Raw genomic sequence first — 72089 nt, 5'->3', positions numbered from 1 at the left:
TATATACAGAATATAATAAATATTTATATAACAGAATAAATAATAAACCAACAAAAATTCAAAATGATAAACTCAACTAAATAAAAGTCAAATAATTAGTTGATAATATAAAAAATTAACTGATAAAAATTAAAAAAAAAAAAATAGATAATGAAAATTAAATAATTTATGAAGAATAATATGTACAATAAATACAAATCAACAATATTATTTTGTATGCTCGCATAAATTACTTTATACATGCAAGTATATATGTATTTATATGTATATGTGTAGCTTCCTCAATGGCTGGCATGCTCGAGAGCATTAGTTCTCCTGGTCGCCTTTAGTTGCTTTTGTTGACTCATTATGCTCATTAAGAAATTCAATTAGCGCCTTAATTGCAGCAAGTGCTTAATGATGATAATGCGTTTACCTCGCCAGCCGCAAACTGAGTCCTAGCTCCAGTTCCCCCTTTCCTCAGCTGACCCAACCATTGCTGCAGCCTCCCGCCTCCCCGCCTCCCGCCTCCTGCTAAACGATGACTCTTAGCACTTTGTTGCCAGACATACTTACGCGTATATAGACTCGATTCAACATCATTAACATATTAACTAGATGGACTTAAAAGAAACTTGGCCCGCAGCTGATTGTGCGAAAAAAAGAACAACAGCATAAATAAGGAAAAACAGAAATAATAAAAAAGGTGCCTTGATATATTTAAGCACATATATAATGTAGGGCTTAGAGCTCTGGCCAGCGTCCATCGCTCAGTCTCTGCCTTTTATGCTGATTTATGCATTTCATATAACTTAGACGCTCGTTTTGGCTAACAAGCAAAAAGTTTTGCCTGGCCGCAACTTTTGCCGGCGCATCACAAGAAAAATGTGTTTAAAATGAAAACTGCTCGAGAGTTGTTTATGCAAATTGGATAAATGCCACTTGGCGCACATGTTACACGAGAAATTAGATCGGCAAACTCAATTTTTGGGCTAATTAATATTTTTGCCGTTTGCTGCACAATTTGCATATCAAAAGATTGCGCATACGCCCCATGTGCTGGCCGCCGAGGCGGCGAGGAGCTCGAATTAAATAGAATTAAATAGAAATTAACTTAAGTACAAAGTTAAATATTTAAATTGGAAATCTACACTATGCAGCAAGAGTCAGGGCATCCCATTTTTACAGCTTTGCTTTTGCTTTGCATCCATTTGGCGCCTCATTAAAACTGTTTACGATGCCAAGGACAGAGCTGGGGGACACAGCGGAGTGGGCCCGTCGCTATGATCCCACACGTACTCCAGCGTTTTATTATTGAAGGTATTGCGGGTGAAGTATGCCCCTTAATTGCCAATTTTGGCATTAGATTGTCTTCTTTATTGGTTTGACCCGCTAAATCATATTACACTCTTTGTTTTACAGTATAATAAAATGTTACACTTTTTATGATCAAAAGTCGAATAATGTTTATGTAGAATTCAGTGCTAACAAAAAAGTAATTGCAATGCGTTCGACTCTGCAAAAATAGCAAGAAGTTATAGCAGTTGGTCAAGAATCAGCGGAGTTTCTAGACTAAGATAGTTTTTTTGATTAATGGTTGGGTTGTTTTTTTCGGATAAAATAAATACTTATAAGCATAGGAATGGGTTACGACAAGTCTAAAATAGTTTCCTTTCATTTATGGTTTAGTTATTTTTTGTTTAAGATAAAATATATATATGAATGGGAACATAACAAAAAAGAGTTCCTAGCAAAATACAAAACATAAAATAAAACAAATATAAATAAAAAATAAATAAATAAATAAAGTAAAATGGAATAAAATAAAATAAATAAAAAAAATTGGTATTTCAAATTGTTCCTAGCCAAATTGACCTGCACTGTAACAAGAGAGATAGAGAACAGGGAGTACAAATAAAAAGCAGTCTTAGTTCTAGCCCGAACTGTATCAAAAGGAATAATATATTAATTTGGAGTAGCTACTAGCTGACTACGACTAAAAATGGCTAGACACTATTTACTAGGGGCCTCGGCTTGATCAAAAATGATTAATAATTCGAGGTTTGTATCAAAAATTTTTTAGTTGTAAGCAGCGCTTAAAAAACTAATAAGTCCAATTAAAAACTTTTATATCGTTTGACCTTAATGACTAACCAGAATAGTCTTAAGAGCTTCTGTATCAGTTAATGACAAATCGAACTCCCCATAAGCATTGCAACACCTTAAAATTCGCTCACCGAATTACTGCCTTTACGTTTTCTACCTTTCCTGCATATTCTAATCAGTCAAATTTTTAATTCTTATAAGAAGAAAAACAGCCATGGATCCAAAAAATAATTGAGTGAGTAGAGCTTCTTATATGTAGATTTAAATTAAATTCGGAAAGTTTGGCTACGCTCGAATCTGAATACAACATTTTTTAAATTTTGTTAACCGCCTTAAAAACGGATAATATTTTCTTATATTTTAACAAAATGCATATACATATATAAATAAACTATTTGAATCATTTGAAGTGGGAATTAAATATATTTTTAGCAAGAAAACAACCATTTACACTAATGTAGGAATGGTTTATGGTTTATGGTTTGTTTTTTTTTTTTTTTTTTTTTTTGTTTTTTTGTTTTTTTTATGGAGAATTATGATTTAGTTCAAGTTTTCCTGTGAATAGTTTATAATATTGTTGGAATGATGTATGGTTTATGGTTGTGGTTATGGAAACCAAGATAATTTTTAAACAGAATTGCGCCTCAGCTAAAAGTTTTGCTTTCAATAGTTTCCAAACCATCTGTCAAGCCAGCTCAACAGCTTGACATAAACAACCACAGCCACATGACTGTGGAGAGTATCTAAAAATAATACCTAAATAGGTTTTATTTGCCATGACAAATTCAGAGAACTCCAGCAATATGTTTGCCATAATATTTTGTTTTGCTGCGTATTATTTATTCATTAGATTATAATTGGAATTCAAAGAAATTGAGTATTTATATCCAAATGCTGATGCATCTGCCTATTTATGCTAACGTTAGCTGAACAAACATCCTCTCTAATTGCTCTCAGCAAGGAAGCCTAACTAGGCTGCTTTATGGCCAGAGCTGTAGCCAGGAACAATATAGATTCTTGTAATTAGGTTAAACACACACGTGGCACAAATTGCTATTCTTTTGAGGGTGTCTGTGTGAGTGTGGATGTGTGTGTGTGTGTGTGGCTGGACTTGAGATGAAACGCTGTGAAAATTAGGTGAGAAAAATGAAATAAAAGAAGCAGCGACTGGCGAATGAAATAAAAACGTCACGTAATTTGCACATTTAGCCGCATGACAGCGAAAAAATTACGCCGTATAACAGGACACGCAAAAAAAGTAAGCTACACACAATATGGGTGGTATGTTAGTGTGTGTGTGTGTGTGTACAGTGTCTAAATTGCAATTACATAGCCAGGCAGTAAGGCAGTGAGGCAGTCAGGCAGTCAGGCTGGCACTCGAGTGAGCAACTGTCAACGCTTGGCTGGCCGGACATCTGAGCATATGGCAAGGATAATTATCCTGTTGCTTTCTGGCAAAGTCTCATGCAGCTCGGTTTTCATTTGCTACGCTCAGCCCAGCTTGGTCGCCCCACTTCAGGCTGATGTTTATCGATGTACTTGCGCAGCTAGCTGCCATAAGCTGTTGACTTCTTCATTTCGCAGTTGCGTAAGTGCAAAGAGTTGATTAAATAATAAAAATGATGTGGCATAAATGTAAAGGGTGCTTGAGCAGGAGATGGAAATGATGATGTTAAATATTTATATTATGCAATCGGTTTATCATTACAGTTTGTCCACTTAATAAATGGTCTCCTCTGTTGCTTTAAATGTTATTTAATTACAATTACAATTTTTTGTTCATTTTGATTTGTGCAATTTGAATTAATACAAAGTACTCTTCGTTAATATGTTATATTTATTTTAAACAGGTTTTTCATCGAAATAATTAATTAAAACATGAAGTCTGTCAATTAATTTGCACATCATCGAAATATTGACGTCAAATATGCAGCTAAAAGGCCACAAATAAAATATTTGCTATGCAGGCTTAAATAAATATTTGTTGCAATATTAATTTCCACTTTATTAAAGAGTATTCAAGTGTGTGTGGGCTGGCATAGTGCAAACAGCAACATTAAATAAATATAAAAAATATGAAAAACTTGCGGCCTGGAACTTTTAATTAAGCAAGGAGTTTGTCCGGCCAACGAGCAGCGCCCCGAGTGTCCACACAAAATGAACAAATAAGCGTATAAATAATGGCGTAACGGCAGGCTCACAATACCATATTGAGGATGTAGCAGGAAGCGGGGCTGGCTGGGAGGGACCGGCCCACAGAGTGAGAAATATGAGCGGTAGCTGCGAGCTACTACATTGGCCACACTGGCGACTCAAAGTTGCACTCGGTGCTGGGAGCTGGCCAAAATGGCTAGCTTCAAGTTTCAGTGCCCTTAAAATGCCATGCAGGCCATTCTCTATGTGTGTGTGTGTGTGGATGTGTTAGTGTGTTTGTATGTGTGTGTGTGTGTGATTGTTTGTGTTTTTGGTCAAATATGACACTTGTTTAACCACACACACACACACTCAAGCAGAGCTCAACGGGCATCTTTGGCGCCATAGACCCACGCTGCGTATACGTAATATTGAAAGGACAGTAAGTAGTCCGCGGGGGTCATTAGCCCAGTTGTTGGCATAAATACCTGGGATATCACAGCTGCAATAGCGTCCTCAACATAAAATCATTTATGAGTTGAATGCTGCGGTCCATTGGCCGAGCGCGATAAGCAGTCGCTTTATTGTTTTCGCTGGCTAGCGCAACAAGACTCTGGAAATTTACGAGCCAGTGCCATAAATATGGGGAAGGACTTGACGCCTAAAAGTGGACGCAAAGTGCAAATGCTTTCTTTGTTGCATACGCACAAAGACGCACGAGGCAAGAGGCAAGTTGAAATATGAAAGAGGAAGAGGAAGAAATAATGAAAGAAAAGCTTTGGCTGTCTGCTAAACCATAAAAATGAGCGGAGCAAAAGTGCAAAAATGGCTCGCTAAGAGGCCAAAGGTTATTGTTGGCTCGGGCTTATAGCAAGCGGCACTTAGCTAACTGTAAGTCCTGCTCCCAAGGGCATGTTGGGCAAGAAACCGTCAGATTTCTTCGAGGAAATTATTTATGCTACAATCGGTCGCTTAAAATGATGATGCAACCTATTTCAAAAATGAATCTTTGTTGTTTGTTATAATTTGATTGCTTTATTTTTTATTTTAATGGTATTTTCATTTATTTTCTATTTATTTGTTGTTTTTTTATGGTTTTTTTTTCTTGCTTATGTATTTTTTCGTTGGATTATTTGCATATTAATTGAAGTTATTCATATTATAAACTGCACAGTGGTCATATATGATGCATTTGGTAAACAGAATTATAATACATTTATATTTATGTTGTTATATATTTTGTGCCTTCATTCCAGTAAACATTGGAGTGAACAAAATAAAAGCAAATAAGAATACAAATTATTGGCAACTAGAAAGAGCAAAACAATTGAAAATAATTTAAATTGTTTCAATTACCGATATCATTCGTAGATCATAAGATTCGTAAGAAAGGCAGCCATTATATATAGGAAACAAAATAATCATAACAAAGTGAATAATTCTGGTCTTGTCTAAAGCTTTGCTAGTTCAGTAGCCCCAGACTCTTCAGGGTGCACTGTTCGGTATCTCAGGACAATCACCTTACCATAAAGGTGATTCGCTACGAATCATTGTATTTCGATTTCTGAAGTTCAATTATATATGCCATAAGACAATTAAAATACACGAAAAACTTGTCGGGCAGAGTTTTTATTCGAATAAAACATGTCAATAATTTGCAAGCGTTGCTTTTGTTTAATTTTATCTATAATGAGCTGTCAAACCAAGCAAAAAAAAAAAAAAAAAAAAGCAACTGTCAGAAGTTGTCAATGTAAGTGAAATGCTTCGTTATTAGCTGAAAAACCTGTCGAATTGACCCACAGGCACGTGTTGCCATACAGTTCACAATATAATTCGCAGTCAATTTTCGCAATATTATTTGATTATACAGAATTACGTGAGCTGTTGTAATTTTTTTTACACTTAGCTCTTAAAATATGGGAGCTTAGAGCCCGGCGAGGCTACTTTAATATTATATTACATATAAAGCCATACAAAATCAAATTTCCCAATAAGAGCTGGGTAATTGTATTGACAAGGGTTTGGAGCAAATGTGAGCTGTGAATATTTGATACCCTTTTCTGAAGAGGCTGAAGAGTAAAGGAAAATGAATGGCACTAGAAACTATGTAATTATAAGGAAACCTGTACTCATATTCCATTCAGGCACTCAAAATCCATTTTAATTTCGTCTTCTTTCTCCTATAAATGTTTTGCCACAGGGTATAGGGTATAGAATGGCAATAACGCACGAGTACTCGTTCAATTGTTATAGTTGATACGCACAGAAGCTGTGAGAGAAGCCAATTTTGCGTTAATACAGCAGAGACTACCTGGCAGCGAGGACTACACGTGCCCGGCTTATTAGAGTGAACATATCGTAAGCGTGGACCATGCTTTGCATATAAATGACCCACATATGGTAAGTAGGATGTCTGTTGGTTGCCTTGGCCCACTTGTATATAGTATATATATATATATATATATATGCATGTATAATATGCAGAAAAATCACACACACTTACACACATTGACACTCACGCATGTTGTGGTTGTGTTTCAGTTCTTTTTTGCTACATTCACGAATTTCAATTGGGAAGTCCTTGGCCAGCACTTCGAGCACTTTAAGAGCCACTTCCCACAACTTCTGGGCTCATTGACTGCACGCAAGGCGCTCTCTTAAGATGTCGGCCCCAATCCATTTTACATATACGTTTGCCTCTGTTTTGGCACTGCTTTTCGCTCGTTATGCTCTGTCGGCAGCGACGCCTCCTGCCTGGTCCTGCCCTGGTCTGTCCCGGACACAGCTGCATTCTATCTCCATAAAAGTCGCATTGAGCACCAAAAAAAAAAAAGCAAATAATTTACATAAATTCGTTGGGATTGGGCCCAAGTAGCAATCAATGAGTGTCCATAAATTCAGACCTATCCGTTTTCCATTTGCTTTGCTCTGATATCCTTGCATATATATACAGATATATTCAATAAAGGATATGTTTACAAATTGTCACATTGCGAATTATCATTGGCGCATTTCTATTTTCAATTTTTTATATGTAGATGCTTTAAAGGGATATATGAGATAAGGCAGCTAAATAACTCTTGCATGATCCATATTTCTCATAAATTGGCTTCACGTAATATACAAGGTTATTGGTTATACTTCAATATATTATATCTGTAAATTTGTTAGGGCATCAACACTTCGACACTCATGCGATAGCTAATACTTGCAAGGATTTGTTATGCTGTATTCTTAAATGCATTTAACAAGGGGTATACTCATGTTGTGCATTGTTTGACGATTTTATATAAGTTTTCAATATAATATTATATTTGTTTTTTGATAAGTATCATAATTATTAATATTTTTTGACATAAATTCCTATTGTGAGATATGAAAATGTAAATATAAATATAAAATATATAACTAATTATACTAAAGGAAAAAAGTATTAAAGTCCAAATTTTATTCCTGCACAGGGTATTTCCTAGTGGAGCAACTCTGGCACAGCATTTCTGCTTCGCTTTGGGCAGCTGCAGAGGAAGTCGTCCATTGTGGGACCTGAAAATTATTTTGCCATCTTTCGACAACTTCTTATCGTTGGCTTAGGTGTCCTGTCTGTTTCCCGATGCGTTGTCTGGCATAATTTATTTGCCATAAAACATGAAATAAAACATTTTCGCTCGTAAATTATGAATGAAGTTGAACAACGAAGTATCGAAGTCGAAAAGTGAGACACGCATAACAAGAAATTCAATTCACAGATATGTCAATTGGGCATACATATAATAAATATTTCCTACGCTCCCTCAGCAGCTCAGGTAACATATTATAATTCCAATTAAGCAATATTTACATATGTGCGATACGGCAACAAGAGCAAAAATATTATGCAGCAAATTTTGTACCTGAGTGGCGAGAAATCAAAAGACCTGCAAGAGCTTATTTATTTGCGCATTGGAGAGACTTCCCAGTTCTCCGTCAACAAGCAGAGAAGAAGTGAAACATTTAAATGGCTTTTTCATATAAAATGCTAAAAATAAATCAAACGAAAATATTGTGTGTATACAATATTTATATTTATATATACTTATTCACAAGCAACATCAGCTGAACAATATGCGCCAAAGGTCAGTGACAAAAACAGAAAAAGCCAAAGAGAAATTGAGGCTGTTGGCATGCCGACGATTATATACCCTGTTTTAAGGTGGATCGATTATTTTTACAGCTATAGACTACAGAAAATATGTTCATATAATATATATGTAAATTAAAAAGTAAAGAAAGAAGAAGAAAATCGATGTTAAGATTTTTGAAATAATAAAAATTTAAATATAAGAAATATGAAACATTTAATAACTTTAAATTAAGTAATATGCTCTGATGTACTCTAATTTTTTGACAATAGCACTATATTTATTAAATATTTTGACACTATAATTCGATAATATTTACGAGCATATTTTTTTTCTAGCTCGAAATGGGCAGGCGGATATTTCACAAAACCAATATGCTCATTTTACTATCGTGAATGAGTATAATGATAAATCTTTGATATTTATTAATTTTAAACATATGTAAGATATCAAAAGGTAAATGAGCTAATGCAAGGTTACACGACAAGAACAAAAAACTGAATGAATAGCGTTCAGAGAGACAGCTAGACAGAGTCTGTGTCCATATTCTCAGCGAAGTTTTCATTCATGCGTAGCAAATGCCGTGACGAAATTCGAATACCTTCCATAGAGTATATAGCTTATTAAATGGGAAAAATGTGTGTAGCTTGTGCCGTAGAGCGCCGAGCGGATTTGGGATACTAAAATTAGTCGTCATTATTCTTAGATTTAGGCAAGAATTTGGCGTAAACAATTTGTAAATATTTTTATGAATAAAAAAAAAAAAAAAAAAAAAAAAAAAAAAAATATGTTGGCAGGTTGCTTGGCATTTAGACTACAATTATTTGTGAATTAATCAAAATTAAAAAGAAATATTTGCAATTATTATGCAAACAATGGAGAGAAGTAAATTTATTTAAATAATATTTATTTGCAGTGGGAAAACCACTTTGACGGCTGGCAAGAATGTGTAAAGAGTCGCAAATGAACAGCAACACATGTAAATTAGCCTTCAGATTTAGCGTGAGTTACAGAACCTTGAATGACTTTTGGCCAAGTTCGAAAGCAGCTGCCAGAGTGTCAGCCAGCTCACCAGCCTGCTGGGCATACGCGGCGTATGCGCAACGCGGATTTACTTTACAATGTCAACAGCGACAGGAGTTGTCTGCTTGGTTGCTCACATGTCGCACACACACACGCATATACACTCACACTCACACACGCAGAGTCAAGCTATGCCTAAAAGGTAAATAAAAAGTCACGGGAAGGCGAGTCGTTGCTTGAAAATTCCACAGAATTTCCTGGGCTCTTTAAGAACGAGTTTGCCACGAGTTGGTGAAATTGGTTAGCCGCCCAGGTAGCAAACGGCCTTTGTTTATGGTCACATGGTGTGCCTTCTGAAGGAGTGGCGGGAGCCACTATTCACATCACTTTGCCCGCGCATAAAATGTGTCATGTCATGTGCTTGAGAAGTATGAAGCATAATGCCACCGAAGTGAGGAAACGTGCGCGTTCACCAAAAGAACCCTCCCGCATCGAGCCTAAGAGAATTCGCACAGCAGTTGAAAACGAGCTCAAGTGGAGTTGGCTGCTGCGACAGAGTGAGAGAGAGCTACAGAGAGAGAGAGAGAGAGAGAGAGAGAGAGAGAGAGAGAGAAAGTAAGAGGAAGGGCACACAGCCAGTCGACAGGCCTTAATAAATAAATCGCAGCTGCATCACTTGACAACCATCATCGTAGCCGTGGGCCTCTTGACAATATAACATGTACACATACATATATATATATATGTATATATCCCCGATGTCTGGTGTTTTGCTGTGGAACGCGCTAAGAAGATAACAGAAATTAAGTAAGCAGCTCGCGGTAGGCAGCATGTGTTAAGCAGCAGATGAATAACTGAGCAGGCTAATAGCACAGATTGGATAAGGCAACACAGACACACACACACACATACACACATACGAATATATATATGACACAATCGTGTGCTAAATAAGATTAGCCAAAGCACTTGAGTTCGCATCGCTGAATGTTGTGCAAATAAATGCCAGAATGGCTTTTAAGTATTGTTAAGAAATTACAATGGCCAACAACTGTTTACTGTCCGCATTAAGCCTTGTTTGACATCAAGATTCTACTTAATAAGTGGAATTTTAATTGTTATTGATACAAACTGGATGGGCTCTTCAATGGAACTATCAAAGAAAAGGAATGCAACGTTTAAAAATAAATATATTTTGATGCTCTTGTAATTAATTAAGTTGAAGATCTGTAAAAGAAGAAAATAAATATGATAAATATAAGCAGCTCTGGCTGCTTGAGAGAAAGCTTAGCTGGAATTACCTATATCTGAGCTGATTGATTAGTTGGGACCTGAGCTGAGCTATTTATTGAGTTGAATGTAATGCGCTGAGAGTTGATTTTGATGTTCAAGTCAGGAGCTTGATTCGATTCGCCAATTGAAGAGTTCAATTATTTAAATTTCCCTGGCTTAGCTGCTTCTTAGAAACATGAATAACATGAACAACATCTTGTGTTTGTTGCGCTTAAGCGATTGTAACTGGAGATTAGGGAATAATATTGAGTGTATACAAAGTGAAATTTGAGCTTAAGCTGGTAAATTATTTATCTGCATTATTCCCATATTTACATCTTGGCTTTAAAATTACGCTTTGTTAACATAATAATTTATAAAATTATAATATTTCAATATTATTAACAATATTTTAAGCATTTATATACTATAATAAAATTAAATTTTAAAGATTTTTATATTTTAATTTATATATTTTATTTACATATATTTCCAGACAGCAAAACATATATTTTTACTTTACATCAATTTTAGTATAAATTTACTTCCAGCTAAAAACAATCACATTTACCAATTTCCTTTCTCCGAAAACAAATTTAAATGAAATCATAATTTTAGTATCAATACTCAATATATTCAATCATAATTATGAATCAAATTCTAAAGGTAGGCTGGTAATTTTTTTATTCCATTTAAATTCATTTTTTGTTGCTTTAAATCAAGCAAAACCTTCCTTGCTTCCCTTTTCTGTTTATCAAATTTACTGTGAATTTACCTCCAGTTAAAGAGAAATACGCCAAAAAACGACTAAATTCCATTTTTTTACAGTTCTCAGAAATGAAAACAGCATTGTATCAAATCACAGTTACATAATCATTGAACAAATTCGGTTCGTTATCTAAAAATGCAAAAATAACAAATTTTTTTAAGAGTTCCCCGTAGCAAGGTTTCAGGTACAGCAAGTAAATCAAAACTTCCATGAAATAATACAAAGCATTGCAGAATATTTTGTATATAGTGTGTTGATGCTTTCTCTCTTAATTTGTGTAATGAATATGATGTTTGCTGCCAATTCAAGCGTTTCACAAATTTTACCGTTTATGTAACTGCTTTTCAGCGCGTTGCAAAAAATTGGGTAACTTTTTTACCTCCTGCCCAAAAGCCTTCAATTTGTCACAATATTTACGTAGAAATATTTGCCAGCAATGCAGCAAAAAGAATCACAAGACTTCTAAGAGCTGAGCACTGCATGAAATGGAAAAAGAACTCACTCAATTCACTTAACTCACTCACACTCGCTCACTCAACTCGATTCTCACTCGGCGATGTTTTCGTTGCAGCGCGCAGAGCTCAGCTTCGGGTTGGAGGCAGGGAACTGCATCGGGTGTGCCGATTGCTTGATTGACGACTCGTGTGGAGTCGAGCGCTTATCAGCAGATAACCTGTTGGCTAACGGGAACGCCGGCGTGAGCGTTGCTGCTGCGGCGGCGTCGTGACGTCGTCGTCGCCGTCGTCGTTGTCGGCGTCGTCACACACGGCGTATGACAGCACAGAAAGTGCGAACGCGCTGCCAACGACGAGTCGGTTCGAGCTCGAGGCTGTCGTCAGTTGCTTGTGTTTCCTCGTTGGCGCTGGACGCGAAGCGGCGCATGTGAGATAAACATATTCATACAACAAGAATCAGCTACAAATCTCTTAGGCTCATTCAGACAAACAGAACATTTGACGCGTGTTCGTTGCGTATACGCCGCATTCGCCTAGCCAAGGTGCTCAAGGTGCCAAGACTCGCGCGTGATTCTCGCCCGTGTGACAGCTGAGCGCGAATAGCCAAAAGCGCCACAAATACAAATTCAAGTCAAGAGCAAGTGCCGGTGCGTGCTCGAGTGCGAATCCGCTACGTTACGGTCCATGGCTGGGTTTGCGGTTCCGTTTTAGTTGGCATTTGGAGGCGACGCGTCGGCTGAGCAAAGCAAATACAACTTTTTGGCTTTGACTTTTGTTGAGCTGCCTGGGCCAGGCCTTCAGCTTCAAGTGCAAGTTAAACACGGGCAACAACTTAACCTCAAGCTTCAAATTAATTCGATTGTCTGCAGGTGGGTAAGCGAATTCCGAAAGGAACTTCAACTAAAAGAGTGTACTCGCTAATAAGTTCGACATATTTGGGATGAACCCAGCCCCAGCCCCAGCTAACTGTAGTCCCAGTTTTTGTACAGAGTGTATTCATTACATCCGCACAAATTCAATTTCCAGTCAACTTTTCGGCTAACCCATAAAGCAAAAAAAAAAAAAGAGAACAGAAAAGGAAAAATAATACTGAAGAAAAGTTTTATTTGTACTCAAAGCGGCACCGACAGCAGACAACTTTCATTTCGGCTGCTTGTTTAGCGACACAACAAACAAGCCAAGAAAAAAAATACAGAAACAGAAAAGAATTTCAAAAAGTCCCATGTTATAAAAAAGTCAAGTGCATCTGGGCCTGGGGAGGGCAAACAAAGGAAATGCGTGAGGAATGAGTTAATTTCTTTTTGATACGGTTTGTTTTTCCTTCAGCTGTTTCTCATTCTCAATGAGCTGCATTCCAGACAGCGACCGTACTTAATTAAATATGCAAATATGCAAATAGTCGGCATTAAGGGGTATGTAAGCGTCGAGCCAATTGTTATTGCAGTGTCAAAGTTGTTGCAAATGAAACGACAATTGAAATGCTTTCAATATGTTTGATTGCTTAGCCAACTATTGATTTGAATTTGCTCCAACTGACAGCAATGTCATCAATTGTAGATTTGAGCATTTATTATAGTGCAGCACACACCCACACACACACACACTCACACACACTCACACACACTCACACACACACTTTGCCTTGATTGCTTTGTCTTTGGCTGTCTCTTAATTCATACGGGTAACAGCTTAATGCTCAAATGCGCAATGTTTTGTTAGAGTAGATAGGTGTGTGTGTGTGTGTGCATCTGAGTACGTGTGTGTGTGTGTGTCGACGCAGTCCCAGTCTGCTTAATAGTGTTTAATTTTAGAACTACTCAGGTTAAGCCCTCCCCACACGTCGGATTGCTCATGTAATATCAGTTATAAATTAAATGCAATGACTCTGCAATTATTTTCACTATCAAATTCAATGTTTCATTTGCATTTATTATATATGCATTAGAATGGAATCATTATATTTAGGTTTATAAATAAAGTATAAGTAAAAGTTATATAATCAAAATAAATCTATCAATTGCTTTATGGCTGATTGCTTAGTAAAAATATAAATAATAATTTTCAAATATTCTTTGCTTATTTCTTATTTCTTACATTTATACGCTTGAATAACAAAACTTTTAATTAAATTTAAAAAAAAAAGAATGGTCTTGGGCTAGACGCACTCGTACTTTCGTTAATATATGTTTTTAAACTTTTATTTGGAAAGCAACTTTAAAAAAGTGGATATACAAAAATGTTAGATATTCGATGACTCTTCAAGTATACAAAAAATAAAAATTTTGTATATAAGAGTTCCCATGTTAAGTCTTCTCCAGCAAACCGTTTTAGCTATATCTAATACGTGCATGAAAAATGCATGAAAGTTTTTTGCCTTCACTCTTTGATTAGAGAATGTTCTTTTTGTTATGGTATAGTGAGTGCTATTCAAAAAGTGAAAACTTTTCTTTTGTGCTATGAATTTATTATTAAAGCTGTGTTAAAAATGAAAACTTTATGCCTTAGTGTTTGTGTTGATTAGAGATTTGCAGTAAAATTGCATTAAAACGAGCTCGAGATGGTGAGACTAAAGGAAAGACAAAGAGAGAGGAAATGAAAAAAACAGAAAGTGTGAGAGAGAGAATGAGGGAGAGAGGGAGAGAGAGAAGGCAAAACTGCAGCTCGATATATTAACTTAAAGATGTGGAAATATAATCAGCATAACCCTAAATAAAGTCTGCCTATTTTTGTTTATTCCTGTGCTTTCATTTGTTTGGCAAATTAATTTTGATATTTCGTTATTATAATCACTATAACTGTAATTGTAGTTACAAATTACTTTGGCTGTCGCATTAAGAGGGCGAATAGTATAAGGCATTGGCAAGCAGCAAGTATGAGTGCTCTGTTCAGAAACATCAGACTAGGAGATACCCTATAGGATGTGCATCTCTTATTGTACACATATGAGTATCTCATTTATCATTAAGATTTACTATAAATTTATTATTAGTTAAAGGTTTTTTTTTTTTTTTATAATAAAGACAGATTAGAAGAAGAAGTTTGTTTTAATAAAAGGGAATTATTAATAGTTTCTTTATTTCAGCATTTGTGATTGTGTTCAATAAACTAGTCAAATTATTGCTGATTTTTATTTATAAATATTTATACTTTTATCAACAAATATATAATTAAACAATTACATGAGTTACATATTCACAATATTTAAAAATAATTATATTTATGTACAAAATATTTAAATCTGAAGCTATGCAGTAGTAGTCGTGTTTGAAGAGATTACTGTATTTATACAGTCCAGAACAGGCAGCTAATAAGAGGAAGGGAAGAGACAGACGGAATACAAATGTTATACTTTACCTACCTGTTACCCCAATTAAAAAAAAAAAAAATTTTTTTTCTCAGAGCTCCCATTTTTAATGGACTTATTGCATTATAAATGGAGCCTTGAAATTACATTCAGTGAAACTTTATTTGCTCTTTAAATAAAAAAATATATATATATATAATTGAATTAAAATATATGTAAAATTTATTTAAATACATTTTTTCTTAATAAAGTCTCAAAATGTCGCATTAAGAATCCATGGCATGCTAAGATAGATAGAGTTTGACTATCAGTCCAATTAAATCAAAAATCGTGCCATTCAAACTATTATCACAAGCCGCAATTGAATTGACATCAAGTCGGGCCAATTCAAAGGGAAAAGTGGTCCATTTTGTGGCCTTGACGAGGGCTGAATAACCAAAGATGGGCAATGACAGTGATAGAGGGTGGGAGCGGGAGATAGGAGAGGGCTGAAAACGCATTTCACTTTGCATATCAATGCGTAACAAGAAAATGGCAAATGGCCGTTGATAGCAGCGAAATTCGCTGAAATCGCACGAACGGAGAGAGGACGAAAATCGCGTTGACTTTGACGTTGATGTTGTCCTTAACGGGGACAAGCCGTCGTGCAAACTGGCCAAGACACGCGCCCAGCTCTGCTGAAGTTACCTGCTGTCCTGCCGTCCTGCCGTCCTGCTATCCCCATGTACTGATGTCCTGATGTATATTTGCATTTAAATCAAACAAGCTGCGAGGCGAAAGTGTTTACTCCCGCTGCATTGACTGTGATAAGTTGTGCAAAGAACTTTCCAACCTTCGTTTGCCTCGCATACCCTGTACTCTGAGCCAGCTAATGTCGCCCCTTTGTCCGCTTTGGTTGTAAATGTCGTGATACATTTGATTTAGCATACTTTGCAGGGCAAGCACCAAGTAAACCTTCCACATTCCACTGCCATGTTTTCTCTGCTCCCTTTTATTGCTGTGTTAGTTTTGCATAAATTATGTATATCGTCTGTCTTCAGCAAGTCGTGGCTGACTATATATATGAATATATAAATGTACAGTTTCAGTCTATATATACATATGTATATATGTACGTTTGGCGGTTAGTGAAGTGGGGCTGGCAAATCGCTCGCAGCTTGAATCTATTTGATTTCTTGCGGTCCGTGCCAAGTCACAGGTGACATTTTTATGGCCAATCTGCGCTGGCAATAAAACGATTGCCTTTTATTTTCGCTCAAGGCCGGGCTCCGAGGCGACGCAGCAGCTGCCACAGAGTAATCTAGTCGGTTGCTCAACGCTTGCGGCCCCGCCACAACATGTCCCCCATTCGGCTGGCCAGGATTTCTAAAAATTTCTCGGGGGAATCGCGGCACACGCATTCGCTCGCTCTCATACGAAATGAGCACTGGGACGGGAGATTCGCTTTCAATTTACTATCCGTCTACGAGTTGGCCAACAACTGGGCACAGTTTTGGTTATGATTTGGATGCAGCTTTGTTTAATATTTTACGCACTCCCTGGGAATTAAGCAGCCCTGGCCGGAGGGAGCCAGCGTGTGCACCAGAATTTAATTACATTTCAATTTAACGAAAGGTTCACAGTGCCCTCCACGGTCACGGTAGATGTTCAGCCAAAATAGATACAGCAGCCGCCACGCGAGTTGCGATCGAACAGGAAATACTCTTCAGTCAAGCATATGAATTTGATATTTATGTATTATTATTTATGAGAATAGGAGCAATAGGAATGGGAAAAAAACTGAGATATAGAATGTTTTCGCCTGTCATTTAATATAAATATGCAAATGGGAAAAATCGGAAAAGTTTAGGAAAAGTTGTAAGCTCAAGAAATTTCCAAGTGTTTTGGTGTTATGGCTTAAATCAACTTGGGCCGAGCTGTGGCAGCTATCCCATCCGTAGAGATTCCATACTTTTGTTTTCGAAATAATCAATGAATTCTCTTAAAATATATTTCCTTCTACATCAGGTTTATATTAAAACTAATTTAGTAGAATAAAGCCTTATTCGAGAAGTACTTAGCTGTTGACTTGAATTTTCCATTTAAGGACTTGCCATTTGATGACTTGTAAAATTCTAGCTTAAAGTTTTCCGCTTGAATAACATTGCCAGAGATCATCATAAAAAACTTTGCTCATTAAAGCGTAGCTAGAATAAAGAGCATTTGCAGTACGGCCTTCAGCACTTGAGTTAACATAGATGGATTTTGGTCATGAGCACGGCACCATCATAATCAACGTGCGCGTTGGCTATGTCGATATCGTTTTTGTCCGCGGTCGCATCGCGGCTCAAATATCATTAAAATGCAAAAATTGATGAGCGCAGCGAGGACAGCATCCAGCTTGCGAGACTTGAGCGAGTGAAGAGAGAGGGGGGAAGGGGGAAGGTGGAAGAAAGGCGCGAGAAGAGGGAAGCGAGAAGGGAATCTAAAGGGGGGCAAGTGTTGCTGAGTGGGTCTGTTTCGTTTGCGGCTGTCGCTGGCGAGGCGAAAGCTGGTGGAGCTGGGCGGTGCTGGGTGGTGCTGGGTGGTGCTGGGCGGTGCTGGGTGGTTGGTGCTTGAAGTGAGCATTTAATTAATTTTGCTTGTTGGCCTCGTGCACTGATTAAAACGCCATTTACAACATTTTGTCTGCATTAAGTCAAAAAGAAGTAATACGCTCATTAATTTGCATAGTCTAAAACCGGAAGGCAGCTGCGATAAGGTTTACGCTGCATTTATATAACAGAGTCGAGAGCGTCCACTGAAGCAGTTTGCATTTTGCTTTTGTAATTAGGCAAAAGAGCCAACTGAGCTCAGTGCGAGTTAGTTTTAATTAAAGCATTTATAATGAGCTTCTGAGCATGCAGCCAGGCTGACCTGACAGGACAGACATGAGAGCCAAGCTTAGCATAAAAAATGAAACATTTGCATGTTGGCTCTTGGCCAAACACACGCACACACATGAAACTTTTGGCCTTATCAAAACAGACTGTTAAATGACCACGCCCCAGAATGGGGCTGATGCTGATGATGCTATTCAACGCTCGACTGCCCAACTATTGCAAATGGCCCAACATTATGTGGGGCTGCCCGACAACCTTTTGTGGGTACTAAAGACATGTGCGCAGTGCACTGCCTTCGATAAGGCAGCAACCGCAGTGATAAGGTTCAAACGAGTACAACAAACCCTTGCTCAAACATAAGTGTGTGTATGTGTGTGCGTGTGTGTGGAATATTTATGGAAGCCATTGTCTTCTGTTTAGCCACAAAGTAGTTGCAATAGCAATAGTCAGCTGGGTAGCTGCAGCAAATGGTCAATTAATAATGGTCACTGGTCCTTGAACCGCACAGCTTTGGCCCAAAGTGCAGCGGCAGCCCTGGGAGTGCAGCAGAAACATAACACTTTAAGCCACAAAAGTTGGCAACAATTTGCGCAATCAAATTCATTGATTTTCATTTGCCTGCCTGGCTGGGTGGGTCTAGGTGGGTCGGTTGGGTGTCTGCTGTGGAGCAACCTTTAGTTGTATTAATATTGGTTTTTATTCGTGCCATGTGCCATGTGCCATCTCCCATGTGCTGTAAGCAGGACAGCAAAAAGGAAAAGCGTGCGACGGCTAAAGGTTGTGCAAACAAATAGCGTCAAAAGACAAGGGAAACTCGCTTCAATGACCAGCCCAGGCAGGCAGTTGGGCAGGTCCTTTGGCGCTGCTGCTCATATTGCCAATGCCAGCTGAAAAGGTTAAACGCCCGGGCAAGTGAGCAATATAAACAATGAAAAGGCACAAATCCAAACAGATAAGAGACATCAATGGTCGGGTTAAACATTAGAGCTGCCTAGATTAGAAAAACTTGAAGGTTCTTGAACTTCGATGACTTTGGCCACGAATCTTTTAAATAAAGAACAAATTTGTATCCTGTCTAGTTTTTGTGGCTTGAGCCGCAAATTCAATATACAAACTTCTCAACTTTGTTGCAGAGAGGGAGAGAGAGAGAGAGAGAGAAAGAGAGAGGGAATGGGGATCGATTTTGTGCGAAGGTAGTTTTAAATGAATTTTCTTTGAGTTGGCACTAGAGAAAAGTTTGGCTCAAATAGAATTTCGTAAGCCTTATGGCTTGCAAAATTATAAATTGGCTTGTTAGACTTTGATCCACATTTTTAGAGTGTGGCCAAATTAGTTATATTTACCGAACGACTACCTTAAGCTCAGCCCAGGCAGGCGCCTTCAGACAAATGTCGTGGAAACATTCAACATTCAACTGGCGTAAAATTCAATTGTTGTCTTTGATGGCTCCGTGGAAAAAAGGGCACAAAGCCAGACTGACAGCGCGACAGACAAACCTATAGACAGATTGATGTAGATAAGTATACGCACGCAGACATGCGGACCTGTCAAGTCCCCTCGTTAGGCAGGCCGCCTGCCATTTGGTAAATTACTCATTTTTATGCACGTTCGCCCCGGAGACCAGCCCCTCACTGCCCACCTCGGGCCCCGCCCCCTGCTTGGCGAATGACACTCAGAGTTCAGCACTGACATCGTGTCCTTGGCATTTCGCTTTCAGCCACGGCTATTACTGCCAGCGCCGAGGCCACATCATCAACTCTCGCTCAGTGCATTGCCACATACATATACATATACATATACATATACATATGCGAATATGAATATGTGAATAGTTCTCAATAGTTTTTGGCTTAGTCGTGCGGCACAACGCAGTGCAACGCATCGCCTGCAGGCAGGCAGGCAGGCAGTTGGACAGCTTGACAGTTCGAGTTCGAGGGATGGACGAATGGACGGACGGATGTGTGCAGCTTATGTGGCATGTCATGGCGCATTTAACCCCAGACTAGCATCTGCCAGCTCTGGCAAAGCATGCCGACATGTTTTCGCTGCCATTCACAATGGTATTCTAGTCAATTTGAATCATCAGCTTTTTGGATTTAACAAGCGGGACGAAAGCAGCACTGACTGACTAAAAGATGCCCACGAAAAACATGTTAAACTCTCTCTAATGAAATATTTAAAATGTCCCCTAGTTTAGAGAGTTTATAAAATGAAATAAAACTAATAATATTATTATAAAAAATTATATTTATTTTGTTAAATCTATATCTAATCAATTCTCATCTACTCAACTTATTTAATTCACTCTCAGCCACAAATTCAATTGCAATCAGTAAAAATTTGGCAAGCTCTTGGCTTATAGACCATCACGTCCACACATAAATCAACTCCACTTAAATTTGGCTATTCAAGGGAATTTAAAATGTAATATCTCATATTTCATGTTGACAACATTAATTCACAATTGTTATTCAAGTTGATTTGTCAGGGCCAAACGCTGTTTACTCAGATTAAAAGCAAATTCTACAAAAATATGTTCCCCCAAATCTTATATAAATTTCTTTGTAACTGCTCCAGAAAACGAAAAAACACAGCGAATGAAAGTCAACAACATTTGATGGCTTATAATTGCCTGGCTACTTGCTGAGTGCAGCATCCATCCGTAATTGCTTTCCATATTCAAATTGTATTTGGGAGATTTACGGTTACACGCCCACAGACCGAAATCCCCAAGCGAGCACAAGGGCAACAAAAGCTTGAAAAGAACAGAGTCCATTGTGGGACAAGTGTTTCGGTCTGAGTGTATTATTTGCGTAGACTTGGCCTTTCAGACTACTTGGCTAAGACTCCCCACTCTCCCTGCACCCCCCAGTCAGTGCACGGCTCGTTGAGCCTTGTCCAAAAGTGGCCCTGTAATTTGTATAAAATTTGCCTTTGGACTAGAACACTCGCAAGTGCGCCGGTGTTGGCAAACATTTCAATTTTCGAATGGAACTCAGGAGCCGAACGACGAACAACGAACAACGAACGACATAGACCAGCCAGGCTTTACGCACAGCCTTATTTACTTTTGCTCGACTTGTTGTTGTTTTCTGTGTGTGTGTGTGTTGTTTGCCAGAGGCATGTGGCGAGGGGGGATTGGTTTCCATTCGGGTCACCCAATATCATGCTCTCGGCCGTAAATTCATGCAAAAACAATCTTATTAATGGCTATAAGAGCCAGCTACCCCGCATGCCCGCACATCGAATGTGTTAATAATGTTTAACTGCGATTTTTTTTTTTTATTGTTTATTTTTTTTTTGCTGTTGTTGCTTTTGCTCTCTCTCTCTCTTCTTTTTAGATTTTTGTTGTTTTTTTGTTTTGTTGTTTTTGTTATCGTTGCCTAGATTTCCTGTTGCTGTCTGCTGTTGTTTGCCAATTTTAGCCATTTAGTTTGATTTCTGCGTTATCTTTATGTGCTATCGCTTATCGTGCGCCGCATACAGCCCGTAATGGGCTTAGCCCAATGGCCCTCGGGCCCAAGAGTGGGCACGACATTTATCACAAAACGCGTGAGCCCCGGGACATATTTCACCGTAGTCTCCTCCGCATAGGCAAATCGCAGTTGATACGTGTAATTGGGGCATTTGAACTTGTGCATTTAGTTTGAAGCACAGCAAGCTTATAATAGTTGTTGCATTTCTTATGAATATTATTATTTATTTATTTTCTGGCTTACGAACCGGTTTCAGAAGTGCCTCTACTTTGCTTGAAAGCCTTTAAATATTAATTGAGCTTGTTTTCTCGGAATGTATGAGTACTTGAAAAATAATCATAGTTTTAAATAAAAACCAGTCAAGTGCAGCTCATGCTTGATTAGTTGTGAACTGAATAATGAACTCTCTGAGAAGTATAAAAAATATAAAAATCAGCTGAATAATTGGTTCAACTAAGTACAACAAAACAGGTATCAAAAGTCTGAAATGAAAATGTATAAAAGAAATATTTATATGTATGTTATATCATATAATAAATGGAAATATTTTATAATTTATTTATTTTTTTTTAGTCTGCTTTATTTAGAATTTATTCTTTCTAATTCTAATTCATATTGGAATTTTAATCTATCAAATTGAAATGAAAATAGTTTTCGCTTTTTAGGGGACTACAGAGACCCACACAAAAAATTTCAATACTCTAGCTCTTAAAGCTTCTCAGATCGACACATTCTTACATACGGACAAACTGACGGCGCTAAATCGACGCTCCTCGCTCCTCGTTATCCTGATCTAAAATATATATACCACACGTGGGTCGGCCACACCTCCTTCTGCTTGTTACATACATTTCACACAACCATTATACCCCGATTTCCCATTTCAATGGGTTCAGGGCATAAAAAGGACAAATATAAATTGTAAATTTCTGTCTTTTTGTGAATTTATTACTATTTTATTCTCGTTTTATTGTTGAATGTTTTTGCAACCAAAAGTTCAGCAATCAAAAAGTTTTATTTTTTGTTTTTTTATTTTTTAAATAACCACAAGCAATAAAAATAGTACTTTATCCATCTATCAGCCGAATCCACAATCAATCAAACGAACACTCACTCATCAGTTACCCAAACAACTGGGTCACTTAGATAACTCATCTACCATGGACAGCGAGACTTTACTTTGCTTTCCATTTGTTTCGAGTACACAATTATTAAACAATAAACTGTGCAACAAATTATTATTACTATGTATATTTATATTTATTTACTTTTGTATTTATGCGCATTCATCTAGGGTGTTTTCAGTTCGTTGCTCCGTTGGAATTCCATATATTTATTTTGATTATTTTCTTTCGAATGCTTTGCAATTTTGTGTACAATTAATGAGGAATATATATCATAAAAGTCAAATGCAAATAATGAGTAACTTAAATGTTTAATAACTTGCCCTCATTGTGGGTGCAAAAGTGAGTGCGAGTGTGAGTGTGAGTGCGAGTGCGAGTGCGAGTGCATTGTGCGCTTAAATGGAAATAAATTCTCTAATTAGTTGTTGAGCACATAAATCAGCAAATAAATATTCCCATCGCAGTTCCCACAATTATATATATGATGGAATCAGCAGTTCTGTCTGTCTTTATAAGAGTGTTTGTGGGTGTGTGTGTGTGTGTGTTTGTGAATATGAATAGATATTCACATATGAATAATGTACGAAATTTCAACAATTTGCAAAGTGCTCTTCGCTGTTGGGTCACTCGAGCGGAATGGGGCAACAATTTTAAGTGGTTGCCGTTGTGAATTTTAATTAAATTTTCGATTTCGATTCGATTTGATGCGAGTCGATGCGAGGCGAGACATTGTGATGTGATGAGAAACGATGCGCTATGCCTTGACACTGACATTAAACACATGTTTACAATTCCGTCACTCGATTGTCCAGCTGTGCGTCTGCACATTCATCCATCAAGCGTTCAGTAATTTCTTTGATGCGTGCCAAAACTTTTCAATGCAAAAACTCGCAGAAGCAAGCCAAAAGTTTCTATCAGAAACTTTGTAATTGATTATCATAAAAATAGCCAAGTTAATTAGAAGAAACTGTTAAAAGGCGTGCACTCCCCATCATCAGCAGCAGCAGCCGCAGCAACATCTGCATCAGCATCATTATCATCAGCATCATGATGAAGAGCCAACTGGGCATAGATCATTCGTAGCAGCTGAATACTTCGGACTGGGATATTGGGCTACTGCCATCATTAGTGGAATTTATGGCCAAGTTAATGGCATAGTTCACTGTGTGTGAGAAATGGCTTAAAAAGTAGTTAAGGCTCTCGTTGCTCTCTGCGGCTGTGGCCAGAATACTCTTTTTGCTTTAAATACAATCCGAGTTGAAGCATTGAGCACGCCATCGTTGCTCTATAACAAATGAAAGTTAAGTGGATGGAATATACATATATATTGGCTGACCATATTCGAATAAACAATCGTGTTGGCCGCTTAAGTCAAGTTTGGGCAATCAATTTAAGAAATTTAGTTGCATTTTCTTCCTTTGCGTGTTGCTGAATAACTTTGCTTTTATTTATTACACATACTTTGCATGACATGAAAAGAATATTCTTAGAATATGTGTTTCCTTTTCACTGATTCCTATCGAAAGGAATGCTGCACAAAACAAATGTGAAATATATTGTTCTATAGATCATGGTGAGCTCATCTTCAATTTGGTTCAATATTATTAATATCGAATAAAATTCATCTTGAGACTTGATTTCCTCAGGACAACTATCGCAATATTGATAAGCTGGATAACAATCACATAATGAGGGACTAGAAGCCTAGTACTATTGACATGAAACCAACTCCAACATGAATACAGAAAATGATAAACACGCATCACTTAACCCTCCATTGACCATTCTACTTTTGATGCTACCAGCGTACTTTGAAAGAGACTTAGCCCCTAATCATATCTTGTTTACTAAATGGAATCGTGCTTATACCTAAATATGTATTGTCTTTGCAATTAATATGTAGTAGATACTAAAACTCCAATGCCAACGCGTAAAATAAAAGTGTTAACACATAACATAAGCAAAACTAATATTAATATAAAAAAAATAAATATAATATAATTATAATAATATTGAATTTCGTCAGCATAACTATTAGCGCTATAGAGCTAACTCACTGTTAAAAGACTTTGGATGTTACAAAAAGATCAGTTCCTTTTACGTTTAACTAACAATAAGTAAATTTGTAGAATTTCTAATAGCTGAACAGTTTTTTTTTTTTTTTTTTTTTTTTTTTTTTTTTTTTTTTTGTGAGTTGCATATAATTTTAGCAGAATGTCGTCCCGCTGTTAACTTAACAGACCGCATAGCCTTCTCACTCTAGCACATGGAATCACACGCGAAAGGCAATTGGACGAATAGATTAATTTTTTTACAAAACAATAATTGATCAAAAGCAGGCTACAAATCTACATATTGATATGTGGCCTCAATGAACAATTTTAAAGTTATTTTTATTATACTTTAAGATTTATTATGTAGTTATAAAGCCATAGCTCTACAGTAGTTCAAATGTGTCTACACTATCATTTATATATTTTAATTTTTATTGCAGCTTATTTAATGCTTTATTTCTCTCATAAAAAATATAAAAATTCAACTCAGAATTCCTGTAGCCACCATCTAGATACATGGCTCTGACAAGTAAAGCAATAAAAGAAAGTGTCTGACAAAGTGTGTAGGGAGAGTGCGAGAAAGTTGAGAAAGTAAAAGTGAAAAGCCAAGTCTCCTTCCGAGAAATTCCTCCTTCTACTCCAAAGGGTCAGCCACGTAGACCAGAGCCGCCTCCTGTCCCTTTCGATAGACCAAGAAGGGAAATCCATAAAAGCTTCACGTACGCCTATAAGTAGGCAATAGATGTTGTTGCTATGAGTACAAGCAGAGGGACTTCTGTGCGGCTGGCAGCTATGCGAAGCAATGCTTCACCTATACAAAATACAAAGAAGAGGAAACATGAAAACATAAAGTAAATCCCATTAAAGTAAGCGGTTGGCTGTGACACCGATGCCTCGTTTCATTACAGCGCAGCTTCATCTGGAAGATAAATCGTTCCGAAAAAAATGGTGACAAATGCATCAAAATTAAAATTACCAAGTGGCGCAGCTTACGCTACCAGCACCGGCTGTCGAATTGTCGGGCAGTCGGACAGTTGGCAGGATGACACACTCAAGCTGCTTTGTGCTGCCTTGTTGGTAGAGATAATGTGCGGGATAAGCAAGATGACAATGACAATGATGAAGATGATGATGAGCTGCTGCTGCCTGATAATAATAATGATTTCGATAATGTTTACAGCTTGAGTAGTTACCGCCTTTGTTGTGGGCTTCGGTCGACGGTCCACGGTTTACGGTTTACGGGCTGTGGGCCCCTTGTCGGCCAATGCGTTAATATAAAATTCTTAACTGCCATTTTTTACGGAATTTCCGGCTGTCGCAGTTCGTTTCGTGCTGCAACCTATCCTGCGGCCGTTTCTTGCCAACCTGCCCCGGATGCCGGGCCAGCGTTTTAGCACACTTCCGCCTATTAATTTATCAAAGTTATTATATTTTTCGGCTTGCGCCCGCGGTGCTCAACCATTTTTGACATTCTCTCACTGTCTTGGACTTTGATTTGGTAAAAGGTATTTTCTCAATATTGAAACACGCAATTTATGGAAAGCAATAAATGGAAAGGCAAATTAAAGTGGCTTGTCCTGCCATTAAGAATTTGTAGAGAAAGAGAGAGAGGACTGTTTCTGCTTGAGGGACTTAGATTACAGCTGAGTGGGAGAGATGCTACATCAATGCGACGTTTGACTCAGAATTTGCTTACTATTGCAAGCATTGACACAGACTTAAAATATGTAGGGGTTGTACTATAAGGTCAAATTTCTTTTAATACCAACAGCTAACTATTCGTACTGAGAAATAATATTACTGCATATTTGTTATCCGGCACGTATATTTCAAAAGTGTGTGTATATAAATCCAAACTTGGATTGAGTGTAGCTGCATGCGATGTTTCTAATTGATATTAGCCGCCTTGCTTGCTCTGGATGTAGCAATGGGCTAAGCTCTGCACTGTGCATTCCTTTCAGAGGCTGCAGGCGTATTAAAGTGCTGTTGGCTGTGCAGGCATCTAGAACTGCGCTTTGAAGAGTTTTCCACTGAAATCGGGCTAACCGAATGCAATTAGTTTCACATCTGCATAGAGCACTCGATCTAATCATCTTCATATAGCTGCATAGCTGCTCAAATACTACGACAGAATCCGTTCACTCTCAAGAGGAAATTAATTTATTGATTTGTTATCAGATTAACTTAATTGAGGAACATAAAACAGTCAACTGGACTCTGAATATTCAACGGAATTTCTATTTTCGAAAAACCATATACTTTACTTCATAAATTGAAATGAAATTTGTTGTATAAATCAGGCAATCGACTGGCTAATACTCTATTGCCATTCTCCCCAGCTCTTTCATTTTTTCCTTTGGCGATATAGTACAAGCAGAAACCCTTTAAAATATTTTACAGAACGTTACAGTGCATTCAAATTAGAATCGACAGTTTTTAATTAGATACGCAAATTCCATTAGCTTTTCCTGACAGACCAAGAGCCAAGTTAATATACAGGAGATTACAGTGATGAAGTGCATTCTCCCATTTTGTATGGCAGTCGCCAACCACTGAGGTCTTCGATTTGCCACCGGAATGTTGCACAAGACATTTTCCTGCTAGTTCATACCCATCAATGACAGGCTTCCCACAGGAATGCTGCCCAAACTGCAATTTTAATACTTGCATTGTGAGAAGTCGAATATAAATATTGTAGAAATGTATCAACTGGTTGCATTACATGGATATCATCAAACATTATATTAATTTGTGAGCTGAGTTGAAGCATAAAGCAAATTAATCCTTGGTTATACAAAATAAGGAATGAAATCCCTGGCATTCACTATTAACATTATGAATAATTTCATAGCACAAGTCAGTTTTAAATAGTGTTTCGCTTTAAGCGGAATTCCTTCCACTATTCCACGCCATTTCGCATTGTATATCAAATTCAATGAGCTGCCAAGGTGTCAGGGCTGGTGTCTCTATCGCACTGACTTATCCAACTCTAGTTATATAAACTGCCCTGAGACAATACAAAAGTTGAGTTCTGATGGCACAGTTTGGTTTCCGCCTTGGCGCATTTTGCTCCTGCCACATTGTTTTTACAACAGACAGAGACAGAGATAGAGAGAGAGAGAGAGTGCGTGCAAGTGAGACAGCAACTGAGCAGATGGCTGGCAAGGGGATGGCTTAATCCTTCGGGACAACAGCTATAAATGGAAGTGGGTGGGAGGGGGATGGGTAGCTGGGAAGTGAGAGCAAGCAGTAAGCAAACTAAGTTTCAAATTCCAACTAAGAAGCAATTCCGGTCGGATGAACTTTTACATTTATACTACAAATCTAATGCTAATGATTTTTCTTAAATTCTTCTATCTTTTTAGCATTGGAGCAATTAGCAATGAGCCAAATATTAAGGCAAACTTTTTGAATACAAGTGAAAAGGCATTCAAGATAAAGCTGAAGCTGAAGATAAAGATAAACTTGAAACGTGATCCGGCCCAGACGACGGAAATGGCTGCTTAAGTGGCGGACTTCCGGTAAAACCGGACAGGATTCAACAGCAACAGCAACAGCAACAATAACAATAACAAAGGCAACAACAGCAATCCACTCAGCCGCAGTCACTGCTATAGCCATTGGCCCCCGCCCTTAAGCTGAATCTCCAACTGGAAAGCGACTCATTAGATATCCAAACAAAGTCCTTAAGCATGGCCAATGTCAGCAACGAGACGGTTAACGCTTGGCTGGTCTCAGTCAGCACGCAGCTGCCCCATGTGCTGGGCATGAACTGGAGTGGCAGCAGCACCACCACACTGGCCACGCACGGCAGCAGCGGCAGCAGCACCACCACTACCACCATCAGCCCCACAGCCACCATCAGCTTCCCCAGCAGCACCGCCGCCAGCAGCAGCACCGTCGGCAGCCTGAGTGTGGATGGCGCGGATGGCGATAAATCAGGCATTATACACAATCAGTTCGTGCAGATCTTCTTCTATGTGCTCTACACCACGGTGTTTGTGCTGGGCGTGTTTGGCAACGTGCTGGTCTGCTACGTGGTGCTGCGGAATCGGGCCATGCAGACGGTCACCAATATATTCATTACCAACCTGGCCCTCTCCGACATTCTGCTCTGCGTGCTGGCCGTGCCCTTTACGCCCCTCTACACGTTCATGGGCCGCTGGGCGTTCGGCCGGACGCTCTGTCATCTGGTCTCGTTTGCCCAGGGCTGCAGCATATATATATCGACGCTGACGCTTACCTCGATTGCCATCGATCGGTATTTCGTGATCATTTACCCGTTCCACCCGCGCATGAAGCTCTCCACGTGCATCGGCATCATTGTCAGCATCTGGGTGATCGCTCTGCTGGCCACGGTGCCCTACGGCATGTACATGAAGATGACCAACGAGGTGATGGACAACGCCACTCAGCTGATCGGCGTGAATGAGACGAGCGGCTGGGGCCGCAGCAACGGCTATCCCGCGCCCGACGCCACCTCGGCTGCCCAGGCCTACATGCAGGTGATCTCGGACGGCGTCACCGTCTGCGAGGAGAACTGGCCGTCGGAGCACTACCGCAAGGTGTTCGGGGCCATCACCACGACGCTGCAGTTCGTCCTGCCGTTCTTCATCATATCGATTTGCTATGTTTGGATCTCAGTCAAGCTGAACCAGCGGGCCAGGGCCAAGCCCGGCTCGAAGTCGTCGCGCCGCGAGGAGGCGGATCGCGATCGCAAGAAGCGCACGAATCGCATGCTGATCGCAATGGTGGCCGTCTTTGGACTCAGCTGGCTGCCCATCAACCTGGTGAACATATTCGATGACTTCGACGACAAGTCGAATGAGTGGCGCCTCTACATGCTCTTCTTCTTCGTGGCTCACTCGATCGCCATGAGCTCCACTTGCTACAATCCCTTCCTGTATGCCTGGCTGAACGAGAACTTCCGCAAAGAATTCAAGCACGTGCTGCCCTGCTTCAATCCCTCCAACAACAACATCATCAACATCACCCGCGGCTACAATCGCAGCGATCGGAACACCTGCGGCCCCCGCCTCCACCACGGCAATGGCGAGGGCGGCCCGGGCGGCAGTCTGGATGTCGACGATCCAGACGACAATGGCATCACCCAGGAGACCTGCCTGCCCAAGGAGAAGCTGCTCATCATACCGCGCGAGCCCACCTACGGCAACGGCAACGGCGCCGTCTCCCCAATACTCAGTGGACGCGGCATCAACGCTGCCCTGCTCCACGGCTGCCAGTCCCAGTCTCAATCCCAGTCCCAGTCCCAGCAGCAGCAACAGCAGCAGCAACAGCAGCAGCAGGTGGAGCTCACCCGTCGCATCCGACGGCGCACAGACGAGGACGGCGACTACATCGACTCCGGCGACGAGCAGACGGTGGAGGTGCGCTTCAGCGAGACGCCCTTCGTCAGCTCCGACAACACGACGGGCATCAGCATGCTGGAGACGAGCGAGTGCCTCTTCCAGAGCGCAGCCGAGCTGCCAGAGCTGGACATTGTCGTGGTTGGCTCTGATGGAGCCGATGCCAGCAGGCGATGTAACTGAGACAGGGTGAGTAGTCAGTCCCATGAGGTGATATATTTCCACATAGAATCATAGAGGTCTCCACCTTCCTCTTTAGATATTTTCGGATGTATGTACATATATTCAATAAGGGCATATTTAATCAATGACAGAATGCAGCTCTCGAGTGAGATGCAAAATATTGAAAAGTGTTTTCAGCTAATGCACTTCACAGATAAATGTCACTCAAAGTCAATTTTTACAAATTTCATTCGAAGTGAAAGGCAGCAGCAGCAGCAGCAGCATAAATAATTTAGTGGGCGAAATGTCGAGAGTATTTTGCCAAGTCATCATTTGACGGCGAAGCAGAAAATAAGAGGAAACCTGCTTACCACAGAAAGCAACAGGATAGAGATAGATAGAGCGAGAATTGAAAGTAAAATTGAGAGGAAATATTTCGATGATGCAATCTATTTCCTCACAAAGCGCTGCCCAACGAAACTCAGTTAGGAGCCTGCATGACTTTTATGGAATTTGAAGTAGCTCAAAGGCAGAGCTCTTCGGCTGATGAATCAGCAGCTGAGCCGGGAAGGAGACTGCAGAGCAGCCATGGAGAGAGACTACATTTGGCATGAGTTTCATATGCTCTTTGTGCTGGCAAATTTCATTTGTTGCGCTGCGAGGCAGAGTCTACGTTGGCATACCTTCGCTGAGGCGCTCAGGTGGTAAGTCAACAGTGAGTGCAAAAGTAATTTCCACAGCTTTAATAAATCGTGTGCAGCTATGCGTCAGCCATGGCAATAAAAGCGAACAGCATTCGCTGGGCCAAGCACCAGAGGGCATACACCAATTAAATCAAATTTAACAAAACTAAAAGTCAGCAAGAAAATCAAATGCCAATTGAAGAATATTTAAGGCAGCTCCCCAAAGTAAATATGATCTGAATTGCTTTATTTTTTATGAATTCCAGGGAATCACTTTAACATATGTATTGCAGGCAATGTATATATATATACATATAGATATTGTTTTCGTACCCTGAATCTATTGAAAGTGGGAAATCAGGGTATATTGTTTCTGTTAACCAGAACAATTTGTTTCTGATTTTATAAACACATACATATGTCTATCTAAAAACACTTCTCTGGCCCCTCTCTTAGTTCTTCTGTATACAAAGACACAACACATGCACACACGCGCACACACACACAGACTGTCAAACATAGACATGGGTTACAAATTTTCGGCTTATATAATGATAAGCCTTTGCATTTTAAAAATAAGAGAACTTATCAAATACGTTACGGAATGTCACCTGAGGCCAATTGGCATATTTGCCAGTTACACCACCCGGTTCCAATTAGATAAGCACGATTCATTTGGCTATATAAAGCGAGTCAGCCCAAGGGCCAGCAAACCAGTTTACTGAAGATTACAGCTCCGTGATGAAGTGGATTCTACTGCTCCCATTTTTGATGGCAATTGCTGGGGCAGCCGATAAGTTGATTCAACCGCCGAGTTGCTGTCCACGGGAATATCCTGCAAGTGCATACCCCCCAATAGAAAACTTTCCACCGCCATGCTGCCCACGATGCTTTTTGTTTTCTTGCGTTCCACCTAATGAAGTCAAACCGCAAAATGTCCTCCTTCTTTAAAGCATCTAATTTTTTATAACGTTTCAAATATAAATGTTTCATTAGAAAAAGTATCAAATGTGTTTCATCAAGTTGTTATTCTCGAAGAGTTAAATGGCTGATATTTTAGCTGTGTTCAGGAATATCCACTCAATATCAAAACCATTCGATCAATTTTATTACAATAAATAAAAATCATTTTAGCTTCTTGTTGCTCTTGGCACTTTCATTTATAAATACCTTTTCATGTAAAGGGTGATTTTTAGCTATTATCTTTGTCATCTTCAGTTTGGTCTATTTAATCATGAATCGTCTTACAATGAGCAACGACTGCAATTCATACAATTTTAATATCAAAACGACCCACTGAAGAAAATATCGCAGCTGTATCGGCTAGTGTTAATGATGACCCTGACCATGAACTGTCAATGGTGAGCGTTACCGTGTGATGATATTTTTTATTTTTTTAACCATGACATGTGGTTTCAACAAGACGGTTCCACATGCCACTCACCACGCTTAACAATGGACTTATTGAGAGGCGAGTTCGGTGAACATTTTATTTCACGTTCGGGACCGGTCAATTGGCCACCCAGATTGTGCGATATAACGCCTTTAGACTATTTTTGTATGTCTATGTTAAAGCTCATGTCCATTCAGACAAGCCCGCTTCCATTGACGCATTGGAAGACAACATTGAAGCATTTAATCTCCAAACATTAAATTATATGCACCGTACTATCGATTCAAGTAAAGATTTCATACATTTTTCTGAATTTTGCGTGTGTTTTTTTGAAAACCTTTGCTATAGCTCTTAAAAACCATCCTTTACATATGTGATGATCATTCAATGTATGCATTTTAATTGCATAACTGTTTCATTATATAATGATCAACTTTGGTATCTAGAAAGTAAGGGGACCAATCGAATTCGTTACTGAACGATAATCTAATACGACAATTACCACGAGTATTAGTTGGATTAAGCGATTCTAAGCTCAAAAGAAGCCTTGGTAGTTTCACAGTATTTTGGAATATCCACTCAAATAGTGCTATGCACTGGTTTTGTGGGAGTGTACGTAACATTCAGAAGCGGAACCGACACACTCTTTATAATATGTATTATATATTATATATACTCTTAATCAGGGCAACGAACTGAGTATATCCGTGTCGTGATATAGCCATATCCGTTTCGTTCAATAGTTCATTCCACTTTAGATTACCGACAAAAATCGATTTGAGTGTGTTCTTTAAGCGTGGCTGAGTGCCGTACGGCCTGGACATTCTTAATTTACTATGGATTCGGTGTTCGGTATTAAGTACTAGAAAGTTGTGCTATGGCAACATATGAATATGTATGTAATTGTCATAGAGCCCAAAGTTAAGCCCAAGAGCAGTTCCCGCATGAACTGGTGCACGCGTTGATTGTTGTTTGTTCTGGGTGCTTAAAGGAAGTATTTTCTAGTGAAGCAAACTCGACTAGAGATATTTTATTTCTTCTTGATAATAAGGTACAAAAAAATAACAAAATTTCTGCTTAGATTACCTTTTTTAAAGTAAACTGAAATTCTTTTCCTGAAGTATTGCGTATCAAAAGTCTGCATATTAAGTTAAAAGTTACGTGTCCAAAGTTGCCGTAGGAATGTAAAGTATACGAAATGTAGACCAGGTGGTCTAAAAAAGAGCTCGATTATAATATATGCACACAAATAGGCAATTGGAATAGTCGGATAAATGGCCTGGTAAACGGTGAACAGCCGTTGCCAATGATAAGGCCGAGTCTCTCATAAATATGAAGCCTTGACGCAGAATAATTTCCAGTGGCCTTATTTATTTATAATTTTTATGGCCAGCACATTATGGGCTAACTGTCTGTGTCTGGGACTCTGAACTGAAATGGCCAATCATAAAATGTATAAATAACGCTGGCATTGAAATTCTATTTGATTAAAAGATTCTTTATGGCATTAGCAGAACGGCAGAAGCAGCAGCAGCAGCAGAAGCGACAGCAGTAACAGAAGCAGCAACAACAGCAGAACCAGCAGTAGTAGCTGAAACATTAGCAGTGGCAGCAGTAACAAGAGAATTAGCAGCAATAACAGCAGCAGCTATAGCATCAGTATTAGCAGTAGAAGTGAGAGCAGCAGTAATAGCCGAAGTATCAGCAATAACAGCAGCATTACTACTAATACGGTCGATCAGTAACGGCAGCAGCAGCAACAAAAGTAACGATAGTAGCGGTAGCAACAGCAATAGAAGGCTTAACAGAAGCAGTAGCAGAAACGGCAATAGCAGCAGCAAGCGCAGCGGCAACAGTAGCAGCAGCAACAGTAACAGAAGCAGTAGCAGAAGGAGTGCAGAAACAGCAATAGCAAGCAGCAACAGTAACAGAAGCAGCGATAGCAGCAGTAACAGGCAACGTTGATATAAATTCTATTAAGTCTATAAAATTTGAGTTGTCAGAGGTTAAAGGTGGTGAGTTAGAGGTATAACAAAATTATAGTAAAACATAGCTCATGTCTGGCATTAAATATGCTATCTATGTTGTGTTGGCTTCATTTCATTTGTTTGACTTGTCGCCTTGGAGCTGCCTAGCTAGACATCTATAGGACTTGTCATTAAATTATATTCTTTGGCATATCGATTAAACACTTGATTGGGTTTCTAAAGACCTCAGACTTGCTGACAGAATTGAAATGTTTTCACATAAAGAAATTCGGCAACTGTTTTCTAGTAAATCAAGCAGAGTTTAGCATGGGTCGTTGCCTGTGCAAACATGTTCCTTCAAATCTCCCTATTATCTGACTCGCTCACACTTAAAATCTAAATGCATACATACTCATATAGAAATGAAAGGGTCTTCTTGTTGTTGTTGTTGCTGCTGCTGCTGCTGTTGTTGTTGTTGTTTACATTTTGGCCATGTTTGCGGTTGGCTTTGAAGCCAGACAGACAGGCAGACAGACAGGAATGAACTAAGCATATGAACGCAATTTCAGAGCTCTTGTCCGAGAGGCCTTTAATTTATGAATTATTCAGTCGGGTCGCATTTAGTAGTGGCACACACTACTATCTTACCCAGATTCTAATTACCCGTTGGCAGCATGATGTGTGTCGGTGTGCGGGTGTGAGTGTGTGAGTAAATAAGCTGAATGCACGGCTTGGCATAAAATAAAACAAAAAAAAACAAAAAGAATACCTTGAATACTTGTATTCAAATGCACACACATACACACATACTCACATACTGTGCTCCTAAACAGTGGAATCACGGCGTGCTGGTGACTGAATGGTAAGTGATATAGTTGATGGTCCCGTCTCGGGCGCCAGCAGCACAATTGATGCATTATGCATGAGGACTGCAACTACTGCAGCTGGAATTGCGCACGGCAATTGTCGGACCCGGACTGGCATCAGACGGAGTCGGAAAAAGTTTGAGCTCGTTGTGGGAGTTCTTGAAGCAGCTGGCAGGCAGATGCCATCACCTCTCCCCCCTCTCCTAAATCATCCTGCAGTTCGCTGTCTCTGTAAACAAGTTTGCCAGAGCGAGTTAGTGCTAAACTTTTTTACAACTAAATTGTATTTTGTTGTTTGCTGTCTGGTTGCTGTGAATGGCAAATGCCACCGAACTCGCCCAGTTGGAGGGGACCCGAGCAAGTTGACTCTTTAGAATGCCAACTTTACAATTGTGATCATATTTCTACATTTAAAAAAAATACTTTTACTGATGTTGCGCGTTTGTTTGAGTCTCGGAATGCCATCAGTTATGCGCCTCACAATGCTGCTGTTAGTGCTGCTGTTGCTGTTACTCCTGCTGTTACTGCTGCTGTTGCTGTTGCTGATAAGCTAAAGTCCAACATTTAGTGTAAAAGTTGCTGCATTGTGGCATCGATATACATACATAGCACTCTGAAATGTCCAATTGGTATTTTGAATGTTAAAGTTCAGTTTGACCTCTCGCATATTGAATTCAGATGTTTATTTAAATTATACAAGATATCCATGCAAAAGCAATTTGAATTTGGCTGCTGCTGCTGTGGAGCTTTAATATTTACTAAAAGCGAAACGTTTTGCCCATGTCAATCAATCACACTAAAAGTGCCCAAGTGCGCTGTAAAATCGAAAGAGCCTGATTAAACCAATACTACAATAAATCGTTGCATATAAAAATCAAGCATAATGCGCCACGCCTCCGCCACACACATTATGAGTGTGTGTGTGTGAGTGTGTGTGTGAATTTAATGGCAACAATAAGAAGGTCGTTGGCTGCTTATCAAACACCCACACACACACATACATACATACTCAGCCATATGTACATAATATAATTTCAATATGTACTTACAGTCACAGCGTAAATCTTTGGCCATAAAATAAAATGATTGCCCTAAGCGATCCGAGTTCAGTTCTTAAATTCGGCTACATCATGGCATGGAACATGTGTTTCATTTGGCTAGTGTCAGGCGTACATCTCTGCGTGTATGTGTGCGTGCATGTAATGAAACACGTTTATATTTTCCAGCATTCACATCAATATGTGTATTAGCTAAAACGGATTGATGCTGACGACAGCTGGTGCATCAGCCAGGCTGACTGACAGCCCGACAGTCTGCCAGTTGAGGGAAATAAAAGCGATTAATGAAGTTCCCGATGCCAAATGGCGAATGGTAAATGGCAAATGGCAAATGTCTAATTGACGTTGGCCATTGGTTGTCTCTCATGTGCGCCTGCCTGTGCGGGGTGACTGGCTTAGCAGAAACTGTAATCGATAGCGCAACAACAGCAGCTGTCTCAGAGACTCAGAGTAGTTACGTATGTACGACAGCCTGGCATTAAAGGGCAAATCTCTGTTCTTAACTAAATGACAAGTGTGTGTGCGCAGTGATAGTGGCACTATGAACTACTCTGTATAATATATTAGGTATATAAATATATGAAAATATCGTTTATGTAATGAGATGTTATCATTTGTTAGTTGCAGAGCAGACGAATTTGTATTTAACATAAAAAGTAGCGTAAGCCATTTATGTTTATCACAGTCTTAAATGTTACTTAACATATATGCATATTAGCTTAACAGGAAGTCAGCCAGCATAATTTAGCAGCACTGTTAAAAGACAACAGTGCACAGCAGTGGTCTCTTTTGTTTGCATAGATATAGAATGTATATAACAGTTGAATATGCGGTGGCTTTAAAGCTGTTTAATGTTAACTTGCGTGTGTATTGATACACTATTGAGTGACCATATACTTATATACATATGTATACAACAGTTCTACACTCATATTAAATAGAAAGCTTTGTAGCTTCAGTTGTGTTGGCAATGTAAATTAACATGTTTATGTAATTTGACATATTTAATAGGCAATTTAAAGGGGCGGAGCTTCTTTTAAATTCCATGTGTATTTGAATATACATTCAAAGAGATATATTTATTATTCTTTGAAAAAATAATTCATTAGCTAACTAAACCCTGCATTTAGCTATAGTACACAAGTTTCATTAGAGTATAATTAAATAAAATTGCAATTGCCGTTTTAACTTTACAACTTATCAAGGGGTGTGAGCTTCGAGTTAGCTTAGTAATGTAAAACTCAACACGTTCCACATAAACATGTGTGCGTCTGCATGTGTGTATGCGTGTGTGTATGCGTGTGTGTATGCGTGTGTGTCTGTGTCTGCGGTATGTACTTATATCCACATGGCTCTATTTTTATTCCCGTTGCCCGTGTCTAATCAGCCTAATGTGTGAGGTGAAAAGGGAAAACAACATTTTCATTAGAGCTGCGCTGCTTTCGCCAGCATACCTGATTCTGCTCCCCGCTCCCGCTCACCCCCTTGGCCTAGGCATTGCCAGGCCAATTAAGCAATTAAGTTAACAAGCTTTTATTATGTTGTATGGCCAACGAGCGAGGCAGCCGGGAACAATGAGCGCTTCGGGCTAGGAGCACTCTGTCAGCCAGGAAGTTAGCCAAGGTGTTGAGCAAACAATTAGACGGAGCTGGAGAAAAACAACATAGGTAAGAAACTATTAGGCCGATGGAAATTCATTCACGACTGAAAGTGGTCAGGATTAGGTGAGAAAAGCATTCCGCAGATGTGGGCGCTATCACGACGTGGTAAGCCCGCATCACCTGTCTGCCCACATGTGCCAACACCTGCCGAATGGCACACGGAATTTATGAGCTTAAAGTTTTGTGCCAACTGCTTTTTCCTCTTCTTTTTCTCTCTCTCTCAACCACAAGGCCATGCCCCTGGTGTTTGGGCGCTTAAAACAAAAACTCGGAGCATACATCAAAATAAAATTGATGGCCATAAATTTCATTCGATAAAATGGGGGGGCAGGGCCCAAAGTTCGCCCAGTTGCTACGAGTAGATGATAAATAAATCATAAAAATTACGCCAAAATACAATAAATTTGGGAATGCGCCTCCTAGCCAAAACAGATACCCTCATTTAGGCCATCATTCCGTGTTCGCTGTGCACTGTGGATAGCGATTATGCCGGGCCGAAGAGCTGCCAGGGATCGCCTCCTGTACTCCTCCTGTTATCCTCCTTGTATTAAACAAACAGCTGAAGCATTTAACTCACTCATCAAATGTGCCCGATGACGACTGTTGCCATGGCCCCAAGGAAGTGGGAAATGTTGATCCGTATGCCGGGCACGTAGCTCATAGCAATGCCAAATTTTCATTTCGCCTTGCTGCCAATTCACACTGGTCTGAATGCCGCAGCTAGCCAAACAAAATGCCACAAAGACAAAAGAATCTCTCGTCTCTCGATATCTTATAGAGATTCCTGGAAGTGGGGTTTACATGAAAATATTTGGGATTTATTTAGAATAACAGTCAAAGCTCTCTTTAATACTTCAAGCGAGCTTTTGGCACTCTTAAAGCATAGATTATAGATTCTTGTTAGAAATTCCTGATGTGAAAACATTTGTGATCTATAAAAGGAAATAAATATTGAACTTTTTAAAGTAACAGTCAAAGATTCTTAAACCTTAAGATTTTCTCACGCTTAAAGAGAAATATTTTAAACTTCAAAATTTAATTTGTTTATTTTTTAGCCTCATGCGTGCTTTTTTTTTTAATTTATGGAATTAAATACTTATGATTTCATTCGTTGACTACGGCTACTGAAGTTTAGGTGAAACTTTTTAAATTTTTTAAGGAAAACTGTTGAGCTCTGCTAACATAATAACTAAAGCACATTAAAGCTTCCAAAGAAAAAGTTGTTAATCAACATTCCAATAAATTTATAGAAAAAATATTTGTTTTCTTGCTTCGGGCCAAGTGTGCAGAGCGCGTGACGACGTTTAATGGGCAGTTGCAGCTGGCTGTGTTATTGATGGGAAACGTCTATAAAAGCGAACGGCGTTTATGCCCAATTAAATTGGGCAAGAAGTGTCGAATCGAGTTATACAAACACACAAATAAATATATATAAATATATATGTGTATAGAGAAGAGAAATGCGTATAATTGTAGGGCGTGGCAGCGCTGCCCACACGTGCGCTCTTCAGGTGTGCTGAAAGCGGATGCGGCTGGCAAACATTGGTCAGCACGTGGCGAGTCCTGGTGAAAGATTGTTCGGTTCAACAGAGTTCAGCATAAATAGTGAGTGCTTATATATAATTTATGACCCGCCGAGCACCACACATGGCACACACGGCACGCACCACTGACCACAGAAGAGCCGGGTCGCCAGATTGGCAGCCGGATCGGGGGCGTTGCTCCTCGCCCCACGCCCGATGACAGTTCTACGAATTCTTGGAGTTGTGCTGTCAGCACGGCTTAATGCCACTTAATATGAGCCACAGGCTCTGCTGCCGGGTGCGAGGCGGATGCGCGTTTATTAGCAACTTTATCAACAGTTAATTAAATTTCGTGTTTAATGATTCGAGCAGCAGAAGTCGGCAACTTGGCGAACTGCTTGCGGCTTGGCTCTTATTAAAGTTGAAAAGGCAATTCTTGGCCAACACAGCTCAGCTCAGTTGAATGCATTGCCCGCCGCCTGATGCCCTTTGCCTGTTGCCTGTTGCCTGTTGCCTGGAAATAGCCAAGTTAACAATTACAAGTTAAATGAAACGAAAAGCGCCTTTTAATAATTGCCTGAGCAATAGCCCACAAGTGGGCTATAATTCGGGCGGGGCTACAGTCTTTTCATGCCCATTCTGCAAAACAATTTCCAAAGTGTAAAATTCCCCAATAATTATCTAAGTTGTATTTTATTTTGCCAAATTGGGCCTTAAATTCCATTTATTCACATTCACGTTTACATTCTCATCCATTATATTCGCTTTCTCTTCCAAGTTCCATTGAAATTTGAGTCTTATTTGAGAGCGTTTGTCAATCTCGGGCTACCTGTGCAGCTTCCCTTTCAAATCCAATTTGACTGCTTGTAATTTTATATCTGCCTCGTCGTCCTGGCGAACAAAAAACCCTTGCGTCTACAATCATAATACGGATACTTAATGTTAACACAATCCGTGCCTGCATGAATACTTAAGGCCGTCGGCCGTAGGCAGCGAGTGTGGCGCAGGCAGAGGCAGAGGCAGAGGCGTCGCCTCTCTCAAGGATTTCGGCTTTGTCATGCTGTAATAATTATGCAGCGGCGAGCATAAAAAGTTCATACAAAATCAGAGGGAAATGCTTGGCCCATGGAGACAATATGTAAACAGGTGTACCCAAAGGGAATATACACTGAGAGAAAAGACTAATTGACACTATGAATGTCTGAGAAAACATTTATTTAAGTTTAGCTGAAAACCGAAAAAGATCTTAAGGCAAAAGTATTTTCTCTTAATTCCTGTTTTTGGCAATGTCGAATGTTTTCGCTCAGTGTGTTTTGGGTCTGGCGCAACTCATCGAGGCGTTGTAATTGCGTAGAAGCACGAAACACCTGTCAGCGGGCGGCGCTTGAACTGCTCGGGTTCGGGACTCGGGAGCATGTCAGAGCTGCCCAGCTAAGGCAGGCCTCTTCATGAGCTGTCAGACTAGGCGACAACAACAACAATAACAACAGCAACAACAACGACAATCATTTGAGTGTTTATTTTTTTCAACGTCATTTCTTAATTTATGTGCGAGCAGCAAAGAAAGCGCAAGAAAAAAACTGAAGGAGACTGAGTGGGGAGAAAGTAAACAAAGACATCTCTCGACATGGTGGTCATAATTTTCAAGCATGATGCGAAACAATATTAGCCCAAGTGGCAGGACACCGAGATACCCTATAAATCATAAACGAATACAATAGAAATGTCTGCAGCCCTTTTGTACGCAGCTTTATGAACGTCGGTCCAGTATATCCTGTAACAGTTGTGAATGGTGAGGTGCATCAGCTTTTTGCAACGAACAAAGAAAATCTATGCAAAAGTAGTAAAAACTTTTACTTTGCTAAATGCCAGTTGAAAACTTTCGTGGAAGTCGAAAGACCGAAAGACCGAAAGAAACTCGGTTGGAAGGCAAAGAATTCTGGCAAAGAGCATTACAAAAGTTCTTAAAAATATAACCATAAATGCGCCAGAAAGGCAGCTGGGCCCATTCCCTTTGAGGGCAGGCCAGTTGTCTGGGGCGTGTCCGCACAAAAAATGTGTAAAAAAGTGAAAAGAAGAAGCATATACATATATATATATATATATATATATATATATATGTATATGGAAAAGCTGGCAGCTGCACGCCCTATAATTTATGGTCCAGGTAAACACATAACTCTGCCTCAAGGTATTACACAAAAAAAAAAAAACATGCAAACAAAAGCGACAGAGTTATGAAGTTTATGCGACTAGTCTATGCCCTGTAAATTTCGGGAAATATCTATCTTTTCTTTACGTTCTCTCTTAGACAAAATTTACTTAACTTCTTACTGCCCACGCCCTTTTCCTGTCCTGCAAAAACTGTAGGTCGGTGGATCTCATTATTGCGTTTTTTATTTGTTTTTTGACTGTAATTAATGCAGCTGTCTTTCTTGGCCGAGATGTGATTTACTCTTAGCACAACAAGAAGCAAGAGCCAAGACGAAGAAAAAGTAATCAGAAAAGTTGACAAAAACCGAAGTGAACATTATCATTATTTTAATCAGAGTTGGCAGCTCGATTGCGATTGATATCATGAGAGCCAGCGCTCTGGCGCTGCCCTGCCCAGCCCCGCCCTGCCCTGGGCCCTGATAACTATGCTTCACTCCTATGCCATTGGCTCGCATTATTTTGTATTTTATTTTATTTCGTTTTACGAGCGACAGCTCGTCAACATGTGGAGGACCTGCATGTCATTATGGCTCGAGGGAGACTGGGTCGGGATTTCGGTTTCGGTTTTGGTTCTTAGAAATGGATGTGCGATTCCACACATGAGTGCGAAATAATCATTCATTTTACGAGCGAGCGGGCTTTTTTTCCCGCTGCTTTTTTGGACCTGCGCCACAGACAACATCAATTCCGAGGCGTTTGATGAAGCTGGCTTTCTCTTTTTATGTGGCATAAGATTATGGGTATATAAAATCGTAGTTGAATTCAAACAAGTGTTGAGTTTGCAGATTTCACTACAGAAATATGTATTTTACACGAATTTACTTGAGCGGACTTTAATGTGGTACAGGTTAGCATGGATATGTGAAAAAGGAGTTAGACTTGAAGATTTGCATATTACTTAAAGAAAGGCTGGCTGAGCATTTGCATAACTTGAATCACTTCACAGCAATCACAGTCGCAGTAATTGATGAGACAAATATCATTATAATATATATTGAATATTATCTGGCTGTCGGCTCTTCTCTCCACTTCCTGCTGCTTGTTCGATTTGTCGCTATGATTTGCTTCTTCTCTTAGCCCCGCCCATCTACGTGCTTGGCATATCAATCAAATCTTGTCATGAAATCCCTGCCTGGGTAACTTATACATTATTTAATCGCTGTGAGTGAATTAAAATTGAAATTCTCGCAGTTTTCTATCCCTCTTCCACTCTTCCTCTCGCACTCTCTTTGAGTAATGAGCTGATGTCGGTTTTGCGCCCTGTCCACATACATTAATACGCACTGTACGCATGCCGCAGCCAAATTAATTTTATTTTATAAACTCTCAAACAGACCGCAGCGAGGGTCTAAACAGGGTCGGCCAGGGCAAATGGAGCAGCCGGAGCAGCCGGAGCAGCTGGAGAAGCTGGAGCAGCTGGAGTGTGAGTTTGTGATAATTTTCACAAAATATAGCAAAAGAGATGTACTTGTTTAGAAACGAGGAATTTAATGTTGTTTAAAATATGCGAGCGTGTGAAGACAGGCCCCGAGACAGGAGCAGCAGGCAGGAGCCAGCAGCCTGTCTTTGAGATGTTCCTGTGTGAATTGAAGTTAATATTTTGAATAATGCTACATAATTTAAACACATAAGCGACTAGGGCCATTCGCAATTTATGAACTCAAATGTCTCAGCGGCTCCAGCGGTGACAACCAGAGCAAGGACTACAAGACTGCGGACAGCGGAGAGAGACAAAGCGGAAAGCGAGAAGTAGTTCTCACGAGGTTCAAGTTCACAGAGCTCCCTGGATAGCGCCGGGCAATTGCTCATCATTTTTCTTGGCAGGGCAACCAAATTAAGCGCCGGCCCTTATAAGTAATGGAATGCGCAAATAAATGAAGTTTTTCCCAACTGTCCCGCTGTTCCGCTGCCGGACAGTTATGTAGTACTTGAAATTTTTCAGATTTTCCCTTGCATCTGAAAATCATGTGAGCTGGCAAACAGCATTTTCCCTTTGCGAATTTGTTCCTTTAAATATAATATTTATATGAATTACTCTTGGCCTAAGCCAGTCCTAAACATGTGAATGAATGTTTAGCCCAAAGCGGCTTACAAACGAGAGGCCACACAGACGGTTATGTAAATAAGACGAGGTAGAGAGAGGATTAGGGAAATCACAAAAAGCGACATAGAGAGTGACAGAGAGAGAAAGAAAAAGAGAGGGTGAAGGAGAAGATTTATTACACCACAACTGAAGAGCACAAGCAAGCAGACCCACATAGTTGAGTTCATGAAAATCGCACGGAAGAGTCATTTTTTCAGTTTTTGCTATCCCACAACGTTGCAAAAAGCAAATCTAGCCTGGGCAAAAGACTGAGAGCATTATTTGTTTATGCGCCACATCAAATCCAAGCAGGAAAATCTCTGCAGCTGTGTTGACTTAATGAGAATCGCATAGTACGGCGGTGATAAGGCATGCGGAGTCGTCAAATATCTATGCAGCAAAGCAGAAAATACAGTCATATGTGCATTTGCCAAATAACTCAATCAACTGAGTTCACGTAGAAAACTTTTCAGCTGTGGCATGTGGAATCTCAAAAATCGATTGATTTCAATTCGTGCTGATGGAAAGATAAAATTCATTGATCTAGGTCGAGCAGATAAAGTCTTCAGCAGCAGGAGCTATATATTAATTAGTAAATAATGCTATCTCACTCGCAGCTGACGAGCATTTGAAACTTGATATGAAATAATTTCGAGCTGACAACAAAACAAAGCAAAACAACAACAAACAACAGCAAAAAAAAGGTCTCCCATCGAGCCATCGAGCCCAATCCACGGCGGGAGAGCTGGCGCCTGTTGAAGCCTTTTTGCCTGTCTGCTCTGTTGTCACAAGCACAACAAATATTTGCATTTGCGCTGCCCGGAATATACATTTATGTAAATACAGTGAGACTACACTTTAATGAACTCGCCAGGCACGCTGAGCATAAGAATTGAAATAGCTGCAAAAGTGCAGTAAAGCAAATAGAATATTTAGTTTCGTAAGTTAGAATTGATATTAGAATATTTCAAGAGAAGCATGAAGTATGGATGCATATATACATATATATATTCTTAATGCAAATGTTAACGGTACTATGTATACATACACATATCTATAATGTGCCAGGCGTGCTTGCGCACTCATTAACTTGCCAAGTTATTCGAGGATCTGGTTGAACTTTCGCCTTTGCGTGGGCGCACCCACACACACACACACCAACTCACCCACATACACACTTAAACATAATTTGGCTGCCTCATGGGTGCCATGATGTAATTTAAATCTATGGTAATATATGCAACAATTAAAAATACATCAGTTTACTTTCCTGAGCCGAGCTGAGGCTGGGGCTTAGCCCATTGTCTACTTCCGGCCGTCCTTTATGCATTAAAGCGACATCTTTTTAACTCATTAAATTTCATTGCATACTCTCTAAATGTGTGTGTGGGTGTGGGTGCGGGTGTGCGTGAGTGTTAAATGTTCTGCTGTACTTTGCATTTGTAATATTTAAATGGCTTTTTGCTCGCGCACTTTCTATAATTATTTCGTTGTGCGCGCATAATTTAAAAATAAAAAGCGATGACAGAATTTTAGAGTTTGTTAATAACATCTAACGGATGATGTCACACGTCCAGCTAACAGATCCCTGCCTGCTGATAGTCCAACCTGGCTATCAGCTCGGGCTTCTGGGATATATTTTCATTTCAAGTGCCTTTCCTTTTTATTTACTTATTTGTGTGTGTGTATGTGTGTGTAAGTGTGTCCGTCCGTCCGTCAGCCCAATTAGCAACTCATTTATTTTGGCATGGCGCCTGCTGCTCACTATATTTAGCATGCGATTCATTAAAATGAACATTCGCCAACACGTCCGCAGGTTGTGCATGTCCTGTCTGCATGTGCCGTGCTTTGGCCCGAGAGTCCTTTTGGCCAAATGCCGCCCACGCAGAAACAGCTTGTCCATGGCCGGCCGCTAATTGAGGCAACTTAAAGGCCATTCCCGGCCCGCTCGGCGCCATAAAGCAAAGTTAAAGATGAGCCGCCTAATAGACAGTAAATTTAGGCCAGCTAACTGACGGCCTGGCACTGCCGCAATCCTGGCTAAGGATCAAAGAAGAAACTCATGAATGGAGCACATAGAAAGAGACAGATAGATAGATAGATCTACTAATTGCCAAAAACTCATTAGCTGTCGAAATTAATTTAGTATATACTATTTAGTATTAATTGCGTTTATTTATTCACTAGTATTTATAGTAATTAAAGAAATATACTATGAGGCAATGGAGTAGGTGGTTCAGGAACACAGAAATGAATCATGAAAAGAAAGTTGATCTATTAATTATCATAAACGCATTAACTGTCCAGCCCAATCTAGTATTCATTTAGTATATATTGTAATACAAAAAAAGTAGGTGGTGCGGAATTTAAAAAATCCAATTTGAAAAGGATAAGTAGTTAAAAGTGGATCAACTAAGCCTCTTCAACTTATTAGCTGTTTAGTCTTATTCAGTATTTAGTATTTAGTATATTTTGCACCTAATGAAATATATAGTTAAACAAAGAAAATATGTGATGCCGGATCAACTAAATTATGAAAGATACACACAGATGGATGCATCTTTTAATTATTATATTTGTTCTTCTAATTGTTATACTTGTTGGCCGTTTAGCCTAATTTAGTATTTTGTTGTAAGTATTTGTATTTATGTAGTATTTAGCATTTCTTGCAAATACAGAAATTTCAAATGTACAGGGTATCGTATAGTTATGATACCTGAGCTCATGTTTGCTCTTTCAATTCCAGGATATACGAAAGTCATGCTTAAAGGCTCCTCTCAGCTGCTCTACTTACGAGCTCGCACAATGACTGCTTTGCTTCCATTGTCCTGAAGCGTATGCGCAATAATTTAGTTATTGCGTATACGCCCGTTGGGCCGCTCTTTGTTATTTGTCGAGCAAATACAATGGAGGCAGCTACAGTGCTCACGGTGTATCAAAGTCATGCTTTGTAGTTGTTAAATGTTTCTTAGCTTCGTTTTATTTACTCACATGGTTAATGATTTATTTATTGCGCTGTGTGCCATGTGTTGTGTGTTGTGTTTTGTGCGGCGATGTAGCTAAATATTTTATTGCTGTTATTATTGATTTTGCTGGGCTGTTAGCGGCGAGCACTTTGTCAAATGTCAGCATGAAAACAAATGTCGCCTACTAATAAAACTGTGAAAGAGCAAACAGAACAACAACAAAACAATAAACCGAAACTTTTGGCGCCCGAGCCGAGCTGGAGAAAAGTACTGCAATTAAAATTAATTACATAAACATCAATGTGCCGCTGGCAATTAATGTTCCACCTCACAGATGTAGTTCCTCTCATCTCAAAGTACCGCAACACACCTTCCTTAAGGCTGCACGAGCTCGCACGCCCAGCTGGGTCAATTCTCGCTCACGGGTTGGGTTCGGCTCGGCCGGACTCAACTTTGCCGCAGAACCCACCCGATGCTCGCAGTTCGCTCTCGATTCCCGCAGTGCCCGCAGTGCCCGCACCCACGAGCCAAGTTGACAATAATGAATACTTAATAAAGTGGCATTAAAGGTAGTTGCCCGGATCCCGTTCCAGCACTCTGCACTCTGTGCAAAAGGCGGCTAAAAGACCGAATTCCATAGAAGGCTCAAGGCAAAGTTTACCTTTGTTCTGGAGCTCAGTTCCACATTGCTTATTTGCTAGTTGTGGCTGGCTGGCTGAAATTTTATTTCAATTATCAACGGTGGAGCCGTTCGGGTCGCCTTAATGTGGGTTGTGGGCCGCCCTTAAAGGCTCCGCATTGGGGATTTCCTAATGAATATTTATTTTAATGCTAAACATTTTACACTTCAGCACTGTGGCGCCCCGGCAAATGATAAACAATATTTGAAATTTCACTTCAGCAACCTTATGGCCAAAGCTTGAATTATAATTATCGTAAACAATAAATAAACAATAAACCAAATCGACAAAACAAGATTTGTGTCTCTGTGTTAATGTGTGTGTGTGTGTGTGTTATGGAAAATCTAGTTGTAAGAAGCGCACAGCAAGGCAGAAGAAGAAGAACTAAAATCAATACATTCGTAATTTGATTACTTATTGAGGCCTGAGCCAAGTTTGAGCTGCGTGTGAGCTTGATGAGGCTCATTGGCTAAACTAATACCAATTAGTAATTACCCTACACAGATGAGATGAACTTTTTCTACACACACGATTCGTAAAGTGCGTCGTATTCCACCTCGTATTTGCTCGGGTCGCTTGCGTTCAGGTTTGATCAACGAAAAGAAGGCGCCTCAACATCAGTGCTTTTCTTACTCTTCTCTCGCTCTCTTCCTGTGACCCTGCGCTCTCTCTCATATAAGATTCCATGTATGCGTTCACAAGCAGCAATTCACGAAAATTTATATTTGTTCATCCAGAAGTCCCGTTACTTCCTTGCTTAGTAGAAGAGCAGCATGAAAGCTGTTGCCTCTCTCAAAAAGTTCATTATAATAAAAGCTTCGTCAAATTGACTTTAATACAAAAAGAAAATTCAACCGGAAACTTCGGCTCTTTTTCCGTATACATATATTGTTTTTGATTAATTTTTGATTAGCACAGGAATTTGCTCATTATTTTCAGCATTTCGATGAGTTTTAATTGAATGCCAGCAAAACTGTTCTGTCATTGGGCGGGCCTAAAAATGAAACCCAAAGGTTAGGCAAGGGCTGGAGGCAACTCAATCGAAGCGCGAATTAATAGAAATTCAAAGCACAAAAACAAATTTGATCCGAATATTTTGGCATGTGGCATATTAAACTGTGAAACTCAACTCACCTGTGTGCACCTGAACGGAGCTGAAAATCAAATTAAAAATCCAGGAATGCAATCAAAACAGACACAGAAAGAATCAAGAAAATATTTTCATTAAAGAATCTTGCCTTGTTCGTAACGAAGCAAGGAAATTGTATTTGGTTGTTATTTGGCAGACGACAAATATGTTTAATTATGAACGAAAAGACAGCTCAAATTCAGAATTTTTAATAAAAGTATATTTATTACAAAAGCCACAAATGTGAAAAGAGAAATTTGAATTGTATTTATGTTGAAAAGGAAAGCAACTTTAGATAGGTTTTTATATTTGTTTATTTATTTAATATTTTTGTTCAGTACTTATTTTATATATTTCATTGTTTAATAGAGCTATTGTCATAGAATAATAAAATAGGGCTAATAAATTTTCTGACACACTAATAAATATAAAGAATTTACCAAATGATTTAACAGCATTTTATATAGCATTCTCTATTTTATTTCATTAAATTAAGCTTACAACGCAGCGAGTGATAAAGTTGTATCGCCTCTTCTTTTTTATATGTATGCAGCCACAACTTTACTCTCTCGCACTGTCTCTGTGATCTTCAACAACACGATTCAGTATTGAGTCTTATAACAGTGATCTGTTAGATCGAACAACAGCTGTGGCTTCTCTCTCGCTCTTACACCTCTCTCTTTGCAGTAACAGAAAAATGAATGCATGTTGTCTGTTCTCATTGGCTCGTTCTTTTCTTTCCTCCGCTAAGTGTGCTTAACAGTTTCTCAAACTTATGTTATGATAACATTTAATGTTAATCAAACAAATCTCTGGTATATATAAAATAGCTTTTGGTTTTGTGAATAGCAATTTATTTTAACAATATTTTCACATATTTACAAAGAAAAAATATTAAAATAAAAAAAAAAAAAAATATTCCAACTTACTGCCAACTACTTCATATAATAATAGCCCTACCTTCCAACTAACTCATCACATTTTATTGAAATGGTATATTTGTTTTTCTTTGTCTACATCGGTTTGTCTGCTTTGTAAGTACAAGCTGGTAATAAAACCGTTAAATTATGGGCTGTAATTATAATTTTAATAAGCTTCGCTGCGGAATGTCAATGCTGCGTATAAGTAATATTAGTTTATTAAGAGTCAGGGTGGAGAAACAATGAGGAGACTAAGAGGAGCGCCCATGGCCATGGCCATGACCTCGAGCAAGCTGCAACAAGTGGCTAATGCTAATTGCAGCCAGCGGGTGCTGTCCGACCCCAGTGTGGGCGCGTCCGTTGGAAATATTTTTATTCACTCATTCGTCTGCTGCTCATTTGCCTTTGGCCTTGGCAATGGTGATTAACACGCCATGACATGGTCATCAAGTCGACGCCGGGCGCAAAATTATGCGGCCAGATATATGGGCCAGCTGATGGCGGGATGTGGTCAGAGGTGTTGGGAGTTGCCAGCAAAATGCATTTGGCTCTAAGGCGCTTTGTTAGCCAAATTGGCAGCCATATCTATATGTACTGACATATTCAATGAATGAGGTGCCCTGAATTTGTAAAATTGATGTAATCCAATTTATTGCTTATGTAAACTCGAATCAATATGCATAAATATGTTAAAGTATTTTATTTCTTCTCTCCCTCCCTTTTTTCAGATTTTCGAAACACATTTCTAGGCAGAGAAACGCGAGGACAGCGAATTGCCTGGGAATGTGGCATAAACTAAAATGCCGGAGCATGGGCGCCTTGGCGAGTGGGTGTGGCTGTAGCCCTATTGTGCGGCGCGAAAAGTGCTGATAAATGCCAAATAAAGTGACAACGATGCGAAAATTGCTGCGCTGGAACAGAGAACGCAGGACAGAGAGCAGAGCACGGGGAACAAGGAGCAGAGCCCCCAAGCAATTGGCTCAAGCAGCTTCTCAAATCGTTGATATCAAGTCTCTAAGTGCGCCGAGTGCGGCAGTCTGCGTGTCATCTAGGCAGGCCCCAAAGGCGTTAACAACCAATTCTAAATATACTCCATTGCACATACATATACATAGATATATGTATATGTATATATATAGCTCCTCGGTTACCTCGCTGTTTACAGTTGTTCCCTGCCTTGCAGGGAGCCCAGAGAATACATTAAAATGCTGGCATCCCTTTCGGTTGGCCGCTATGCGTCACTTCCATTTCAATTTCAAATTTGTGCATAACTGTCGCACGATTTTCCTCTTTTATTTTGATTTCCACTTTTCCACATTCTGTTGTTGGTGAAATGAAAATTCACCAATTGCGCGGAAATCTGTCAACGCAGACGTTTGGCTTTCTGCGTAAAAAACAAAAACCACAACAAAAGGTAAATAGCTGAACCCCTAAGAAAATAAGTTACCCAACTTAGGATTCCCCACAAAAAAGGAGAAGAAGGCAAACAACGGCTGGCCAAACAGAGTAAGCCTAAGCCTGACATTGATGGGATTTGCGCAGGCCACAGCCACAGCCCGAGGAGGCAAATGTCGTTCGACTGGACGGAGAATAGGCGAAATGGAACGAGACAGCATTCTTCTGGATGTTTCAAAGACAATTAATTGAAATTTAACTTAGTGCTGGCAGAGAGATTAAAGAGTCTCGGCTATCTCAGATCGAGTCAATATTCCATCTCAGTTCCCAAATCTTTCCTCAAGGAGACGGTCGCACTCACAAGCAGTCGCCATGCAAAGCAAGTGAAAACTCTTAGATATAGTCAACAACAACTAGTCGTTATTTCGATGTGTATTTCAATATTATATTATAGCAACGTAAGCCCCTCCCCTTACCCTCTCCCACACACTCTGAGAAACTAATTAACCCAGATGTCTAAGCTAACTTAGTTCTAGGAGTAAAGCTGTTCGACACGCTTGCAAGGTATAATATAATTTAGCATACTAGTAAATTGCACATTTCGAGCTGCAAAACAAGTCTCGAATGCTGCAATTGACGTGGAGGTGGAGGGGAAGTGGAGTGGAGTGGAGTGGAGTCGAGGCGAATAACCAAAAGTATTCAAAGTCCTGTTGACCATGAGCCCCAGTTTTTTTGAAAGTTGATGTCAGGCCATGTTGCCGACGATGACAGACAATTATACTCTCAAATTGTTTTTCTGCAACTCAAGCCACATCTGCTGCATGTCCTGCAAATGAAGCTTTCAAAAAAAAAAAAAAAAAATGTCAGCGATTTTTGTGTACTTTTGGTTTGCCAAATGTGAAGAGCTGCACGGCGTATACGTAATGTGTGTTAGTTGTTAAGTGGAGTAGAGCATAAGCAAGACGAATGCCATGTTGACATGTGAAATGTTGCACTGTGGTTCATCTGAATGTGACTACGACTACGACTATGACTATGACTATGAATAGATAATTTATATATGAATACTCACGAAATTATTTGTCAGCTAAGCGGGGGTTTCAATGGAAATCCCAAGTGAATTTTTATCGAAAAGTAAATGAAGCCAAATATATAAATATTTTAATTGTAATAGACTTAGGCCAAGTATTGAAATGGAAAACTATTTCAATGAGAACTTATTTCATAAGGTTTGTGTTAACTGTAAAACTCAGTTAAGGAACATTTTAAAATACTTAACACTAGGCTAAGTTGAAGACAAACTAAGCTATAGAACAAACATATGTCTAGTGTGTATGTGTATATGTGTAGAAAACTATGTGAAAGACTCATAAGTAAAAGTCTCAGACAAAATAAGTAAATATTCAAGTAATTGCAAATTTGATAATTTTAAATGAATTTGTAAGTTGATCGTAATTTAGGCGGATTTCTAAAACGAACTAAGACGCGATAAGCATCAAATACTATATGAATGTTTGTTGTATGTTAAACATTGACAAGGTAAATAAAGTATACAAAATCTAAGCTAAATATTAAATAAAATATATATAAATTAAAAAATCGAAAATCAATTTCTATTGCCAAGAGCAACTCGTATTAATTAATTGTGCATAACAATATGCAAATTAAAATGTTTTAAATTGAACTAAACCACAAGCATAAAGTCGAATAACGAATGAAATTAGATTTCAATTGGCAAATATACAAATATGAATATATATATACAACTATATATATGAATGTATATACAAGTAAATGTGTTTGTATTAATTTACTAATTGGAATTGTTAAGCGAAGAGTAAAAAACAAAAACCAAAAGAAGCCGTCACAGAAGAGTATTACAATTGATTTAGTTATCAATGGAAACCAATTAAATACATGTTTTAATTTTAATTTCAATTTCAACGGCGAATACAGAATGCGTTTTAAATTTGAATTAAATGAAATATTTAATAAATAATGAATGTTGAATAAAAAATGCATAAATATGTGGTTTTTCTGATGTTTGATTTTTCGCTACTGTTGACTCAGCCAATCATTTAAAAAATTCAGGCATTTTATTTGCTTGTCAAACTGCGCAACGAATACGCATTTAATGGCGCATACCAAACTTAAATCGATTCATATCAGTAATGAACACGTTTCTAGGAAAATATAAGTAAATACTGATAGTCAGAGACTGTTTACTTTGCGGTTTATATCATTTTATACACTGAGAAATGCACCATGAAGAACAGCTGAGTGAGGTGAGATGAAGGCCAAGCCATATTAAATAACTTAAGCGGTTAAATGGGCAGACTTATTCGGCTAGTTAAGCGTTAGTGACTTGTAGCTAAGGGAACAAACACTTCCATATAAAATATACCAAGGCTGACGCTTACAAATTCAGCATGAGTCGTGGTATGAAAGCACAAACTCAGAAGAATAAACTAAACACCATCAAAGTGAGAAAGTATTCATTTATTAACACTGTTAGAGAGTTGGATTTGATTTCGATATAATTTAATCACTTAAATTTTTTGTCCTATATACCTAACATAAGAATTTTGACAATTTTCAGTGAATGCAATTACCATTTATTTTCATTCTAATGAAAATTATATATATAATTCATATTAAAATTTTATAATTTACATTTTCATTATATATATTTCATTATTTCTGTTTCAAAGACAATCAAATGAAATTTAGCTTAGATCAAACAAAGATATTGAAGGGACATTTAAGAGTCTCAAGAGAGAGAGAGAGAGAGACTCTGGAAACAATTTATTCATTTAAATTGTATTCCCAATTGTATTTGTTGCTTACTTTGTTACAGTAAAAGCATTTCCAAAAGAAATAAAATTCAGATAAAATAAATTGCATATTTTCTTTTACACCTACAAAATGAATTGAATTGAAATAAATTTTAAGGCTTGTCTGACTGCGGTTAGTATGTGAAAAGCATTTTTTAAAGAGTGAATAAATAAATAAATATATGTATGTATATATTTATATTATATATATAGTAATTATAAAGCAGCGATTCACCATCTCTTCATGATTTGTATTTCGGACATTCCTCGAAGGGATAGAACTTTTCAAAAATGTCAAGTGCCTATTTAGTGGATGGGGACTTACTGCGTATTACGCCCCTAAATACATTAGATCACACAGTTTTTGTTTGCCTTCAGTCAACCAGACAGCCCACGGGGAGTTGTTGTAATAAAAGCAATCGGCATAAAGTTTCCCATATTCCCAGTGGTGGGGCGCGTACTTCATATCACGAACTCTGGCTTAGCTTAAACTCAAATAGCTTTTAGTCAATGAAATGATTACAGCAGGAATACTTTCCACATGCTTGATTTCATAACAACTTTTGAAAGAATATTTGATTCCAATCTAATATCGTTTAAGGAACTGCGGCATATATATATGACAGAAGAAATGTCTGTCTGTATTCAAAGCATATTTACAGTTGGCAAACGATTAGCAGGCTGTGTCAATTAGGCAATTGTCTTGCAACTTTCGCACTCTGTTGAACATTTCCGCACTCCATTCAAGTCATTTGTGGATGCCACATGTGTCGATTGTTGCGTGCTAAATGTGCTCGATGTAGTCATTGTCTACTGTGTATTTTTGTGTGTTGTTGTTGTTGTTGTGTTTGTGGGTTTGCAGAGCAAACAAACAAGTGGCAGAACACATAGGAGAAGCGATTTGTCACTTGATAATTTACGGCCAAATACACTGGGCCGACTGCATCTGCAGGGGCGAATGGAGCAGTCCCCAAAGAGCGAAGCAACAAGTAATTCGGCTCATGTTGAGGTGGGCCGAGTTATTTTTTGTTTTACTTTCAATTAAAGTGCTGGCATTCCAGGAACTTTTGACAACGCTCGACACGGGGCGTATGCGTAATGCTCCAAATGGCCAAAGTTTGAGGGCGGAAAGTAAGAAAGTTTCGCAAATGACATGAGAGACGGGAAAGTCAGAAAGAAAGCGAAAGGCGAAACTTTGTCAACTTGTATGAAATAATTATGAAATTAATTCAAGTCACATAACTCAACAGCTTGACTCTTTAAGCAAGTTTCAACCTAAGCACGCTTAAGCGCCCCTGCGTCCCTCAGAGATGCGGGAATTAATGTGCTGACATCGCAAAGGATATTTATCTGAGAGTGTGTAGGAATAATATTGGCTAGCCCTTTCAAATTATTTGATTTATGTTTGTTATTGTTTGGGTTGTCCGTAAATAAATATAAATTGTATCCGATCTGCGGCAACTTCAACTCGAGCAGAGTCTTTGAGAGAGTCTTTCTCATTTTTTTGCCAACCACAAAAGTCTCGCATGTGGTATCCTCTCTACATTTTGGTTTTCTTCTTCTTCTTTTTTCTTTTTTTGGTATTCATGACATGCTAATGACAATTTTTTATGGCCGCAAAGTTAGGGCAACCACATGCGCACCACACAAACACACATGCAGACACACACTCTTGAGACTTATGTGGATGTGTGTGTGGTGGCCACTGAGTAAAAAATGCAACTTTAATGTGTGAAATGAATTTATAATGAGCGTAATGAGCGGAGTAAACGCTTGACCAATTGAAGCCCAATCAAATTGTCATGGCTAAAGGGTATTTAGCAGTCGATAAGGTTTATTTGACTTTATTTTAATGGCCATTTAAATGCAGATTTAAGCACTGCCTGGACAATGTGCATGTCATTCGACTAATGACTGTAAAAATGTGTCTGTGTGGGTCTCTGTGTGTGTGAGTTGCTTTCGTTGAAGGCATATGTGAAAAGATATTGTGGCTCGCTTGATTACAACAGAATCGTTTCAAGTTGGCTTTGCATTGTTTTTTTATGACTAAGGGTATGTAGAGTTCTGAGAAAAATAATTAACAATAATTAAAAAAAAAAAATAGTCGCTTTATCATTTTTGAAAATTTACATAGTCGATTTTTCTATATACAAGCCTGCTCATGGATATATATCTCTTGTATAAATAATTACAAACTGGTTGCTTTATAATTTCATGGAACTTATGCAATCAAAAATATTATAAAAATCAATCATATTTCTATATATATTCAGCTCAATTTACATTTTACTACATTTCCAAATGATGACTAAAAGTTGTCAAACGCCAATATATAGTATTTTGCTTGATTTATTCAAGATGTCAGAAGAGCAAACAATAAATATATAAAATACTTGAAATTCGCTTGGAATAAGCGAGTGGCGTCTGGCATTTGGCATTTTGCATTTCGTATTTTGTATTTCGCATTTGGCAGTTGGCTGTTGACTGTTGGCTGTTGGCTGTTGGCGTCTCGGCCCTCACTTGAATGGAGAGTGGCCAACGAGCGTGGTGGGCCATTTGACCGAATTGATTGCAGTGAAATGTCAGCCTTATTGTATTTGTTATTGGATATTGAATTGACGGACAAAGGCTTGACAAATTCCGAGCACTCGCTGGGGAGACTTGTCTGAGTTGAGCGCAAACAGCAACAAAAAATATAAAGAAAATAATAAAAAAAAAAAAAAGGGCTGTAGGTAGAGGTCAATCAATAATTGATGCAATTTACCAAATTGACAGGGTCTGCGCTGCCAACGTTAAAGTCACAAAATAAATTTCTCGAAAATTACAAAAGGCATTCAAAAATGGAATACTTTACAAAATATTAGCCTCTGCTGCATCTCGACTTGAGCGACAATGAGTCTCACATTCATTATACATTTATTCCATTTATTTGTTAGGCACCTCATGCGCCCCTTAAATGTTGCCGCTGTAATTTGTGATAATTCGGATTAACATGTAGTCAATACGCATGACAGTGGCTTGCCACAATGCAACCGCTGCACAGTCAGTAATTTGGACAATTACGCAATCAGGCCTAAAATCGTGGCACAAGCCGCAGAGTGGTTGCTGCTAAGTGGATTTCGTATAAATTATGTGGACGCACTGCATGCGCTTTAATTCAATTGCCCTCGTTCGTTTGGGCAACTTGAAGTCCATCCCTGGCGAGACAACAGTGAGCTTCAACGAGTCCGTTTCGCAGAAGCAAATCAGATTTGCAATTTCAAATTCACGTAGGCACAGACAAAGTGCTAAGAATATTTTGGTTACTGGCCGCAAGGTCATGCGGTTGGCCTTGTACGCTCTTGGCCGCAATCAGACGGCTGATTGTCTTCTGTGCCATGTAGCCAAGTAACGCGCAGCAATGCCTGCAGTCAGACTTATGTGGATGCCGCCATGGCAACGGCAGAGCTATGAAAATTTAAGGCGAAATTAATAAACAGTTTTTGGACCGGGCCAAGTCCTTTGGGTGCGCCAACTTTGGTTTCTAATTGAATGCCCCAAAAGAGAAAATGTGCCTCACCTCTCTCTCTCTCTCTCTCTCTCTCTCTCTCTTTCTCTCCCTCTCTCTATGTTCAGGTAGGCGACTAGCTGTCTGCCGGTAGCTGCTGCAACATAATCATTACGAATGTGCGACCGTAACTCATGTGGGGCCCGTGCCGAGGCGCAGCTGCCAGTCGTCCAACTGAGTACATTACAATTTTTCTTTAGACCGGAAACCATAACAGCATCATACGTTAGACAACCCAAATGCAGACATCAGAAACAGACGCACAGTGAGAGAGAGAAAGAGAGAGAGAGAGGGAGGGAGAGAGGGAGTGTGTGTGTGTGTGGTGGGTCTCTGGTTTGGTTACCTTAGTTCCGCCCGTTAGGTTTGGGGTTACCAAAAGGTTTGTTAGCCAGCTCCAAAAAATTGCCAACTCAGTAGTTGATTGTGCCAAAGCGTTCCGAGCCATAACCACACACTGGTCCAAACAAATGGCCATTATGTGTGTGCGACTCTGTGGCTGGGCTCTCTGCTTCCAGCTGAAGCTTTAAAATATGTGTCTCCATTTGCTTTTCCCTGGTTTCTTGCAATTCCTGTGGCACGCCCACTGGCATCGTTTTCAGCGGGATATCACTGCGGGCCACAGGATTTAATGCCGAGCTAAAGTTACAGTCGAAGCAAATACCGAAAGGACTTTAAAGATAATGCAAATAGGTAAGAAGAAATTCTAGGATTTTCCTTAATTTATTTGTAAACTCAATAAGCTCATTATTTAAACTAAGTAAAGGAAATGAACGTGTGCTCTAGTTGGTCTATACGTATAGGCGGATGCCATATCAAATACCCTACACTTACTACTCATCTCATTTAAATATTCTGCCTTCGCCTCTATTTGACATTCGAGTGCTGTTAACGTTATGTTAAATATTAGTAAAAATTGTGTGTGGGGCAATCGTTAAAATAAATTTACCAAAGTTCTGATTTAGTTTACCTTTAGTGTACCAAAAATTTCAACCTCCTCGGTTTCCTTTAAGAGTTAATGCCAAATTTTCTCGCAAATTTCTCATTTCACAAAACGTTACATAAACCAAAGGCAGCCGTGCCTAGGGGAATATGTTGCTGAATATTTGTATATATAATTGTCAGATGTGCAAACAAGCACCTGGCAGTCAGCTGGAGCTTACTGCACAATACCCGTTCAAGACCTCCAAGTCATTATTATATTCATTATAAAATCAGAATTTCGCAACCGAGTCGACTGCATAAATTATAAACCAAAGCTGCGATCAGCCTTTAGCACACAAGCTGTGAAAGCTGTTGAGCTTTTGTGAATGGGGAAGGTTAACATGGTTAGCTCAGTTGACATAGTTTGATTTCTATAAAAACCTATATACCCTTTTCTCATTTTCCTTTTGAATTCTCAGTTTGATGGTGTGAAATTATTTTCATCAAATAAGAAATTTTGCACATGTAAACAGCGAGTCAACAGCTGAACTTTGTTGAACTGTTTCGCAAGTGCGAAAAGCGCGTAAAACCACTTAACCAAAATGACTTACAGCAGCAGCAACAACAGTAGTAAGGAGAAGAGGAGGGGGAAACCTTGTTGAAGTTGCGTTGAACAAAAGTTTTGGTGCGAAAAATGTCACTCAAAAACAGGAGAGGAGGAATAAGAAAGGAAGCAAAGTTGTGGCAAGTTAGGCGATATATAGTCGATGGATTAAACCTAAGTAAAAGCAAAGAGGGAAAAAGAAGTAGAAAACAAGAACGTGAAAATGGAAAACTTTTCAATTGACTGTAGTCAATGGAATTTCGTTCGATTAGATGCACATCTATGGCTGGGGATGGAGCTGGCTGTCATGCTGCAATTACAACTTTGACAACAAGTATTAGCTAAAGACTTTAACTAATTAAGATTCTGCATTCATGTCTTTTAAAGTGAAAAGTTACGTTGACTGCCGGGCACTTAGCTAAGTGAATTACGGACAAACTGTGGGCATGTGGTGACTAAACAATAATTAATACTAATTCGGATAACTAGTTGAAACTACCAGTAACTTGCAGATATTGAAATAATCGATAAAGTTTTCTATTTTATTATAAATTGCCTTGGGCCTGACAACTAATGCGCTACAGGCCATAATAGAACAAGTAAGAAGGCTCCAGTCGAGACTGCTCGACTAGGAGATACCCTGAACCCTCCAAACTGATATTCTAATCATTCTGGACTTCTTTTATGCACACATACATACACATGCACGTATAAGCACGCGCTTTGCAAACTGCGCAGCTAGCAGCGGCTGCGCTTGGGCTGCACTGCAGTGTGGGCAATATAACGAGAATTTATTTGTTGAATAATTTCTTTTGTAGACATACGATCTTAATGAAACTTTTAGAGCGTAATCATATGGCTTAAATGTGTGTACATTTCAAAGCACAAGTCTCTAGTACTTGAAATGCGTTTTTTACAAATTGGGGGCGAAGGGGGCGTGGTATCCAAAATCTGTAAATTACAAAATCTTTGTATCCATTAACTTTATATACAACGCAAATTTGAAGTCTCCAGGTCTAAAAGTGTTCAAAATAAGCTGAAAAAACATTGTCGATTTTTCGATTATTCTCGATAAAAAAGTTATCGGATGAGTTATCGAAAAAATAAAGCAAACTTGTACTGCCTATGGTATACACGAGTATGCTTGCCAAATTTCAGCTCTCTAGCTCTTATATCTTCTGAGATCCTTTTGCTCATACGGACGGACGGACGGACGGACAGACGGACAGGGCTATATCGACTCAGCTCGTCGTCCTGATCAAGAATATATATACTTTATGGGGTCTGCGATGATTCCTTCTGCCTGTTACATACTTTTCACAAAACCATTATACCCTGATTTCCCATTTTCAATGGGTTCAGGGTATAACAAGTAAGAAAGCTCCAGTCGAGACTGCTCGACTAGGAGATACCCTGAACCCTCCAAGCTGATATTCTAATCATTCTGCACTTCTTTTATGCACACATACATACACATGCATCCACACGCACGCATAAGCCTGCGCTCTGGGCTGCGCTGCAGTGTTGGCAATATTATGAGAATTTATTTGTTAAATAATTTTTTTTGTAGACATACGATCTTAATGAAACTTGTAGAGCGTAATCATATGGTGAATATGTGTGTATATTCCAAAGCCCAAGTCTCTAGTATTTGAAATACGCTTTTTACAAAAGTGATGGTGAGGGGGTGAATTTAAGGGTGGGGGGTAAATTTTAACAAAAACCGAAATTGTATAAATTGCATATAAGCATACATTAAAAATTTGGAGACTCTAGCAATAAAGGTGTAGAAGATATAATTTTATAACTGGTTTTCGATAAGGGTTTTTATCGATAAAAAAAGATCGGGATGAGTTATCGAATTTTAATGATAAACTTGATATGCGCGCTGTAATTACGGACATTTTAAAAAAAATTTGAAGTCTCTAGCTCTTATATCTTCTGAAATCGACGCGTTCATACATACGGACGGACGGACGGACGGACGGACGGACGGACGGACGGACGGACGGACGGACGGACGGACGGACAGACAGACGGACAGGGCCAAATCGACTCAGCTCGTCGCCCTGATCAAGAATATATATACTTTGTTGGGTCTGCCACGCCTCCTTCTGCCTGTTACATACTTTTAACAAAACCATTATACCCTGATTTCCCATTTTCAATGGGTTCAGGGTATAAAAAAAGTGCTTAACTTAGACATCCTACGTACAGTTCTCGTTTATTTAAAGCTCCTAATGTGAAACCACGAGGCCAACATTGGCACAATAACCGAACGCAAAGGAAAACATTTGAATAATGATGCTGATCATATATAATTGCATGATTTCAGCTTTAAATTAAAAGTATGCAACAAATTCTCTTCTTCTTTTCAAATCGGATAATGAAATTTGTAATTGAGAATCGAAGAAGTTTTAAGAGCGAAATTAGTTTTCTTCTCTGTCTATATATTGGATTGGTATTAGTGACATCTAAAGTATACAGTTGTCGTTACAAATTTATTGAATTTGTTATTATTGTTATTATTATTGAAATATTATATTTTTTGTTTATTTAATTTAATTTTTTTTTTTTTTTTTTAGATATAAAATGTCTATAAATATATAAAACTGTCTTAATTTATATAGAGTCTTTAATTAAAAGCAAACGCTCATCGAACAAAGGCCATTCCGCCGTCCTTAGACTGCTGATTGAATGGAATATGCAATGGAATTTAATTAATTATATATGCATAAGTATTTATTCTACACATCATTTCAATAATAACATCAACAATAATAACAGTTATTTGGTTAATAAATAAATATAATTTGAAAGATATTATTTCGCATATATTTGAAATGTAATTCTTAAACTTACACCCTACATATTGCCTCTAACGCCGAATCCAACACCATCTGGACTCATTCTCCTCAAAATTGCAAATGAAATCCAAACGAGAAAATGCAATTTAAATGCATTTAAGTCCTTAATATATTTAACATATTTGTAGCTGTTGTTCTTTTTGGAGATGCTGCTGCATACGTGCTCGACTCGGGCACATTAGCAAATTAAATAGCGAGTCCGCAGCGCCAATTCGGCGAAGAAAGAAAAGCGATGCCACTGTGGAAATCATCATCAGACAGCAGTGAGCCCTTGTCCAGCTGCTGTCCAGCGTCCGTGTTTACGTTGACTGCGACTAATGACTTTTAGCTGGAGGCTGGCACGTCTGTCCGGCTGCCGTTTAGCCGAGCTGCTCTGTCAACCAAGCACAATGCCGCACAAAGCGCTGAAGCACTTAAGTGCAATGCAGACCATCTCTCTCTCTCCCTCTCTCGCTCACTGCCTCTCACTGCCTCTCACTGTCTGGCCAGGGTACAGAGGCGACGAGCGGAACGAGCACGTTGCACATAGAACGCAAAATTGTAGAATTATCAACTAAGTGTGCCCCGGTGGGGTAAGCATGCCTGCAATGATACCCTGGACTAAAAACAAAAATATTACAGTAAATAAATATTAAAATATTCTAGCTAAAGGAGAGCCAAGGAATCTTCTCTTGATGAATTTGCAAATGAAACACAGTATATAGTTTATGCTAACAACGGAATGCATATAGCCGTTGCGAAGAGCGCATTGCGTACAGGGTATTCAAGTGGCAGCTATCCACTAAATGGAGGATTGGACTTGGCTTCTCATATTTGCGCGTTTGCATGCAAATGCCAAAAGCTCTGCACGTTTGTTGGCATTTGCCGAGGCTTACACAAACACAAATGGTTCACAATATACATATATGTGAGTATGTATGTGTGTGTGTGTGTGTGTGCACAGATGGCGTGTACACACATATAAATAATTGCATCTCTTTCAGCATAAAACACTTCCGGTTCATTTAACCGCTGGCAACCTGAATGTGCATCTGGATGTGGATCTCATGTGGCGCCATTTGAATCCTTGCCTTCATGCGAAATTGATTTCAATGAGCCAGCGCCTGGAGCATTTGCATACGCAGCTCAGCAGGCAGCGCCATCTACAGGTCGCAACTGTAACTGCAATATGCAAAGGCATCGCAACAGCAGGTTGCAAGTGGCAACAGATGCGTTAAGTTTTGGCTTGTCAAATCGTTAGGGTTGAATGTGAAATTGCTGGAAACAGCAAATGCAACAGCCTCAAAACGACTTCTGCTGGCAGTACTGACAATGATATACCCTACAAATATACACATCATATAATCAGATTGCTTTACAGCAGTTGAACGATGTAGGAAAATGCAAAATATGTTTGAATGCATATTGAGTCCAAAGGGCAAACCTTGAAAAGTTAGAATGACTTCAAATTAGAAATTGACGAATAAAAATAAATAAAAATGTTCTACAATTTTTGTTTTCCCTTAGCTTAGTCTGTTAAGATAAGTTCACAATACTTTTCAAATCTAATTTCCTACATCGTATATGTAAATACATACATAAATACATAATACCATTCATATTTCAGATTTCTTCACGAAGTTAGTGAGGAAGGAAGAACTAGATTTTACATAAATATGGGAATGCAACATTTGCAGATATACAAATAGTCTGGACTACAGCTAGTTAAACTAAATAGAAAAACTTTATAACTCTATAATTTAACAAGATAAATAATGTGAATACATAGTTGCTCTGGAGCAGGTGTGTGTGAAGTCGATGTCCAGCTGCGTGATTTCTCTATTTACTCTTTCATTTCTTAGTTCATTGGCAATACCATATGGAAATTTGGGCGATTCCCTCAATACTACAGTTGATTTTTATGTGTATCTGTAAAGAGACATTGCTCTATAACTGCAAAAACAACAACAACAACATTAACAACGACAGCAGAGCACACAGACACACACACCCACACACACATAGAGCAAGTACAACAAGCGTAACAGGCGGTGAAACCAGAAAAATGGCAAAGCAACCAAATCAAATGAAACCCTTCATCATTTTGGGGCACCGACCGAGGGCCAAAAAAAGGAACTGAGCGCCCCAAAAAAAAAAAAAAAAAAAAAGAATACTACCATATACCTATGAACATATACTCTATCTAAAACCAGAAGCACACCAAAATACATATAAGCAGATTTCTAGTTGAATAAAGATTTGGCTGGCGTGGCATAAAAAACTAAAGTTGAAACTGAATTGAAATTTAGACTTATATTATGGATTGCTTGGCCTACACAGATTTGAACACAATCGTATGAGTTATATCATGGAAGAGACATCTATCACATTTCGTGACATAATTTGAATGCCCTCGAGAAGAGTATAGGCAGAAGCGAGCCACAGATTTGGCATATGTACGAGAAACGTGCGTAAAAGTTTTTGCCTTCTGCTCTACGACAACTGTTTTTTTTTTTTTTTTTTTTTTTTTTTTTTATTTGATTTGTTCCTTTTTGAAGCCCGCTTGTCAACAATGATAGCGACAATGAAGCGCCTGTCAAGGGCTATTGGGGTGCGGGGAGAGTGGGACTTGAGCAAATCCCTCTCCAATTCCAGCCTGGCTGATTGCGGACTTTCGCCTGTCGTCTGTGGCCAAATGACATGCCGAATGCCCAAATGTTTCGGCATGCTTGTGCATGCCTCGCTGCTAGTTTGTAAGTTGGTTATTCTGGTTTTCTCTCTGGTTTGGCTATTTGTTTTTAGCCGAAAGACACCAGCAGCACTTTCACAACTTCCCATGATCTCTCCTTCCAGCTAGCAAATCAGGTAAATCAAATGCGATTACTGATTTGACAGCTGTCAAACTGACAAATGCTTGATTCGTTCTGCTGTACCGATATGCTATATCTAATACAGAGAAGAGAATATTCACATAACCGAGCGATTTATTAATATATATATTTTTATACCCTGAACCCATTTTCAATGGGAAATCAGGGTATAATGGTTTTGTTGAAATGTATGTAACAGGCAGAAGGAGGCGTGGCAGACCCCACAAAGTATATATATTCTTATCAGGGCGACGAGCTGAGTTGATTTGCCCCTGTCCGTCTGTCTGTCCGTCTGTCCGTCTGTCCGTCTGTCCGTCCGTCCGTCTGTCCGTCTGTCCGTATGTATGAACGCTCGATTTCAGAAGATATAAGAGCTAGAGACTTCAAATTTTTTTTAAAATGTCCGTAATTACAGCGCGCATATCAAGTTTATCATTAAAAATCGATAACTCATCCCGATCTTTTTTTATCGATAAAAAATCTTATCGAAAACCAGTTATAAAATTATATCTTCTACACCTTTATTGCTAGAGTCTCCAAATTTTTAATGTATGCTCATATGCAATTTATACAATTTCGATTTTTGTCAAAATTAACCCCTCACCTCTAAATTCACCCCCTCACCCTCACTTTTTTAAAAAGCGTATTTCAAATACTAGAGACTTGTGCTTTGGCAGTTACATGCATATCCATGTTATAATCATAGTTTAAAAGTTTCATGAAGATCGTACGTCCACAAAAAAAGTTATTAAGCAATTAAGTTCTCATAGTAAGCGCACACTGCAGCCCATGCGTGTTTATGCGTGGGTGCTTGTGTGTGTATGTGTTTGTGTATGTGTGTGTATGTGTTTGTGTATGTGTGTGTGTGTGTATGTGTGTGTGTATGTGTGTGTGTATGTGTGTGTGTATGTGTGTGTGTGTATGCGTGTTTCTTGTGTAAGCTGAAAGACGCGAAAAATTACTGAAATATCTATTGCTCCAAGGGTTCAGGGGATCTCGTAGTCGAGCAGTCTCGACTAGAGCTTTCTTACTTGTTATATTTAATGCAATGTGGCAAAGCACAATCCAAATCTCTAGAAACGCTTTAAAATTGGGATAACGCATACGCCGGGTAAACATATTAATTGTACGACTTCCCGCTGCTCTAGCTGCGAGCATAAATTGTGCGGAAATATGAAAGGAGACAATAAATCAGAATATTTCTTTACAATTGGTGTCTACACATACCAAAAGCAGCCAGAGCAAAGCAGCCGGCAACGGGCTCCACCCTCTCGTAACATCGCAGCCTCGCAGCCTAGCAGCATGTGCGATTCGGTTGCAAAATTCATGAGGGCCAGCTTGTCTGGGTTTCTCTGTCGCCTCCATGTGGCAAAGGCAAATATTTATATTTGTGTGAAATGTGTTGGCATTGTTGCCAGTCGCCAGTCGCCGATTCTCGACATTTTCCTTTCCCTGCCGTATCGCTTAGTGCCCTCGCCTGCCTGTGGTTTGCCCAACAATAAAAAACATTCAGCCCTGAAAATGCATCAATTCAATGCTCAATATACCCCCAATGCTCAATATACCCCAGTGCTTTCATTAAACAGTGTAAAACAAAAAGTTGATTAAAAATTAAAATTTTACAAAATAAAATATTAAAAATGATTCATAACCTACCGTGGTATTACTCTACTATGGAGTTACATATTAAAGCAAAGGTAGAATTAGCATCAGCTAGAGTAAATAAGCTGCATTCTAACTTCATAAATAGATGTTTAGGTTCCATTTACCGACACAATATTAATATTATTTTACATGCCCAGTAGAAATACGTTTTAAATTTAAGTTGTAGTTTTTAAGTCAAGTTAAGATAATTATTATGCGGTTTCTAACAAATCAATTACCATTGTAAAAAATATTATGATTAAGTAGAAAAGAATAATGTGTCCTATACTCTTAAATTTAAAAATACTCTTATATGTAAAACACAACACTTTTGTATACCGTAAATTAATTAAAAATAAAGTGTCCCATATAAATAAATAAATAAATATTCGCTTCGAGAATACGTAATAAAACCAGAGCTCGCCAATGAGAGTTGATCGTTTTTTCGTATATGCTCTGCTTCGTATCAAAACTGAAAAGCTTGTGCAGACACGATCTCGCTCTGAGCGACACTCTTTATTTTCTTTAGAATCTGTTTCGGTCAGACGCATTGCATTGACTCATTCGTGTGACGCTCTCAAATGAGTGTCACGTAAAGACTAATACGGTTTTCGCTCACACAAAGACTTTTAGCAAAAGACAGTTTGACTAAAAAACTCAACAGAAATGATGTTTGCCTTCGTGTGCATGTAAATACATGCATACATACAAAAAGAACGCAACAATCGCGCGTGATTACCCATACAAATGTTTTCTTATAAAACACATTGGATATATTTGAATACAGTTATTATTTTACTCCTTTAAAAACCATAAGCGTTTAGGGAGGACGACGAATATACTCAATTTACATATCCCTCTGGTGGTTCAGTTAGTCGCCTGCAAGCTGGCAAAAGGCAGTACGGGCAGCATTCTGGTGGGTATTCATAAGGGTATTCATCGGCAGAAACTGACCGCAGAAACTGACCGGTGCGCTCAGCGATTGCCATCAAAAATGGGAGCAGTAGAATCCACTTCATAACGGGGCTGTAGTCTTCGATAAACTGTTTTGTTGGACTTTGGCCTTACACCCTTTAAATAAGCAGATGGAAGGCGTATCTAACTATAATCTTTAATTGGCATATACGTTAAGTGGCTTTCTGTAACGTATTTGATTAGCTGTCTTAGATTGAAAATGTCAACGTTTATACAATTTTATATTGATTATGTAAATATTTATCCCTTTATCCCTAAAATGCATGCATTGAAAATTCAATGTCACCAGAGTCGAGGCGTATCACTCACATAAAATAGTGTCAATGTATTACTGAAATGTGACGGGAGAAGCAACCAGTTGCTATCATTATTATTTATATTTCCCATCAGACCGGCATAGCCAGCAATAATTGTCAAAGCTCAAAGAGCTATTCAAATGAGTGCAAAACTGTTAAAATATCAATGGAATCCATTTAACTCTTCGAGAATATCTACTTAGTGATAGACAGTGGATAAATTTTTAGATGAAATTTATATTTTATATTTTAGCCCTTAAAAAATTCACAAGCATTTCAGAAGGAGGACGAACACACTCAATCTTGAATTTTACCTGGTGGTCCTCCGCAAGTTATCAAGTGGCAGTGTGGGCAGCAGGCTAGTGGGCACTGTCAGAAAAATATCGTGTGATTGTTATTGGAGTATTTGTAATACGCCTCGGAGGCCACATGCCAGGGAGCGACGAGTAAATATTACTAATGGTGGGTTCAAGGTTTCTCGAGAAGAACACGAAAATAGATATGCCAAATTATGAATATTCAGCGAGCTATTCGTAGGTAAAGACTCGGAGAATCGGGAATGAGCGAGCCGTGCATCGCCTGACAGCAATGCAGTCGAAGGACACACACACAACTCAAAGTAATATAAGTGCATAGCTGTTAATGTGAATGGACATTCCCGTAGACTTTTAAGCTGTCAACGGAACATTAGCCATTCCAGTGGCTTCGGTGGATTCCATGCCGCCTGCCCCCTGTTGCTTTAGACTTTTCAATGCAATAAGAAAGATTTTCGGCTGCCACGTGGTAGCTAAGTAAATACACTGCAAATGCTGAACTCACTGTAAAGTTCTTCCAGCAGATGTTAGATGGTTTTAGGTTCTGCATATTCGAAACACGGAATCACCCTTCTCAAGTCTGTGGCAAGCTGGGCCCAGGAATCCGTCTTGCCATCGACGAATAAAAAAGTGTTGCCTACTTTTATGAGCATAATTACTTTTGCTTTGCAAAGTTAGGCAAAGTCGAAGGGCTCGAGAGAGGCTTGAGCGGCTTCAGCGGCTTCAGCGGCTGGATGTGAACCTATTTCATGCTGAAATTTAAAACCAATTTGTTTGAGTTTTCTTTTTGCTAAGGCTGCCTTTTTGTGCTAATTAAGCCATGCAACCAAAGAGCGAGCACTTTTTCTTTTCTATCGTTTTTCCTGTTTCCTGTTTCCGAGCCGTCCCGAATAACCTTTTGGCGCTGGGAAAGCATTGACAATGCCAAAGTTTTCATCGACCCAACTCAACAGCCGAACAATTACCCAACAGTGTGCAGTGTGCTGCCAGACTTTGAAGTTTCCTGCTGTTTGCTCAGTTCAATTTGAGGCTGGCTTAGATGTAAATAAATCAGCCGCGCTGTGCCACCAGCTACAAGGCCGTACCCCGTACGGGCCATCTTATTAATTGCTCTCACAGCTTTATTAACGTCCCTGGAGTGGATTGCACTCCCTGCTTCAGCTGAAAGCAACCCAATTAAACTCAACAATAGTCGTAATACAACTGCAACAGACAAACAAATGCCCAGACCAGAACTCGACTGTGTCACATATTCACCTTTAGGTGAATATTTCTTTCTTTTAAATCGTGTTCAGTACACATACTCTAATCAGAACACACTTATTAATCAGAGATTTTGTATTTTTTATGAGTGAGTTCGTGTAGAGATGCACCTGATCATTTCTGTGGGCGACTAGCACTTGGTGCAGTGCGATATTGATATCTTGATCAATGTCTGCAATGTCTGTGCAGAAAACTGTTCAACTATCAATACAATCCATTTAACTCTCCGAGAATATGTACGAAACAAAACACATTTGATCAATTCTCAACTGATCGCGGCAAGCACAATTTATATTTGACTCTAAAACAAATCATCCTCTAGGCGCGCAGTCAGGAAGCAAGCAACCGTAAGCACAGCATGCCGGTTTCCCAAAAAGGTCGTCCACGTTGTCGGAAGGCAAACTGATTGCCGTAGCGATTGCCATCGAAAATGGGAGGAGTAGAATCCACTTCATAACGGGACTGTAGTCTTCAGTGAACTGCTTTGTTGGACCTTGGTCTGACTCCCATTAAATAGCCAGATGGAAGGCGTATCTAACTATAATCTTTAATTGGCATATTGCGTTAAGTAACGCTACATATTTTATTTGTTAAAGTCACGTTCTGCAACGTATTTGATTAGCTGTCTTAGTTTGAAAATGTCAAGGTTTATCCAATTTTAATTACATAAGTAAATATTTACTCCATGAAATGCATAAATTAAAAGTTCAATGTCACCAAAGACGAGGCGTATGCAGAAGCAATCAAATCAGTTATATAATGTTTTGTATATTCGCTTCGAGAATATCTACGTAATAAAAGACAATGGATGTAATTGAATACAATTTTTTTTTACTCTTTTAAAAAATCATAAGCGTTTATGGAGGAGGACGAATGTACTCAATAATCAGTATTCACTGTAGGATCGGGTGGATAGGGTGATTCGCAATCTTCCAAGTGGCAGTATGGGCAGCATTCTGGTGGGAAAGCTGACATTGGGGGGTATGCACTGGCAAGAAATTCCCGTGGGCAGCAGTTCCGAAATTTATCATCATCGTCGGCTTTAATGGTGTACTGAGTGATTGCCATCAAAAATGTGAGCAGTAGAATCCACTTCATAACGGGGCTGTAGTCTTCAATAAACTGTTTTGTTGGACTTTGGCCTTACACCCTTTAAATAAGCAGATGGAAGGCGTATCTAACTATAATCTTTAATTGGCATATACGTTAAGTAGCTTTCTGTAACGTATTTGATTATCTGTCTTAGATTGAAAATGTCAACGTTTATCCAATTTTAATTCTTTGTTTTACATAAGTAAATATTTGTTCCATGAGAATGAATAAATAGAGAATTCAGTGCCACCAGAGACGAGGCGTATCACTTTAATAAAATATTGTTAATGTATTAATAAACCAATGTTTACTGAAATATGGCTGGAGTAACAACCATATCATCATTAGAAACTGAAAATTTCGCGTTAGCCCCTCTGAAATATATAGTCGAATATTTGCTCTTATGGACCGGCATCGACTGCAACAATTGCAAAATCACAAATAGCTTGCTTTAAGTTAACTATAGCTTTGTCAATATCCATAATAAATAACTAACATGAGTGGATATTCCAGAAAATGTTAAACTATCAATGGAATTCATTCAACTCTTCTAGGATATCTGCGTAATAAAAGACATTGGATAAATTTTGTAATTTATCGCGGGCTGAAAATTGTATATTTGACTCCTTAAAAGAAAGCATCCTCAATCAACCGTGATCGCAGCAAGTCGATCTCCGAAGAAGGTCGTTCACGTTGTCGGAAGGCAAACTCATTGCCGTCGCGATTGCCATAAAAAATGGGAGCAGTAGAATCCACTTCATAACGGGACTGTAGTCTTCAGTAAACTGCTTTGTTGGACCTTGGTCTGACTCCCGTTAAGTGGCCAAATGGAAGGCGTATCTAATTATATTCGTTAATTGGCGTGTTTCGTTAAGAAACGTTCCATAACGAAATAATCGCACAGAAAAAAGAAAACAAAATGTATATACATATACCTTGTAAATATATTTATGGATGTCAATAAGGTCAAAGCCCGTCCTAATGGCATAAAATTTTAAATTTCCAGCTGCCGGTTGCAAGCAATTTGTTGACAGTCTTGGCATTAATGTCTCACTTTATAGATGGATTTCCTGTGCATGGAGCAGATGCAGCGAAGTTTGACAATTAAATTTATGGGTGCAATAAATGTCAGCACACAAATTATCGAGCCAAACAGTTGCTGCGACAATATTCAGCAGAAAGTTTTGCTGTTTTTTAGTTTCCCGTACAATAATTTAGCACAATAACTGATTAGCTACTAATTAATGCGAGCTAAATTCCTGGCTAAGCACCAGACTCCAAAAATAATTTTGCTGGCAACCACATGGTTACTATTTCAATGAGCACGTTTCAGCATTAATAACTTTTTAACGAGCTGCGCAAACTTCAAAAGCGCATTCAATACTCATCAGCAGTCAGAAATTCATATGGGTATTTATGTGCGTGTGAGTGTGGGTGTGTGTGTCCCAACAGGTAGCTCATGCTCATTTGAGAACCCCTCATTATACTGCGTTGGCAACTCTTGAAGTGAATGCCACCTTTTAGCTATTAGAACCCAAAATACACACACATAGAGAGACACTCGTCTCTCATCTCGCATCCAGTGGCGCCGTTCGCCAACCGCAAAACCGAATCGACAACGTAATTTTATCGGCGCTGCGTCAGCTCCTCCTCCTTGACCTGCCAAACAGCCAAGCAGCCAAGCAGCGTTCACTAATTAAACTTAAAAACCCACAAAAGCGCATAATGCTCATTGGCGGCGACATATGTCGGCAACATCTCAGTAGAGATTATGATGGCTCGGATTAGGTGACTATTTGATACCGTGGAAACTACCCTCGGTCCAAAAATGTGTACTATGAGGAATGTGGAATTTTTTGAAAATACATTATTATATTATATTAATCTATTATGCTTAAAGAAACTAGAAGATTTTCTTTTCATTTTTCATTTCTTAAAAAAGAAAATTTTAATTATTTTTTAAATTTCATTAATTTTTATTATTCTTATTATATAAGGTTCTTTGGTTTTTCGTTTGCCTGAAATGATAACGTCATAATTGACTGAAAACTCTAATACGTCATCAACGTATTCCAAAATTCTGTTATCAAACAGAACTCTATGCACTCTTCTCATCAAATTCCATTTTAAATCAAGACGAATT

General features: G+C 39.0%; 1 protein-coding gene and 3 long non-coding RNA genes across 5 annotated transcripts; 3 read left to right on the top strand and 1 right to left on the bottom strand.

Annotated features, from left to right (window-relative positions):
* The first annotated feature begins 12092 nt into the window (after positions 1–12092).
* Positions 12093–52617, top strand: sNPF-R (short neuropeptide F receptor). 2 transcript variants are annotated; one of them, XR_016269645.1, is made up of 4 exons: positions 12093–12724; positions 28040–30229; positions 30300–30906; positions 50074–52617. XR_016269645.1 is itself a non-coding variant. In XM_018008582.2 (3 exons), exon 2 carries the CDS (start codon positions 28367–28369, stop codon positions 30221–30223), a length of 1857 nt encoding a protein of 618 aa, XP_017864071.1. In that variant the 5' UTR covers positions 12096–12724; positions 28040–28366; the 3' UTR covers positions 30224–30229; positions 50074–52617. The 2 variants fall into 2 exon arrangements, 1 of the variants encoding a protein (XP_017864071.1); XM_018008582.2 differs by lacking the exon at positions 30300–30906 and having other exon boundaries at positions 12096–12724.
* LOC149269407 (uncharacterized) lies at positions 47500–51932 on the bottom strand. Its single transcript, XR_016269647.1, has 3 exons — positions 51813–51932; positions 48431–48450; positions 47500–48290 (listed from the first exon to the last, which is right to left on the bottom strand). It is a non-coding gene; the product is annotated as an uncharacterized LOC149269407 (long non-coding RNA).
* A 7905-nt stretch (positions 52618–60522) lies between the features above and the next one.
* LOC149269406 (uncharacterized) lies at positions 60523–63663 on the top strand. Its single transcript, XR_016269734.1, has 2 exons — positions 60523–63295; positions 63355–63663. It is a non-coding gene; the product is annotated as an uncharacterized LOC149269406 (long non-coding RNA).
* A 3410-nt stretch (positions 63664–67073) lies between these two features.
* Positions 67074–70463, top strand: LOC149269405 (uncharacterized). Its single transcript, XR_016269733.1, has 2 exons — positions 67074–67739; positions 67815–70463. It is a non-coding gene; the product is annotated as an uncharacterized LOC149269405 (long non-coding RNA).
* Positions 70464–72089: the final 1626 nt, after the last annotated feature.

The sequence above is a fragment of the Drosophila arizonae genome, chromosome 4, assembly GCF_054131065.1.
Source record: "Drosophila arizonae isolate 15081-1271.41 chromosome 4, UAZ_ARI_1.0, whole genome shotgun sequence".
In the NCBI taxonomy this organism is placed as follows: Eukaryota; Metazoa; Arthropoda; class Insecta; order Diptera; family Drosophilidae; genus Drosophila; species Drosophila arizonae.
The sequence above is the reverse complement of the archived record's forward strand: the minus strand, read 5'-3'. Positions and strand labels throughout refer to the sequence as shown.

Coding starts and splice junctions, on each gene's coding strand:
- sNPF-R (XM_018008582.2), top strand. CDS start 28,367: ATGGCCAATGTCAGCAACGAGACGGTTAACGCTTGGCTGGTCTCAGTC.